At 43.5% G+C, this 55,105-nt stretch overlaps 3 protein-coding genes across 4 annotated transcripts; all 3 read right to left on the bottom strand.

Moving 5' to 3' along the window:
- Positions 1-16,104: 16,104 nt before the first annotated feature.
- On the bottom strand, positions 16,105-31,791 carry LOC135537501 (jupiter microtubule associated homolog 1-like). Its single transcript, XM_064963645.1, has 5 exons — positions 31,614-31,791; positions 30,023-30,165; positions 19,800-19,900; positions 19,642-19,669; positions 16,105-19,369 (listed from the first exon to the last, which is right to left on the bottom strand). The coding sequence occupies exons 1-5, from the start codon at positions 31,667-31,669 to the stop codon at positions 19,242-19,244; spliced, it is 456 nt and encodes a 151-aa protein (XP_064819717.1). The 5' UTR covers positions 31,670-31,791; the 3' UTR covers positions 16,105-19,241.
- A 1,921-nt stretch (positions 31,792-33,712) lies between these two features.
- On the bottom strand, positions 33,713-36,124 carry LOC135537491 (small ubiquitin-related modifier 2-like). The gene is made up of 4 exons (XM_064963640.1): positions 35,897-36,124; positions 35,161-35,292; positions 34,744-34,815; positions 33,713-34,382 (listed from the first exon to the last, which is right to left on the bottom strand). Exons 1-4 carry the CDS (start codon positions 35,915-35,917, stop codon positions 34,317-34,319), a joined length of 291 nt encoding a protein of 96 aa, XP_064819712.1. The 5' UTR covers positions 35,918-36,124; the 3' UTR covers positions 33,713-34,316.
- Positions 36,125-36,239: 115 nt separating this feature from the next.
- Positions 36,240-43,809, bottom strand: LOC135537476 (ADP-ribosylation factor-binding protein GGA3-like). 2 transcript variants are annotated; one of them, XM_064963626.1, is made up of 17 exons: positions 43,755-43,809; positions 43,047-43,131; positions 42,766-42,841; positions 42,574-42,672; positions 42,338-42,461; positions 42,131-42,234; positions 41,680-41,760; positions 41,394-41,531; positions 41,022-41,103; positions 40,803-40,922; positions 40,362-40,598; positions 40,116-40,177; positions 39,732-39,967; positions 39,217-39,509; positions 38,906-39,075; positions 38,196-38,306; positions 36,240-37,848 (listed from the first exon to the last, which is right to left on the bottom strand). In XM_064963626.1, the coding sequence occupies exons 1-17, from the start codon at positions 43,792-43,794 to the stop codon at positions 37,738-37,740; spliced, it is 2,169 nt and encodes a 722-aa protein (XP_064819698.1). In that variant the 5' UTR covers positions 43,795-43,809; the 3' UTR covers positions 36,240-37,737. The 2 variants fall into 2 exon arrangements, with proteins under 2 accessions (XP_064819698.1, XP_064819703.1); XM_064963631.1 differs by lacking the exons at positions 42,766-42,841; positions 43,047-43,131; positions 43,755-43,809 and having other exon boundaries at positions 42,338-42,483; positions 42,574-42,663.
- Between the last annotated feature and the right edge of the window lie 11,296 nt (positions 43,810-55,105).

The raw sequence follows: 55,105 nt of genomic DNA, 5'->3' as shown, positions 1-55,105 counted from the left end.
CTGTCGTAACCGGCCGCGACCGGGAGGCCGCGACCGGGAGGGCGACGCACAATTGGCCTAGCTTCGTCCGGGTTAGGGAGGGCTTGGTCGGTAGGGATGTCCTTGTCTCATCGCGCACCAGCGCAGTGCGCGCTAACCAAGGTTGCCAGGTACACGGTGTTTCCTCCAGCACATTGGTGCGGCTGGCTTCCGGGTTGGATGTGCGCTGTATTAAGAAGCAGTGCGGTTGGTTGGGTTGTGTATCGGAGGACGCATGACTTTCAACCTTCCTCTCTCCCGAGCCCATACGGGAGTTGTGGCGATGAGACAAGATAGTAGCTACTACAACAATTGGATACCATGAAATTGGGAGAAAAAAGGGGTAAATATTTAAAAAATGTAATAAAAAATAAAAAATCATCCCTTCACATGGTTTAAAAGCTTGACATCTCCCCTCTCTGCGGCCCAAGTAATTGAACCCTGACAGAGAACAGATAACTGCAACCGTATTAGCCAAAAATAGACATTCTAATGACATATCTCACATAAACATGCAATAAAAATAAGATGTTTTATCTGTTACCCAACTATTCTGATTAATCCCCAACAGTCGTGTATGGTCAAAATAGACTTTATTACTTTATTAATGTTCATTTTATTTTGTGCAAATATTAATGGAGACTTTTACAGTGATAAACAAACCTGCATGTATTCAGATGAAAAAGTAACGGTCATGTAAGCCCAGTACTGCAGAACAGTACTTCAACATGTGAATTAATTTTAACGTAATTGGCGCGTTTGTGTAGACAGTGAACCAAAGGTTTTTGAGCAGTTCGAACAAGAACTCTGCATACTTTACTTAATGTACCAAATTTTGGCAAAACGTGTGAAATTTAGTTTCCATATAAATTTTCATATTTTTGTTCAGGATAAAGATTTTACTGAGTTAAAGTTCATATAAAGAAATCAGTCAAGTGAAATAAATTCATTAGGCCCTTATCTATTGATTTCACATGACTGCTCAGGGGTCCAAACATGGATGGGCCTGGGAGGCCCACACATTTGGCCCAGGCCCACCCACACACTTGGCCCACTCACACACTTGGCCCAGGCCCACCCACTGGGGAGACAGGCCCATCCAATCAGAATGAGTTTTTCCTCACAAAAGAGCTTTTTTACAGACCAGAAAAACTCCTCATCTCATGAAACATGGGGCCAACACTTTCCATGTTGCGTTTTTATATTTTTATTCAGTGTACAAAGGCTCCACCAAAAATATTTTGGCTGAGTCAGACTCGGAACAAACCAGGTGTACATTCAGTTTTTGCCAAACAATGAACCTGGCACAAAAGCAACAAATTCATATGTATCAAATGTTTCTTTTTTTCACGGATCAGCGCTTTTGCCATTGGCACCAGATGGAGTGAGGGACAACTTACACCTCATGCCCTTTGGCCAGCAGGGCTGTGACTACAGCACTACAGGACTGTTTTGCTAACACAGACTATGTTCCGGGATTTATCCGATGGCATTGAGGAGTATAACACCTCAGTCACAGTAACCATACTTACATATCCAAACCAAAAGCCATGGATTACAGGCAACATCTGCACCGAGCTACAGGATAGAGCTGCCGCTTTCAATGAGTGGGACACTAATCCGAACGCTTCTAAGTAATCCCGCTATTCCCTTAGACCAGGCCTGGGCAACTCCAGTCCTCGGGGCCAGACTAGTGTCACCCTTTTTCCCCAGCCCCAGCTAACACACCTGACTCCAATAATCAACTAATTATGATCTTCAGTTAAAAATGCAATTAGTTTAAATCAGCTGTATTTGCTAGGGATGGGGGGGGGGATGTGTGATACCAATCAGGCCTCCGAGGACTGGAAATGCCCAGGCCTGCCTTAGACGAACCATCAAACAGGCAAAGCGTTAATACAAGACTCTTGTAGCCTGGCAAAAGTAAACAACACAGGACATAAACTACTTTGGCGTTGTTTATTCTGTCAAAGCTTAAATTTAAAACAAGATATTGCAGGAGGGAAATCACTGCAAGGTGAAGTCAATGTGAAGTCAACATAAAGTAAAGGCAGTTAAAGCAAAGGCTAGCGTTTTCAAACAGAACTTTGCATCCTGTAGCACAGTTCTGGGACACTGTAAAGTCCATGGAGAATAAGAACACCTCCTCCCACTGCACTGAGGCTAAGAAACACTGTCACCACCTATAAATCTATAATCATCGATCATTTCAATAAGCATTTTTCTACGGCTGGCCATGCTTTACACCTGGCTAACCCTACCCCGGTACACAGCTCTGCACCCCCCACAGCAACTTACCCAAGCCTCCCCCATTTCTCCTTCACCCAAATCCAGATAGCTGATGTTCTGAAAGAGCTGCAAAATCTGGACCCCTACAAATGAGCTGGGCTAGACAATCTGGACCCTCTCTTTCTAAAATTATCCGCCGCAATTGTTGCAACTCCTATTACCATGTTGGGCAACCTCTCGTATCGTCTGAGATCCCTAAAGATTGGAAAGCTGCCACAGTCTTCCCCCTCTTCAAAGGGGGACACACTCTAGACCCAAACTGTTACAGACCATTATCTATCCTATCCTACCCTGCCTTTCTAAAGTCTTCAAAAGCTAAGTTGACAAATAGATCACTGACCATTTCGAATCCCACCGTACCTTCTCCTCAATGCAAGCTAAACTAAACGCATGCTCTTCAACCGATCGCTGCCCGCACCCGCCCACCTGTCTAGCGTCACTACTCTGGACGGTTCTGACTTAGAATATGTGGATAACTACAAATACCTAGGTGTCTGGTTAGACTGTAAACTCTCCTTACAGACTCACATTAAGCATCTCCAATCCAAAATTTAATCTAGAATCGGCTTCCTATTTTGCAGCAAAGCATCATTCACTCATGCTGCCAAACAGCCTCATAAAACTGACTATCCTACCATCCTTGACTTCGGCGATGTCATTTACAAAATAGCCTCCAACACTCTACTCAGCAAATTGGATGTAGTCTACCATCCGTTTTGTCACCAAAGCCCCATATACTACCCGCCACTGTGACCTGTATGCTCTCGATGGTTGGCCCTCGCTTCATATTCGTCACCAAACCCACTGGCTCCAGGTCATCTATAAGTCCTGCCTTATTTCAGCTCACTGGTCACCATAGTAGTACCCACCCGTAGCACGTACTCCAGCAGGTATATTTCACTGGTCGTCCCCAAAGCCAACTCCTCGATTTGGCTCCTTTCCTTCCAGTTCTCTGCTGTCTGTGACTGGAACAAATTTCAAAAATCACTGAAGCTGAAGTCTTATCTCCCTCACTAACTTTAAGCATCAGCTGTCAGAGCAGTTTGCCGATCATTGCACCTGTCAACAAATGGAGTTCTGTTGGATATAAACTCAGCAAAAAAAAGAAACGTCCCTTTTTCAGGACCCTGTCTTTCAAAGGTAATTTGTAAAAATCCAAATAACTTCACAGATCTTCATTGTAAAGGGTATAAACACTCTTTCCCATGTTTGTTCAATGAACCATAAACAATTAATGAACATGCACCTTTTGGAACGGTCGTTAAGACACTAACAGTGTTACAGACGGTAGGCAATTAAGGTCACAGTTATGAAAACTTAGGACACTAAATAGGCCTTTCTACTGACTCATCTGTGTGAACGCGCCTTAGGCATGCTGCAAAGAGGCATGAGGACTGCAGATGTGGCCAGGGCAATAAATTGCAATGTCCGTAATGTGAGATGCCTAAGACAGTGCTACAGGGAGACCGGACGGACAGCTGATCGTCCTCGCAGTGACAGACCATGTGTAACAACTCCTGCACAGGATTGGTACATCCGAACATCACACCTGCGGGACAGGTACAGGATGGCAACAACAACTGCCCGAGTTACACCAGGAACGCACAATCCCTCCATCAGTGCTCAGACTGTCCGCAAAAGGCTGAGAGAGGCTGGACTGAGGGCTTGTAGGTCTGTTGTAAGGCAGGTCCTCACCAGACATCACCGGCAACAATGTCGCCTACTGGCACAAACCCACCGTCGTTGGACCAGACAGGACTGGCAAAAAGTGCACTTCACTGAGGAGTCGCGGTTTTGTCTTACCAGGGGTGATGGTCTGATTCGTGTTTATCGTCGAAGGAATGAGCGTTACACCGAGGCCTTTACTCTGGAGCGTGATCGTTTTGAAGGTGGAGGGTCTGGGGCGGTGTGTCACAGCATCATTGGAATGAGCATGTTGTCATTGCAGGAAATCTCAGCGCTGTGCGTTACATGGAAGTCATCTTCCTCCCTCAAGTGGTACCCTTCCTGCAGGCTCATCTTGACATGACCCTCCAGCATGACAATGCTACCAGCCATACTGCTCGTTCTGTGCGTGATTTCCTGCAAGACAGGAATGTCAGTGTTCTGCCGTGGCCAGCGAAGAGCCCGGACCTCAATCCCATTGAGTACGTCTGGGACCTGTTGGATCGGAGGGTGAGGACAAGGGCCATTCCCCGCAGAAATGCCCAGAAACTTGCAGGTGCCTTGGTGGAAGAGTGGGGTAACATCTCACAGCAAGAACTCTCAAATCTGGTGCAGTCCATGAGGAGGAGATGCACTGCAGTACTGGTGGCCACACCAGATACTGGCTGTTACTTTTGATTTTGACCCTCCCCCCTTTGTTCGGGGACACATTAACAGAAATGTAATAATCACATTAATGTGGAACTTGTTCAGTTTGTCTCAGTTGTTGAATCTTGTTATGTTCATACAAATGTTTACACATGTTAAGTGTGCTGAAAATCAACGCAGTTGATATTGAGGGGACGTTTCGTAATGTTAGGCAACAGTATTTCTTATCTTCTATTTTGACTGGAATTGTGTGGCTATTCTAATGCTAATCAGTGCAGCATCTATTCCAGGTCTGAAAGTAATATTTGGTCCCATATACCTAGCAGGCAACTATTACATCAAGCTTGTGACTCTACAAACTTGTTGGAGGCATTTGCTGTTTGTTTTGGTTGTCAGATTATTTTAGTTCCCAATATAAATTAATGGTAAATGATGTATTGTCATTTTAGAATATGTTTCTAAACAATTCTACATTAATGTGGATGCTACCATGATTATGGATAGTTCTGAATGAATCGTGAATAATGATGAGTGAGAAAGTTAGACACAAACATCATATGCCCCCCAAGAATGTTATCCTCCACTGTTATTGTAATGGTGAGGTTAGCATGTCTTGGGGGTCAGTTGGACAACTGACTTGGTATCCCCCCTTTTCCTTTCCCTTTATACACATACACTATTAATATTCAACATTTCAACATAGCTGTGGGAAGTAAGGGTTGTGCTGCAGGACTCCCTGATAAATAAAAAGTGTATTTAAAAAAAAAATATATATATATATATATAATAAATACGTTTTCCCCTACCAAAGTACTGCACTTAGGCCTTTGTTAGTACTGTATGAGAGGAGAAAATTACTCCTCAGAAGTGGAAGTTAAGTTGTCCTCACCAGCGTTCCCCATGGCATTGTCTCCATTCTAAGAGATGAAGGGGAAAAGGGTAAGTGATTAGAAAACATAACAGAAAGGAGTTGGTCAAATACATGAAATTGAAAGAGAAAATCCTCAACAAAGAATACCCATTGTTTAACTTTGAGGAAATGTCAACATGAGAAATTCCAGATTTATCACTCCCCCCCCCACACACACACACCCACACACTAAGCCATATCATCTCACCCCAGCGTTGGTGTCTTTATGGCTGTTGGAGGAGAACTGGGCAGCACATTAACCTTGTTTGATTCTCATTTGATAGAGGGCTTAGATTCTAATTTACAGATGTCTCATGCCAGAAGTGATAACATTTCAGATGCTTGATAGAGTTTTATAAGCAGCCAAACACCTCATCTAATCAAGTAGAATGAAACTAAAACTGCTTAGCTTGGCCATTTCATGGATTGTTTTTAATTGCTCAATCCCAAGGGGTTGCGAGTTACGACCTAGAAAATACAATTTGGAGGACGAGTCAGAGTCCACAGCCATAAGCAACGACAGGGATAACTCCAATTCAACATCCTGCCTGAGCTGGACATCAATAGGTTTCAGACAGACAAAGAACCCCTGAGAGAAGGGCTATCCACTGATGTCCATCGAGAGAGTCAGTGTAATGTAATGAACTGACATAATGACTCCAGACATTCTAAATGAAGTCATCAAAGGGATGTCACCTAAAATAAGTAGATAATATCAATTTCAACTGTTTTCTGTTGGTCCTTGACCCCATAGATCTATTTGTTGCTTTGTTAAAATGGAATCCATCCAGATGAACCCGGTTCCTGTTCCAGTATCTAGGTGACAGAGTGTCGGAGGTGTTGAAGAAGAGAGTGGTAGATATGCTCTTCAGCTGGACACTCTCTTTACCCAATGAGGCCAAGATCAGTGATGCTTATCAAATGCTGAAGAAACAAGGTAGGATTTCAGCATTTTAAAATGACCCTATTGCATGTTTTCATTGGTTGTTGTCACTTTTGGCCATGGCACTCCTAACTGTGGCCTGTTTTCAGGTATTGCCACTGTTGACCCTGAGGTTCCTTTGGATAAGGCATTGATGCCGTCGCCTCCATCATGGCCCAAGAACTCTGTGTTTGAGAACGAGGAGTCGGACTGAGAGCTTTGGATCAATGCTACTTGGGAAATATATTTAACGTCACGAGGAAAACCTGGATTGTTTTGGAGGAAAGTGTGGAGGCGGTGAGAGTCACAAGAAGTGGTCTTATTTATTTTTGTGTGTGTCTGTGGAGCAGAAGAAGCGTGTTTTAAGACTCAAATGTATCTGACTGGAATAGTGAAAGGGATGGTGAAATGCTACATGTTGAAAAGGTGGACTTTGTATTAGTTATTGCTACAGTCATAAACTGTAAGGCACAAGCGGAGAAGAACTCTAAGATAATTGGAATCATTGTTTTTGCCAAACAATGAACTCTGTGCAAAAGCAACAACTTCATAAGTGAAAGCCATGACATTTTGGTTGTAACATTCCTTTCCAATTACTGTCAGGCTGTGCGTCAAAGTTTTGAATAGGACCCATTCATCTGTAAGTCCTGTATCGGAGCTTTTGCCATTGGCACCAAGATTGAGTGAGGGACAACTACAGCACTACAGATGCCAGAGGCTTGGATCATGTACATAAAGTGCTTCTGTCAAAGAACTCTTACAAATATTTTAAAAGACAGGGTATCAAAACAATGGACTCTGCTTTCATTTGGCCACAGCCAGGGCATTTTACAGTTAATATGTACAGTAGTAATATTACATTCTCAAACTCAATCTAAATGTATTTAGATAATTGAGTGACTACACAGCCAACCGCCCTATTCCCATCAGAAAGAAAGACACAGCCGTGTATGGTCAAAAGTGACTTTAATGTAAATTTTTATTTGTGCTAATATTAATTGAGACTTTTACAGTGATAAACCTGTATGAATTTGGATGAACAAGTAACGGTCATGTAGCCCAGCTTGACCCTTCAACATCTACAGAACAGCACTTGAAAATGTGAATTCACTAAAGCCATGTGTGCAATTTCATTCCAATTATATTTCAACAAAATTGACCTGAGGCTGTAAATACATACGTGTACATTGATTGAACCATAGGTTTTCCTGTACAAGGCAGACAGTAAAATAGGCATCAGACCTGTAAGAGAGACCATGACAGAAGTTTGAACAAGAACTCTGGATACTTTGCTTAATGTACCAAATTGTTGGCTCCAACATCGAGAATTAAAAGATTAGGCAGAACGAGAACTCGGCAGAGCTGTCATAAGGTCATTTGTCATTCTATCAGGCATAATTTAACCTGTTGCTGAAAAAGTTTCCCTTTTAAAAAATCACCCAGCACTCATTACTGGCGTTTTAAAGTTATAACATTGACATGTAAAAAGTACAGATACAATTATTTTCTTTAAAATAAATCTGATTTCTCCATTACATTACAATAGTATGCCCATTCTCCAGTGTTGTAGTCTCAGTCTCGAGTCCGGCCTTAAGACCACACTGAGCGTCTCGGTCTTGTCTCCTTGTCAGTTACATTTGTACTTGGTTTTGTCTCGGACAGTGAGGACTCGTAATTTCTTCCCGAGATCAACTGAGTAAAAAAACTCAGTGGGGGCAGGCCAAATATATACACTCCTTTCTTGAAACATGAATACCTGCAGTTTTTATTTCTATTATAGACATGTTTGCACAGTGCCGAACCTATTGGACCTAGGCCTTCAGTGTGTGTCAGGTTTGTACTACTAAAAGGACAGCAATGGTAATACCAGTGCATCAGTAGAGGTTGCTGAGGGGAAGACCATTCATAATAATGGCTGGTACGGAGCGAATGGAATGGCATCAAACCATGTGTTTTGACGTACAGTGGGGCAAAAAAGTATTTAGTCAGCCACCAATTGTGCAAGTTCTCCCACTTAAAAAGATGAGAGAGGCCTGTAATTTTCATCATAGGTACACCTCAACTATGACAGACAAAATGAGAAAAAAATATCCAGAAAATCACATTGTAGGATTTTAATGAATTTATTTGCAAATTATGGTGGAAAATAAGTATTTGGTCACCTACAAACAAGCAAGATTTCTGGCTCTCACAGACCTGTAACTTCTTTGCCTATACACACTTCCTCATCCCCACTGATGTGTATCAAAGTAGTGTAGTGGAGGTATACGACTCTTCAAGTATGTAGTACAATAGTGAAATAATGCACAAAGTAGCCTACACAATCCCAAAGCATGTGAAATATATTCACATGCGCGCCGCATTCATGGTCTAGTTTCATCAGAATATCATCTGCAGGCAGTAAGAGCGCTCAGCTCTCAACTGGTTTTGGCATGGAGCAGCTCAGAATGACATCGGTAGCAGGTAGGAAAGACGTTTCAACTGATGATATCTACCGGTAAATGACAACTAAGGCAACAATGGATATGCACACCAGATACTGTAAAAGATTGGTCCAAAGTATTGGTTAGTATGTGATGCTGTTTGCATCAGGGGTGTATGCATGAATGGGCTTGGGTGGACAGGCCAACCCACTGGGGAGCCAGGCCCTGACCATTATTACAAAAATACTACTCAGACCTCAAATGGTCTCCTGATGTGGTTTAAGCAAAATGAATTTGAAAAAAACAGGATTTTTCCCACAGGGGGCCTTTCCTTCGCTGGGTGGGCCGTTGGGGAAATGTTTGGCAAAATTAGAGTATACCTACTTCTCCAGGCACCACTACACCACTACATAGGGCTGATGGACAGCAGTCACAGACAGCATGCTGTTAAAGGATAAGCTGTTCATTCACTTGAACATAATAAGCCAGTAGTTCACAATCAGAAGAATTAAAAAAACACGACTATTAGGCTAAGCATTTCCCAATCTACATTTACCAAAACGAAACTATCACTTACCATTGCAAGACACATTTCACATTAACCACACAAAGTAACCAGTGACCAAAAATGAGCCTGATTTCAACATCTAGAAAATAGACATTTTCAACGTCTGTAAAATACGTATTTTCAACAACAGGACATTAAGTATGTTCAACTTTAATTCAGAACCCAAAATAAACCTGATTTCAACGTCCTGAAAGTACTGCTCGCTATTGAGCAGTGAGCTGTTGGCCTTCAAGAAGGCAGAGTTTCCATAAGTTTTTTGTAAAAAAACGGTCCCACCCATTACAAGTCAAAATGTGATTGGTTGATTCCACTTTCACTCCAAAATGTTCTTCTCCGTTTGAAAATGTGATAACATAAACAGAAATCAGCCTATATACACAAACGCTCCATAAATGTTCAACATTTCAACATAGCCGCAGGAAGTCGGGGTGCTGAGGATTCTGCAGCACTCCCTGATAAATAAAGACATATATTTTATATAGAATGTACACAATTACTGCACTAGGCCTTTATTACCCCAGTATGAGAGGAGAAAAATACTTGTCAGCAGAGTGAATAAAATACTCCTCAAAAGTGGAAGATAAATTGTCCTCACCAAAATTCCCAATGTCATTGTCTCCATTCTTTTTTTATTTTATTTTTTATTTCACCTTTATTTAACCAGGTAGACAAGTTGAGAACAAGTTCTCATTTACAATTGCGACCTGGCCAAGATAAAGCAAAGCAGTTTGACACATACAACGACACAGAGTTACACATGGAGTAAAACAAACATACAGTCAATAATACAGTATCAACAAGTCTATATACGATGTGAGCAAATGAGGTGAGATAAGGGAGGTAAAGGCAAAAAAAAGGCCATGGTGGCAAAGTAAATACAATATAGCAAGTAAAACATTGGAATGGTAGATTTGCAATGGAAGAATGTACAAAGTAGAAATAAAAATAATGGGGTGCAAAGGAGAAAAATAAATCAATTAAATACAGTAGGGAAAGAGGTAGTTGTTTGGGCTAAAATATAGGTGGGCTATGTACAGGTGCAGTAATCTGTGAGCTGCTCTGACAGTTGGTGCTTAAAGCTAGTGAGGGAGATAAGTGTTTCCAGTTTCAGAGATTTTTGTAGTTCGCTCCAGTCATTTTCAGCAGAGAACTGGATGGAGAGGCGGCCAAAGAAAGAATTGGTTTTGGGGGTGACTAGAGAGATATACCTGCTGGAGCGTGTGCTACAGGTGGGAGATGCTATGGTGACCAGCGAGCTGAGATGAGGGGGGACTTTACCTAGCAGGGTCTTGTAGATGACATGGAGCCAGTGGGTTTGGTGACGAGTATGAAGCGAGGGCCAGCCAACGAGAGCGTACAGGTCGCAATGGTGGGTAGTATATGGGGCTTTGGTGACAAAACGGATTGCACTGTGATAGACTGCATCCAATTTGTTGAGTAGGGTATTGGAGGCTATTTTGTAAATTACATCGCCAAAGTCGAGGATTGGTAGGATGGTCAGTTTTACAAGGGTATGTTTGGCAGCATGAGTGAAGGATGCTTTGTTGCGAAATAGGAAGCCAATTCTAGATTTAACTTTCGATTGGAGATGTTTGATATGGGTCTGGAAGGAGAGTTTACAGTCTAACCAGACACCTAAGTATTTGTAGTTGTCCACGTATTCAAAGTCAGAGCCGTCCAGAGTAGTGATGTTGGACAGGCGGGCAGGTGCGGGTAGCGATCGGTTCAAGAGCATGCATTTAGTTTTACTTGTATTTAAGAGCAATTGGAGGCCACGGAAGGAGAGTTGTATGGCATTGAAGCTTGCCTGGAGGGTTGTTAACACAGTGTCCAAAGGAAGGGCCAGAAGTATACAGAATGGTGTCGTCTGCGTAGAGGTGGATCAGAGACTCACCAGCAGCAAGAGCGACCTCATTGATGTATACAGAGAAGAGAGTAGGTCTAAGAATTGAAACCTGTGGCACCCCCATAGAGACTGCCAGAGGTCCGGACAGCAGACCCTCCGATTTGACACACTGAACTCTATCAGAGAAGTAGTTGGTGAACCAGGCGAGGCAATCATTTGAGAAACCAAGGCTGTCGAGTTTGCCGATGAGGATGTGATGATTGACAGAGTCGAAAGCCTTGGCCAGATCAATGAACACGACTGCACAGTAATGTTTCTTATTAGTTTTACACCCCTGACTTAGCATGGTCAAGCAAGTTAATGTTTCTGATATTTTCCAACTACTAAACTACCATTGATTTAGTCCCACGTAGAGTTACTGCAAATCAAAACGAATGCAGGGACTGCCTCCACTATTCCAGCATCATTTCAACTTCAACATGGCAATATTGTGTGTGTGTGTGTGTGTGTGACAGAATGCGTGCAAGTAGAAAGAAAACGTATCTAGGAGGGGTGTCAAACTCATTCCATGGAGGGCCTAGTGCCTGCAGGTCATGTTTTATTCCTTTTAATTAACACTTAGACATCCAGGTGAGGGGAGTTCTTTACTATTTAGCTAGGACAACTAGATGCAGAAATGTATTTGTTTTCTGTAAATTACATTCTGCTTTTGATGTGATGTGAAGCCAAATGACACTTTTTTAGGTGCGCCAGGACAATTCACAGCTGAGCTCACTCAGTTTAGCTCAACGCTGATTGGCTATTATTATAATATTTTTTTATTATCAAGGGAGGCCATATGCTCGCTTGTATTCCCTTGCATTCAATGCTAAGGGTGGCAACAATGGATTTATATATTTTCTTTTTGAAAATATTCCACTTTCTTTCCTGCTCGAGGGACGCAATCTCTCTACCGGTCCCCCATCGCCACCGTCTATTCTAAGACTGCCATCGTTGAAGTTGTTTGTGGTGAGGTCAAAATAAGGGTTATTGTACAAAACAAAGTCATTAACGATTGGATCATCTCTAACCAATCAGATTATCAAAGCCAAGGATGATTTTCTGGCTCTTGCCCAACCTACCGGTTTCTGGGACCAATCAGAACGGTTAGAATGTGTTTGTGTTCTAGAAATAGTTGGGGAGGTACTCAGCTCCAAACTCATGGTGAAGCGTTTGGCCGAAGCAAGGAGTTTTGGTCGCCAGGCAAATCAATCTAGTCTGATGAAGCTAGTCATTTCCATTGAGGGCAACCTCACCCCCAGGCTATTTGGGGAGGAAGTCAGTGTCTGTTGTGCAAGACTACATTACAGTTTTTCCCAATTGCTGAAGCACAATTTTGCAAACTAGGCTGGTTTTATCAAAATACTTAACACAATTCACAAAACCACACACCCGAACTGCAAAATACCTCATATATCCTGCAAAATGAAGCACTGCAACCAAAACTACACATAGCATTATCAAAATCAAACGTTTGCATGAAATGGCACACACTTCATTCATATAACCAGATTTTTGTCTAAACAACTACACACTGTTGGGCATAATGAAAAGCACTCATCTTTAGTATGCTTTGCCATAATACTAAAATAGTTCAAATTGTAGAAAATTCTTCAGATGCACAGAAATATTTGCAGAAACACACACATGCTGTTGAAACATTTTATGTTTTACCAAACAAGTCAGTGCAACATATGCACAGCAGATATATTTACATTGGACTGAACCAAAATATGATCACAAAACAGTAAACCGAAAAAGAAAAGGCAAGAAAATAACAAGGCAGCATCTTGCTGCCACAGCTGGTTCTGGCCACAACGCCTCGTCCACATCACAGGCAATATCTTCCCTTGATAGACATCGAGGGAAGAAGCGCCTTGAGTGCCTTATCCATCCCGGAATCGCACCCACATCAATCTCATCACATGCCTCTTCCATAGCCTGCACAAGAGGCCTGCGCACAAAGGGCTGCCGGTCGTATACCTTCCACCGCCATGCCGAAAATAACTCTTCTATGGGGTTCAGAAATGGTGAGTATGGTGGGAGGTATTGCACAAGAAATGGTGGGTGGTCAGCAAACCAGTTTTGGACTGGGGCTGCACGATGAAAGCTCACGTTGTCCAATACTACAACGTACCGGGTTCTTTGATGGTCTGCATCATTCATACGCTCTGGTGGTATGAGAATGTTGTCCAGAAATGTGAGAATATGGGCTGTGTTGTATGGTCCAAGGTTGGCATGACGGTGGAGGACACCATGCGTATTGGAGATGGCAGCGCACATTGTGATGTTCCCTCCACGTTGGCCAGGAACATCTATAATGGCTCTGTGGCCAATGACGTTTCTCCCCCTTCTTCTGGTCTCTGCTAGGTTGAACCCAGCCTCATCTATAAAGATGAACTCATGTGGGATTGCATGAGCATCCATTTCCAGTACTCCCTGAAAACAAAGAACAAAAGCAGTCAATATGGTGTTATCCAGTACACTGAGAAACAATGTTGCGTGTAGTGTACTGCAGTCAATATTGTACTTACATCCACATATGCTCGTCTGACCTCTTGGTTTCTTTGAGAGTTCCTCTCAAACGGCACCTTATAAAGTTGTTTCATTCTGATTTGGTTTCACTTGAGAATGCGAGCCAATGTGGACAGACTGACTCGTTGAATGTTGTTGAATATGGTGTTGTCTTGGATGATGTGGCTTTGAATTTCTCGTAATCTGATTTCATTATTTTCCAAAACCAAGTTTACAATGTTAGCTTCCTGTACCCCGGTGAACACTTGCCCCCTTCCTCCACCGTGGTTGTGGCCCCTTCCTCCACCGTGGTTGTGGCCCCTTCCTCCACCGTGGTTGTGGCCCCTTCCTCCACCGTGGTTGTGGCCCCTTCCTCCACCGTGGTTGTGGCCCCTTCCTCCACCGTGGTTGTGGCCCCTTCCTCCACCGTGGTTGTGGCCCCTTCCTCCACCGTGGTTGTGGCCCCTTCCTCCACCATGGTTGTGGCCCCTTCCTCCACCGTGGTTGTGGCCCCTTCCTCCACTGTGGTTGTGGCCCCTTCCTCCACCATGGTTGTGGCCACTTCCTCCACCATGGTTGTGGCCCCTTCCTCCACCATGGTTGTGGCCCCTTCCTCCACCATGGTTGTGCCCCCTTCCTCCACCGTGGTTGGGTCTCTCAGTCCTTTAGAAAAACAAAAAAACAAAAATATAGGGCTCGGGCAATGCAACCTAAAGATATTTCCCCCACAGTAGAGTAAATTCTACAGGAAATTTGTGCAGTTAGTGTATGACATCAGCAATTCATGAAGTAAACAGGTGTCACCCAACTGATACACTATGACATGGGGTTTACTACACAGTGTGAAAAAAATGTTGGTTACATACCTGTACTCGTCTAAATGTCCGGATGACACAGGCGACAGTAAAACGGCTCAAGTTGGGCTGCACTCTCTGTCCAGCCTCTCGCATTGTCAGCCCATGGTTGATGACATGATCAACTAAGGTTGCTCTGATTTCATTTGAAAGTTGTTGTCTTCTTTGGCCATGAACTCCTTTAGCAGCTCTACCCCTACCTCTCACTCTTCCTCCCCCTCTCATTCTCAACCTCCCTCTTCCTCTCTCTGTAACGGCTTCCATTGTTGTTGTAAAACAAAAATTGCTCACCTGTGGTCTTTTCATAGTGCTTACTTCCTGATTGAAGTGGTAACATTTAACCATTGAGGTGTTTGGCCAGGTGGCACATGTATTGGCCAATTAGCTCATGGAGTGTCATTTTGAATGACTGTGTTTTGAAATGGCAAACATGTGACTTTATGTCAGATTGTTGTGTCTTATGCAGAGAACTGTGTGAAGTGCATTTAAAGTGCCATTTTGAATTGCAAAATGTGTGTAAAGCAGAAAATGTGTTCAGACTTTTGGAGACTTGAGAAGAGGTTTTGCTCTCTGTGTGTCAGTTTAAATAACTGTGCTATGCATGTCATTTTAGTGTGTTAGCGATTGGAAAAAACTGTAAGACCACTCCCTTCCAATGCCCTCTTGACCCCTGTCATTATGATGGTCTGGTTAGTGGACACACCGACTGACTGGAGCTAATCTATGTTGACACACTAAATGCTTTTAAATCATTTTAGAGATGTGCTCCAGCTGGCTTCACTAGCTCTTCCGGCAGTGAGTGAAACCACCTTTAAAGGAAAAATCTGATGGTTACCATGGAGACCAAGCATGAGGATTTTTATAGCACAAAATAATCTTTGAACTGGAAGCTTCTCTGCTCTTAGAGATTACCCTCCAAGATTAAGAATCAAAATGATAATTTTTTTACCCACTGTGTTTGCATAAATGTAACACAGGTTGCAGACTCACTTAATCGACTGTCACCAGAAGACATTTTAGGTTCCCCAGCCTACACAAGCTCATTGTCCAGCAGGACTATGACTACAGCACTAGATACCAGGGGCTTGATCAGACACAAAGTGCTTCTGTCAACAACAACAAAAAGCGGAGAGAAAAAGGGGAAAGGAAAGGGAGATGCCTAGTCAGTTGTACAACTGAGTGTATTCAACTGAAATGGGTATCAAAACAATGGAGTCGGAGAGGGAGGAAGAGGAGGACGGTAGGGAACAAACGGGTGGTAGGCTATTCAAAACATTTGAAGCAGTCCGACCCTGACTGAAAACGAATGTTGCAATGAAATGCCACCACTTTCACTTGTCATTTTGCAGTCAATAGTATCAGTAGTATCAAAGTCAACGTAATAAGCAATCATTTTTTTCATTTTACCTTTATTTAACTAGGTAAGTCAGTTAAGAACAAATTCTTATTTACAATTACAACCTAGGAACAGTGGGTTAACTGCCTTGTTCAGGGGCAGAATGACAGATTTGTACATCAATGTACACACAATTATACCCCATAATGAAAAAAAAACAGTTGACGTCTTTTTTAACCTATAAAAAAATAACCAAATATCACATTTACATAAGTATTCAGACCCTTTACTCAGTACTTTGTTGAAGCATATTTGGCAGCGATTACAGCCTCGAGTCTTCTTGGGTATGATGCTACAAGCTTGGCACACCTGTATTTGGGGAGTTTCTCCCATTCTTCTCTGCAGATCCTCTCAAGCTCTGTCAGGCTGGATGGGGAGTGTTGCTGCACAGCTATTTTCAGCTCTGTCCAGAGATGTTCGATAGGGTTCAAGTCCTGGCTCTGGCTGGGCCACTCAAGGACATTGAGACTTGTCCCGAAGCCACCCCTGCATTATTTTGGCTGTGTGCTTAGGGTCGTTGTCCTGTTGGAAGGTAAACCTTAGCCCCAGTCTGAGGTCCTGAACAGGTTCTCTCTGTACTTTGCTCCATTCATCTTTGCCTCAATCCTGACTAGTCTCCCAGTTTCTGCCTCTGAAAAACACCCCCCACAGCATCCTGCCACCACCATGCTTCACCGTAGGGGATGGTGCCAGGTTTCCTCCAGACGTGAAGCTTGGCATTAAGGCCAAAGAGTTGAATCTTGGCTTCATCAGAACAGAGAATCTTGTTTCTCATGGTGTGAAGCTTGGCATTCAGGCCAAAGAGTTGAATCTTGGCTTCATCAGAACAGAGAATCTTGTTTCTCATGGTGTGAAGCTTGGCATTCAGGCCAAAGAGTTGAATCTTGGCTTCATCAGAACAGAGAATCTTGTTTCTCATGGTCAGAGTCTTTAGGTGCCTTTTGGCAAACACCAAGTAGGCTGTCATGTCTTTTACTGCCCACTCTACCATAAAGGCCGCAGAGATGGGAAAACCTTCCAGAAGGACAACCATCTCCACAGAGGAACTCTTGAGCGCTGTCAGAGTGACCATCGGGTTCTTAGTCCCCTCCCCTCCCAAGGCCCTTCTCCCCCGATTGCTGTTTGGACAGTCGGCCAGCTCTCGGAAGAGTCTTGGTGGTTCCAAACTTCCATTTAAGAATATTGGAGACCACTGTGTTCTTTGGGACATTATGCTGCAGGAATTTGGTACCCTTCCCCAGATCTGTGCCTCGACACAATCCTGTCTCGGAGCTCTACAGACAATTCCGTCGACCTAATGCCTTAGTGCATGTCAGAGCAAAAACTGTCAACTGTGGGATCTTATGTAGACCGGTGTGTGCCTTTCCAACTCATGTCCAATCTTTTGACTTTACCTCAGGTGGACTCCAATCAAATGATTGCTCATCCTTGATGTTTCTATGGAAACAGGCTGCACCTGAGCTACATTTCAAGTCTCTGAATATGTAAATAGAAAAGTACTTCTGTATTTTTAATACATTTGCAGAAATGTATAAAACCTATTTTCACTGTGTCATTATTGGATGTTGTGTGTAGATTGAACAGGATTTTTTTTTATTTACCCCTTTGAGAATAAGGCTGTAACAAACAATTTCGGGAAAAATCAAAATGTCTGAGTACTTTCCGAAGGCACTGTACCACAAACCCCGAAGTGCCTTATGGCTGTTACTGTATAAACTGGTTACAAATGTAATTAGAGCAGTAAAAATATGTTTGCTGTCAGCCAATCAGTATTCAGGGCTCGACCTACCCAGTTCAAAAATGTATTTAGGTCAGTAAATAATGACACAGCCAACTGCGCCATTGCCTTCAGAAATAAAAGACAGCCATGTATGGTCAAGAGTGACATTTAATTTGCGCCAATATTCATTGCGACTTTTACAGTGATAAACAAACCTGCATGAATTTGGATGAACAATTAACGGTCATGTAGCCCAGCTGACCGTTCAACATCTGCAGAACAGCACTTCAACATGAATTCACTAAAGCCATGTGTGCAATTTCATTCAAATTACATTTGAACAAAATTGACCTGTGTGTTATATATGCATGCATGCATATATGTGTAAATACATAGAACCACAGGTTCCCCCTGTACAAGGCAGACAGTATAATAGGCATCAGACCTGTAAGAGAGACCATGACAGAAGTTTGAACAAGAACTGAGCAATTTGTTTAACGTACCAAATTGTCCAACATTGAGAATTTAAAAAAAATAAAGTAAAATGAGAACTAGGCAGAGCTGTCATAAGGTCACTTGTCATTCTATCAGATGGAGTACCACACACAAACAGGCATACTTTAGCTGTTGAGAAAGTTTCCCTTCCAAAATAAATAAATAAATAGAAATCAGATACAATAAAATGTAATCTTGTTCTCCATTTCATGACATTAGAAAGCCCATTTTCTGGACATATTCACTGAATTTAGTCTTCAGAAATAATGACACCGGGGTTTGAGTAAACTGTTTGGATCCCGTGTGGATTTTAGTTTCCATAGAAATGTTCAAGTCCCAAACTTCATGCAACACTAGATCATGTACCCCAACAATTAATTAATGACTCAAAAGTCCAGCATAACCTTCAATTAAAATGAAACGTTCACAGTAAAACTTTTAGTTCCTTTTTTTAATAGATTTTTTTTTTTTTAAACAAAAGGCTTCACCAAAATGTTTTGGTTGAGTCGGACTTGGAACAAACCAGGCGTGCATGCAGTTTTTACCAGACAATGAACACGGTGCAAAAGCAACAACTTCATATAAATCCATTTTATTATTTTTTGTTTAAACCTTATCGATCGCGCATCAGAACTTTGCCATTGACACCGGATGGAGTGAGGGACAACTTAAACCTCATGCCCTTTGGCCAGAGGGCCTGTGACTACAGCACTACATATGCCAGGGGCTTGGATCAGGTACATAAAGTGCTTCTGTCAAAAAAAAACATACAAAAATTAAAAAAGAGGGGGTATCAAAACAATGGACTCAGGGAGGGAGGAGAGGAAGGGACGAAATTCCTGGACTCACAGATGAACAGGTGGAGATTCTTCTTTTAAAAAAGAGAAAAGGACAGCAGAGTTCTGAGATAGAGAGATAGAGAAGGAGAGGGACCTCAACCGAGGATGAGGCTGGACTTTCCCCCTGGGGGGTTCCTGCGGCCTGATGTCATCCCAGCGGCGGGCTTGGAGGCCTCATTCCTCTGCTCTGGGACAGGAATGACCTCAACCTCCACAGCATTATCTAAACATGGGTAAGGAGACAGGATAACATGCCTGCCACTCAAGCATTTAAAAACATCTGGTAATAAAAACCAAATGGATAGACAAAAACTACAAATGTTCAACATTTCAACACTACATACCATACTAAAAATCACATTTTTCCCTATAATTTAACTAGCATTGTGAATAAAATTAACCTTCTTAGAAGTTTACAGACAAGAATATGTAGTCTTAATCTGGACAACTTGTTTAACAGTGGAAGTTAGCAAGAATCCTTAAAATAGTCCTTACCAGCACTTCCCACGTCATTGTCTCCAGTCTAAGAGGAGATGAAGGGACAAAAGGTAAGTGATTAGAAAACAACAGAAAGGAGTAGGCCAAATACATGAAAGTGGAAGAAAATCCTCAACAAGGAATGCCCATTGTTTAACTTTAACACACAATCTCACCCCGGCGTTGGAATCCTCGTGGTTGTTGGAGGAAGATTGGGCAGCACATCTCCTCAGTGGGGCTGATGGCTCTCCACACAGCACTCCGGTGGGCTTCCCACCTGTAGATACACAGAATTGACACGGTTTGAGTCTCAATCCCTGGGAATTGCCTGGCTAAATCACCAAGTGATCGAGGGCTTACATTCTAATTTAAGAACATCTCATGCTAGAAGTGATAACATTTCAGATACTTGATAGAGTTATAAGCAGCCAAACACCTAAATGAAGTAGAATGAAACTAAAACTGCTTAGCTCTGCCATTTCATGAATTGTTTTTAATTGCTAAATCACAAGGGGTTGCAAGTTATAACATAGAAAGGAACGTTTGGAGGAAGAGAGAGTTGAATTGGAAACACTCCAATTCAACAACCAGCCTGGGGACAAGCCAAAAACCACTGTCTCCCCACCTGACCTTTCAGACAGCATGCCAAACTCCCCTACTCAACAGCTGCTAATCAGACAAGTCAGTTGGATTTATCATATACTGAACAAAAATATCAAACGGCAAGAGATTTTACTGAGTCGGAGTTAAGAAAATCCATCAATTGAAATAAATTCATTAGGCTCTAATCTACGGATTTCACATGACTGGGAATGCAGATACGAGTGTTGGTCACAGATATCTTTGTTTAAAAAATAAAAATAAAGTTAAGGGCATGGATCAGAAAACCAGTCAGTATCTGTTGCGACCACCATTTGTCTCATGCAGCACGACATCAGTCGCATAGCGTTGACCAGGCTGTTGATTGTGACCTGACACGGGAGCATCCACTGCAGGCAACGCAGAGATCCTCATGAATATTCCAGAATGGCTCAGACTCAGCCCTGCTGGGATTCAGTGTTGGAAGGAAGATCAATAGTGGAAGAGCTAATGTAATGACTATGGATTGGAGGAGTTAAAATTGGCCATTTCCTACACACGGTGACAGCTTTTCTTATAAGCTCTGTGAAGCGAACATGAATCAGAGCATCATACATGAACACAATCTGCCCTCTTGTGGAAGAAGTTGCAACTTGCATCCACATAGATTATCTCCAGGTTCGATGAAGTTGAATTTAAGACCTTCTTAAAATGCCACTTGGAATGAAATGTAATATCAATTGTGAGGTCTGCGCACACCTGCTGATATTCCACTCCAGAAATGAGCCCGTTGGCAAAAAGTTGTATATTTAGGGCTGGCTCTTAAAGTGGAACTGACAGAGTTAACTAATTTACAAATGTGACCAGACAACCATAATTTACGTTTAAAAAAAAATAAAAAAATACCCAGGTCATGCTACAAAACCAAACGGAGGTTTTAAAAATAGGTTATATTTTACCCCCAAAAAATACATGACAAAGTTAGGCATTGTTGACAATAGATGGATGCAGTTGAATGCATGGTTAATATAATTCACCAATACATTTCTTGGTAGTCCAAATAATTGCCATCAGGTTGTAAATACCAGCTGGCCTGGTACCTTGCTTGTTTCAGTGACTCAATATATATATTTTTTCCCCCCAAAAAATAAACTGATAGACAATGTAACTAATACTGGGAATGTTAAAACAAATCAAACTAGCAAGGGCAATGATCAAGTCAGTCATATCCATCAAATGTATTTATAAAGCCTCTTTTACATCAGCAGATGTCAAAGTGCTGTACAGAAACCCAGCCTAAAATCCCAAACAGCAAGCAATGCAGAAGCACAGTGGCTAGGAAAACCTCCCAAGAAGGCAGGAACTGAGGATGAAACCTAGAGGAAGGAGGCTCTGAGGGGTAGGCCAGTCCTCTTCTGACTGTGCCAGGTGGAGATTATAACAGTACATGGGCAAGATGTTCAAACATTCATAGATGACCAGCAGGGACAAATAATAGTCAGTGGTTGTAGAGGGTGCAACAGGTGGCTAACATGCTGACCAGACAGCACACGTTTAATCTGTCAGCGTTGCAAAATAAAATGTACATGTTATTCAATAATTTCATCCAAACTCCTCAAGCGCGTCAGACTCCTGCATAGCCAGGTGCTAAAATAGAAGAACTTGGTTTTATTTTAGCCATTTGACGCGCTGCATGTCCCGCCTCTCCCATCTACTCATTGGTTATTACGAGCATTTACCCACATGGGTCATTGAAAGATGGAGGTCCACACTCCAGTCGGTGATGGTAATGCACCTTAAAGTTGGTTGCCAACCACCATCAAAATTCTATAAATACAAAAAAAAAAACGTTTTTAATCAAAACCTATGCATTTCAGGTAAAATAACAACCCATGTTAATCTCCCAGGACAAATCAGCAAGCAAGTTCAGGGATGCAAACTAGTGAGGGACCAAAAAGGATACCTTTCGGCAAACAAACAAGTGACTAGTTTGCATCCCCGAGCAACAGCTAGCTAAATGTTTAATATGCATTTCAACCTTCAACCCCAAAATAAATATACTTGGTTTTCGGCATTTTAACCTGGGTGTCATGAACGCATTTGGAAGGGATAGACAATCAACATGCACGAGTGGAGCCAGTTTGGTCATCCAGACAGAAAGTCAGGCAATCAGTAGGCCTAGGTTACAGAAAAAAACCATTAAAAAGCAATCGCGAAAGTTGGTTCCATTCTGCAATTAGCTGGAAACACAGTTGTCAAAAACTAGCAGTTTCATGTGAGATGAAAATATCTGTTCAAATTTTTGAAAAAGGGTAGATCTAATATGCATCAAGCATTGGTTGGTAATATGACTAGGATTGTGCCTTTGGCCAGAAGACAATGAAAGAAAGCTAACAAAATAATTGTCTCCACAGATACTTTGGAGCAAGGCAAGGCGCGTAGTAAAACTGTTCAGGTGTGCAACAACTATGTTGTCAAAATGCATACTGCCTTCAGCTCATTGCAAAGTGGTGTGTGACACTGATGAAACATGGCCTTCGGTTGCCTTTATACACTGCTCAAAAAAATAAACACTAAAATAACACATCCTAGATCTGAATGAATTAAATATTCTTATTAAAGACTTTTTTCTTTTCTTCTTTACATAGTTGAATGTGCTGACAAAATCACAAAAATTATCAATGGAAATCTAATGTATCAACCCATGGCGGTCTGGATTTGGAGTCACACTCAAAATGAAAGTGGAAAACCACACTACAGGCTGATCCAACTTTGACATAAATGTCATTAAAACAAGTCAAAATGAGGTTCAGTATTGTGTGTGGCCTCCACGTGCCTGTATGACCTACATACAATGCCTGGGCATGCTCCTGATGAGGTGGCGGATGGTCTCCTGAGGGCTCTCCTCCCAGACCTGGACTAAAGCATCCGCCAACTCCTGGACAGTCTGTGGTGCAACGTGGCGTTGGTGGATGGGGCGAGACATGATGTCCCAGATGTGCTCAATTGGATTCAGGTCTGGGGAACGGGCGGGCCAGCCCATAGCATCAATGCCTTCCTCTTGCAGGAACTGCTGACACACTCCAGCCACATGAGGTCGAGCATTGTCTTGCATTAGGAGGAACCCAGGGCCAACCGCACCAGCATATGGTCTCACAAGGGGTCTGAGGATCTCATCTCGGTACCTAATGGCAGTCAGACTACCTCTGGCGAGCACAAAGAAATGCCACCCCACACCATGACTGACCCACCGCCAAATCGGTCATGCTGGAGGATGTTGCAGGCAGCACAACTTTCTCCACGGCGTCTCCAGACTGTTACGTCTGTCACATGCTCAGTGTGAACCTGCTTTCATCTGTGAAGAGCACAGGGTGCCAGTGGCGAATTTGCCAATCTTGGTGTTCTCTGGCAAATGCCAAACGTCCTGCACGTTGTTGGGCTGTAAGCACAACCCCCACCTGTGGACGTCGGGCCCTCATACCACCCCCATGGAGTCTGTTTCTGACCGTTTGAGCAGACACATGCACATTAGTGGCTGTCTCCTGGTAGCGCCTCCATGCTCTGGACACTACGCTGACAGACACAGCAAACCTTCTTGCCACAGCTCGCATTGATGTGCCATCCTGGATGAGCTGCACTACCTGAGCCACTTGTGTGGGTTGTAGACTCCGTCTCATGCTACCACTAGAGTGAAAGCACCGCCAGCATTCAAAAGTGACCAAAACATCAGCCAGGAAGCATAGGAACTGAGAAGTGGTATGTGGTCACCACCTGAAGAACCACTCCTTTATTGGGGGTGTCTTGCCAATTGCCTATAATTTCCACCTGTTGTCTATTCCATTTGCACAACAGCATGTGAAATTTATTGTCAATCAGTGTTGCTTCCAAAGTGGACAGTTTGATTTCACAGAAGTGTGATTGACTTGGAGTTACATTGTTTAAGTGTTCCCTTTATTTTTTTGAGCAGTGTATATATTTACACTCAGTGTGTCGTCTTGATCGCTGGTGAAAAGTTTGTTTCTGTTGGAGTTTTGTCCTATCTGTCTTGGTTAGAGGGGATAGTTCAGTGTGACATTCATTTGTTATAGAATGGATGTTTCGGCGGTTGCCGTTCTTCGCGTTCAATGATACTGTATTCCTAGCTGCAGACTAGTAATTTATATCAAACACTTGTTCTTATTCTGTCGGTATCGATAGTCTAAGAGTGTAACCACGTGGTATGGTTAAAAGATTCAGCAATGGTCTACAACCTTCGTCCTCTCCTAATGGAGAAAAACATGGTCTGGTGATATTTTCTCAATGTTGGGTTTTATTCGGAATTGCAGAGAAGGGGCTGTCCCAGGATGCCTGACCCTAACTGGGCTCAGGGGCGGTCCTCTGATTGAGTTCAAATAAAAAAAGAATTGTATTTTCCTTCATTAAACAGTCCAAAATCATATTACACAATTTTACAAACAGTATTATGCTCACTCATTCATCTTATACAACAATTAGATGTAAACCTCATATCTGAGGCTATAATATAACAGCATTATGGTAATGTGGCCACACCGTCTCCCATGAGTTTCCTCAAGTTGTAACAAACGGACCAGTTCTTCACCGATCTTTTATACTTTCTCCGGAACATGAAATTTGTTCGTACCTCAAGTTCTGTGAAATTCCGTTGTTCTCTATGAAAATTTACTCTGCCTCTTATACTGTGTGGCCATGTGGCAGGGTCTTCTCATGAATTTACGACCTCTCTCTGACCACAGCAGCCTAGTTGAAGGAGGCAGGGAGAGGGGGCTTGCTGTAGCCAAAGAGGGCAACGTCATGACACTTTGTGCGTGTGATAGACACATAACGAAAACACACGCCAATTGAATTCACTCAATTATGCAAATGAACCTATAGACTGATAAGCATGACAAGTCAAATGCATTTACATGGACTGGTATTTTTTCCTCTCCCAGACTATTGGCCAGTGCTAATTTTATGCATTAATTAATGTCTACATTCCTTTTTGCCACATTTATTATTAGACAACTTAATGCACACTTTTAAATTGTATTATGTGAGCTAAACAAATAAAATGTATAATATATACATTTTTTATTAATAATGTTATTGTCCCCATGACATCCATGCCACCACCACAGAAAAATATTGGCAGGAGAACGGCCTTACAGAACAGCTCAGTGACTCACGTGGCACATTTCCAACAAGTCAGTTCATCAAACTTCTGCCCTGGTCAACTGTAAGTGTTGTTATTGTGAAGTGGAAACATCTAGGAGCAATAGCGGCTCAGCATACAAATCTCCTGTCCTCGGTTGCTTCACTAGGGAGTTCCAAACTGCCTCTGAAAGCAGCGTCAGCACAAGACTGTTCATCGGGGCTTCATGAAATGGCTTCCCATGGCCAAGCAGCCGCACACAAGCCAAAGATCACCATGCGCAATACCAAGCTTCTGCTGGAGGGGTGTAAAGCTCTCCGCCATCAGACTCTGGAGCAGTGGAAACGCGTTCTCTGGAGTGATAAATCAAGCTTCACCATCTGGCAGTCCGACAGACGAATCTGGGTTTGGCAGATGCCAGGAAAATGCAACTTGCCCGAATGCATAGTGCCAACTGTAAAGTTTGGTGGAGGAGGAATAATGGTCTGAGGCTGTTTTTCATGGTTCGGGCTAGGCTCCTTAGTTCCAGTGAAGGGAAATCTTAATGCTACAGCATGCAATGACATTCTAGAAGATTCTGTGGTTCCAACTTTGTGGCCACAGTTGCGTAAGGTCTTTCCCTGTTTCAGCATGACGATGCATCCATGCACAAAGCAAGTCCCATACAGAACGAGATCCGTGTGGAAAAACTTCACTGGCCTGCACAGAGCCCTGACCTCAACCCCATCAAACACCTTTAGGATGAATTGGAATGCCGACTGTGAGCCAGGCCTAATCGGCCAACTTCAGTGACCGACCTCAGGAATGCTTGTGGCTGAATGGAAGCAAGTCCCCGAAGCAATGTTCCAGCATGTAGAAAGCCTTCCCAGCAAAAAAAGGGAGGGGGAAACCAACTCCACATTAATGCCAATGACTTCGGAAAAAGCAGTTCGACGAGCAGGTGTCCACATACTTTTGGTCATGTTGTGTACTTTCATTGCAGGATGAAGGTTAATGAGCATCACTGTTTATCCAATATTGGTTTTAGAACCCCGCACCCCCCCCAACAAAAAAAATTATATATCATCCGCAGAAATGTTGTGTAGCCTAATCTCCAAGAATGCAAAATTACTTCAGTAAGAAAAGGGCAATGTCGGTGTTGGTTTACCTGCCCAGCTCTAACTAGGGTTATCTATCAAATTGTAAAGGACTTTCAGCATGCTTATAAAGAAGGGCACTCAACATGTACTGCACTGACACAAATGACTGATAATTGGTTGAAAGAAGGACTTTGACACTCAACAGTCTATTCTTGTTCTGAGAAATGAAAGCGATTCCATGTGAGAAAATGCCAAGAAACGGAAGATCTCATACAACGCTGTGTACTACTCCCTTCACAGAACAGAGCTAACTGGCTCTAACCAGGATAGAAAGAGGAGTGGAAGACCCCGGTGCACAACTGAGCAAGAGGACAGGTACATTAGAGCATCTTGTTTGAGAAAGACGTCTCACAAGTCCTCAACTGGCAGCCTCATTAAATAGTACCCGCAAAACACCAGTCTCAATGTCAACAGGGATGCTGGGGTCACCGCTTGACAATTTCTAACATGGAATAGCCTTCATTTCTCAGGACAAGAATAGACTGACGAGTTTCAGAAGAAAGGTCTTTGTTTCTGGACATTATGAGCCTGTAATCAAACTCACAAATACTGATGCTCCAGATACTCAACTCGTCTAAAGGCGGACAGTTTTATTGCTTCTTTAAAATCAGAACAGTTTACAGCTGTGCTAAAATAATTGCAAAAGGGTTTTCTAATGATCAATTAGCCTTTTAAAATTATAAAAACTTGGATCAGCTAACATGCCATTGGATCACAGGAGTGATGGTTGCTGATAATGTGCCTCTGTACGCCTATGTAGATATTCCATTCTTCAAAAAAAAAAAACGTTTCCAGCTACAATATTCATTTACATTTACATTACATTAAGTCATTTAGCAGACGCTCTTATCCAGAGCGACTTACAAATTGGTGAATTCACCTTCTGACATCAGTGGAACAGCCACTTTACAATAGTGCATCTAAATCATTTAAGGGGGGTGAGAAGGATTGGTTTATCCTATCCTAGGTATTCCTTGAAGAGGTGGGGTTTCAGGTGTCTCCGGAAGGTGGTGATTGACTCCGCTGTCCTGGCGTCGTGACCTGGGAGTTTGTTCCACCATTGGGGGCCAGAGCAGCGAACAGTTTTGACAGTTTTATTTTTTTAAATAAACGACTTATCCTCTGTGGTTAAATTATGCTCTCTGGTGTGTTTTCAACATTGACAGCTGTGGTTGGATAAAAAAAATGATTTATGATCTTTTTTTTGCATCCTCTTGGGCCCCCCTCGAGCCTGGGCCTAGGGACTTAGGCCCCGGTAAGCCCATGGCCTCACAAGTGTCTGAGCAAAGCTTTCAGACCAAACGCACCCCTATCCCCAATGAATACCACTTCATACACATCTCAATCAATCAAAACTTTCATTCAACATGCTTGCATGTATAGCACTGTGTGAGAACACTTTACGAGGTCACACAAGGCATTGCCAGATACACTGTAAAAAAAATAATAGTTTCAACTAATTCATTATTTCATTATTAAGGAAGTGGAACTGCAGCCTTTTTAAGTTTACTTGAAGTGTAACCTGAATGTAACATTTTTAGTTGGCCAAAACCGAGCTCCAACTTCAGAAAACGTACACAAAAAAAATCAGTCAACTTAAAATGATGTATTTGCTCAACTTGTCTCATGGTACAAGTTTTTATCGTCACGTGCACTAGTACAGTGAAACGCCTTTCTTGCTTGCTCTTTATGTTTATTCAACTATAAATAATTATTGTGTCATTTTAACAATAAAGGGCAGTGCAACTGGTTACACAGACACACAAACAGTTATTTTAACATACAATGTTTTCAACTTACATATTTGACACGTTGACATACATGATTCTCTCATCATCGATTTGATTTTCAGCAATTTTCAGGTTTTCTGTATAGTATTCTTATGTTGATGGGGCATATGACTCTGTTTTAATATTACTCATTAATCACTATGACAAATACATTTACAACATTTAACAATGTCTACAGTATTTCTGATCAATTTTATGTTATTTTAAAATGGAAAATAAGTAGTTTTTTTAATTCTTTCAAACAAAAACATTTCTAAGTGACCGCAAACTTTTTAATGGTGGCGTAAATATTATGGTTTTTCGATCTCTGCCATACTCAGGATTCAGAGCCATTTAATAGAAACAGGGTTTTCTTTAATAGCTTCTCTAAATGTCAAACAAGTAAAGTACGGTGTACCGCAGGGCAGCTCTTTAGGCCCTCTACTATTTCCTATTTTGACCAATGACCTGCCACTGGCATTAAAACAAAGCATGTTTGTCCATGTATATCTATATGGTTGAATCATAAGTGTCAGCAGCCACAGCTAACGAAGTACTGAAACCCTTAACAGAGTTGTGACAGTTTTGGAATGGGTAGCCAGTAATAAACTGGTCCTGAACATCTAAAACTAAGAGCATTGTATTTGGTACAAATAATTCCCTAAGTTCAAGACCTCAGCTGAATCTGGTAATGAATGGTGTGGCTGTTGAACAAGTTAAGATTAAATTACTTTGCGTTACCTTTCATTGTAAACGGTCATGGTCAAAACATATAGATTCAAATGGTTATAAAGATGGGGAGAGGGCTGGCCGTAATAAAGAGATGCTCTGCTTTTTTGACACCGCACTCCAAAAAGCAAGTCCTGCAGGCTCTAGTTGTCTCATCTTGATTATTGTCGTCGAGTGATGCAAGGAAAGACCTAGTTAAGCGGCACGTCTTGCTCTTCATTGTAGTCAAAGGTATAATTCTTATAAGAAGCATTGTGTTGAAAAGCCCAAATTGTTTGCATAGTCAGCTCTGACACACTTACCCCACTAAACATGCCACCCGGGGTATTTTCACAGTCCCCAAAACCAGAACAAATGCAAGAAAAGTCACAGTATTACATAGAGCAATTTTATTTCATGGAACTCTGTTCCATCTCATATTGCTCAAATGTACAGCAAACCTGGTTTAAAGCAAACCTGGTTTAAAAAAAAACTGATAAAGCAACACCTCACGGCACCTCTTCCATATTTTACCTAGATAGTGTGTATGTATTGATATGTACACTACAAGTGCCTTTTAAAAAATATTGATGAAGTTCTGTCCATGAGCTGTTCTTGTCTATTAATGTTCTGTATTATGTCATATTTCATGTGGACCCAGGATAAGTAGCTGCCGATTTTGCAACAGCTAATGGGGATCCTAATAAAATAACAAAAAATGTATAGGAAATCTTGTTCTCTGGCAACGGCCCGACTCGGACATGACGTGCACACATGGTTGGATAGCTTTAGAAAAAGTGCGCCTCCAGTATTATTTGATGTTAAAATAGTAATAACTGCAACAATTAAGCAGCAGCACTATAATGGAAACACTGTAGTCATCTCAGTTGCATTTAAGACATTTGAATTTAAGAATCTGAGATAAATGAATTTAAAAAGATTTAAAGACTAAGGACCCGCACTGAGAAGTTTTGATAAATTACATAGGCTACATATAGCTAGAGGCACAGTATAAGTATTATACAAGAGGCTGAGGTAGGGTGATGGGTTACCAGGTGGGTTGTTCCTCCGATGAGCGTGTGGGTCATCTGGTTCAGCGAAGATGTTGGAGGCCATCTTGTTTTTGCGATTGGGGGGCTTTTCCTCATCGTTGCCAAAAGAGATGTTGGAGGCTCCTCCAGGGGGGCGCAGGACCCTAAGAGACAAAGCAATGAGAAAAGTATTGAGGAAAATAAAATAACTAGCCTAACTTGTATACTTCTAATTGGTATAGCCTTAAACTAGGATTTGTACACTCTAAGAGTTCCTACTGAAGAAAAAAAAGAAACAATAAATACACACCTGTCTGAAATTTTGCACAGGACAAAGGGCATCATCCCCAGGCTATTTTGGGAGGAAGTCTGTGTCTGGTGCGCAACACTACATTAGAGCCTTCCTGACTACTGTCATTATGGTGGTCTGGTTAGCTGACACATTGACTAGAGCTAATCTATGCTGACACACAAAATGCTTTGAATTCATGTTAGAGATGGGCTCCTGCTGGCGCCACTATCTCTTCCTGCAGTGAGTAAACCCACCTTTAAGCCGAGGACTTAGAAGAGGATGAAAAATGGGTGTGACAAAACCATGAAGACCAAATGTGAGGATTTTTAAAGCATGAAAGAATCTTTGAAATGGCAGCTTCTCTGCATTGAGATAATGATTTTAAAATACCTTCTGCTAAGATTAACAATTAAAAATATATTTTTTTGATTTACATGCCTTGTGCTTGCATAAATGTAAACCAGGTGAAAGCTCACTTGATCGATTTTCACGATAACAGACATTTTAGGTTCCCCCATCCCACTTGCCCCAGAGGCACACTACAACCAGCGGGTCATAAAATATCCAGATGTCATTGTAGACAGTTGTCTCTGTATGTGGGGCAGCTGCTTCGGCCTGATATCAACCTTAATCAACCCGGCTAAACCAACCAGATGTAAAATAATTTAAGTCTGATTAGCATAGTTGGTTTTGCAAGTCAGTAACTAGCTAGCCGAATAGCTGGTTAGTGAATATTTAATTTGAGCAAATCTGGTTATGGAAGAGGGCTGCATGGTCGTGATTGGCAAAGTGGATACTACTAACGTTAGTCGGATAGAAAAAGCACCTTCCACAGGGGGCCCCACCCAACCATAAAATTAACTGTTATTGATTTGATAGCCAACGACAAGTTTCATGCTAGCAGTCTGGCTCTAGTGTCATGCACCCTGCATTGAATAAAAGAAGAAGCAAATGTTGATTCCTTTGAAGGCAATCAGTTAGAACCATTAGCATTAGCTTGCTTTTACACACCTACGAGCACGTCGTTAGCTAGCTACATTCACTAGCTAAATGCTAGCAAGCTAACGTTAGTTAGCCTGTTCCACATACAAAGAGGCAAATGTCAACGGTGGCTGTGGCCACAGACGCATTTAACGTGAAATACATCTTCGCACAAATAATTTAAAAAGTCATTAATACGAACAGGTTAAGAAAATAGTGTCTATTGTTTGACAACTAGCTAGTTAACGGTTAGCTAGCTAACTTAGCTGTCTGGAGGAGGGCTGCATCATTTGACATTTGGCTGAAAATGCAAGGCTCTTGACATGTCATGATGCTTACCTGGAGCTGCTTTTTGCTCCGGCTTCCATGCCTGAATATATAGTTGTCGTCGTCATTTTGTGAGAGGCTGGTAGGAGTTAATAAGCTATTGCAAATAACAAGACGATTCTAGACCAATATTTCACCACCTCAGACTCGTTTTACTCCACCCGGTACAAGCAAAATGATCAATCGGATCTAAAAAAAAAAAACGTGAAGAGGGCGTTTCCATGGTTGAATTGCCACCCACAAAAGGACGATTCGTTCTTCTGATTGGTTCCTGACTCATAAATCATGCATTTGATTGGAGAATCGGTGTACGACCTGCGCGCTCAAGGAAAAGCAAACCGTCCTTAGCAACAAACAAAAAATAATCCATATGATGTCTGAATTTAGAGATTTTATAACCCTCCTTTCTGTACAATCAAACATTTTGAGATAAATATCTTCCTGACAAATACTTCTGTTTTTACCCCCCATACAGAATCAGTCAGTTGATACAACAGAGAACAATAATGAAAAATCTGACTATATGATTCAGACAGAAGGTCACCTAGAATGCATTTACACAGGCAGCCCAATTCTGATCTATACTCCACTAATTGGTATTTTGACCAATCATATCAGATCTTTTTCAGAACTGATCTGATTGGTCAAAATACCAATTAGCAAAAATATATATCAGAATTGGGCTCCCTGTGTAAACAGATGGTTGATAATCATCATTATGTCGGAACTTGGATTTTTGCACATTTATTAAAAATAAAAAACAAATATCTCTTTTACATAAGTATTCAGACCCTTACTATGAGACTCAAAATTGAGCTCAGGTGCATCCTGTTTCCATTGATCAACCTTGAGCTGTTTCTAGAACTTGATTGGAGTCCAACTGGGGGTAAATTCAATTGATTTGGAAAGGCACTCACCTGTCTGAGGTCCCACAGTTGACAGTGCATGTCAGAGCAAAAACCAAGCCATGAGGTCAAAGGAATTGTCCGTAAAGCTCAAAGACTGGATTGTGTCGAGGTACAGATCTGGGGAAGGGTACCAAAATATTTTTGCAGCATTGAAGGTCCCCAAGAACACAGTGGCCTACATCATTCTTCAATGGAAGAAGTTTGGAACCACCAAGACTCTTCCTAGAGCTGGTTGCCTGTCCAAACTGAGCAATTGGGGAAGAAGGGCCTTGGTCAGGGAGGTGACCAAGAATTTGATGGCAACTCAGTTAGAGCTCCAGAGTACCTCTGTGGAGATAAGAGAATGTTCTAGGACAACCATCTCTGCAGCACTCCACCAATCAGGCAGTTATGGTAGAATGCCAGATGGAAGCCACTCCTCAGTAAAAAGGCACATGACAGCCCGCTTGGAGTTTGTTCAAAAGGCACCTGAAGAATGACCATGAGAAATTATTCTCTGGTCGGATGAAACCAAGATTGACCTCTTTGGCCCAAATGCAATGCGTCATGTCTGGAGGAAATCTAGCACCATCCCTACGGTGAAGCGTGGTGGTGGCAGCATCATGTTGTGGTGATGTTTTTCAGCGGCCGGGACTGTGAGACTAGTCAGGATCGAGGCAAAGATGAATGGAGAAAGGTGCAGAGAGAACCTGTTCAGGACCGCAGACTGGGACGAAGTTTCATCTTCCAACAGGAAAACGACCTTAAGCACACAGCCAAGACCAAGCAGGAGTGGCTTCGGGACAAGTATCAATGTCCTTGAGGGGACGAGCCAGAACCCGGACTTGAACCCAATCAAACATCTCTGGAGAGACCTGAACATAGCTGTGCAGCAATGCTCCCTATCCAACCAGACAGAGCTTGAGAGGATCTGCAGAGAATGGGAGAAACTCCCCAAATGCAGGTGTGCCAAGCTTGTAGCGTCATACCCAAGAAGACTCGAGGCTGTAATTGCTGTTAAAGGTGCTTCAACAAAGTAAAGGATCTGAATACTTATGTAAATGTAGTGTTTTTATACAAACTTGCAAAAATGTCAAACTATTTTTGCGTCATCATTATGGGGTATTGTGTGTAGCTTGGGGGGGGGGGGGGGGGCTAACAAAATATGGATAAAGTTAAGGGGTCTTAACTTTCCAAAGGCACTGTATATATATGACAGAGACATTTAAAAAAGAATCAATTTATTTAACAATAACAGATGTGAGTCAATTTAAATGCAGGCTTATTGGAGAACATCAATACAAGTTGCATCGCAAACAACTTCTACAATTATTAAAAAGAAAGAATCCATCTCTGAAAACAGAAGTCTGACCAGCAATTGTCAAAATGGGTGAATTAGATGTAAAGAACTTACACACCTTCCAAAAGACATTGTCCAGAATTGTAGGTTTTGATTGCTGGATTAGTTCAGCACATGAAACAGGATCTGACAATGGGTACCCTCACTCAGATGTTTATGTACAGAATAAACTCAATAATATACAACCGTATGTTATGTGAATATCAGAATGAATGGTATTGACACGTGTAGAACTAGGTATGCTGAATCCCAAATTGACCCAACTCCTGTAGACCTGAAAGGATTGGAAGTATGGCTATAACACAGCAGGTCATATTAACATATTGGTCAAACCTATCCAATCTTTTCAGATTGGCATTAAGTGCCTAGGGATAGGAGTTAGAAGCAGAGTTTCAGAAAATACATTATTAGGGAACGTAGAGGCGAGCTGACAGGGGAGGTAGGGGTGTTGGTGGGGAACATAGGCCCCTAGTGAAGAAAACCTCCCGTTTGCTGCTGGAACACATCGATTGTGTCTTCATCTTCCATTTCCAACTGACAAAACAAAAGTCAGTCAAGATCAGTTATAGCATCAGTTTTTTTTTTCTACCCGTGTAAACATTCTTCGTGGGCAGGATAAAACACGTTTTTCAAATATATATATATTTTTTTTTTGGGGGGGGGTATTTTGAAGTTTTATTGACAGGTTCAGATCAGAATGTTAAATGGAGAGCCAGATGAGAGGATTATAGGAGAGGAAGTAAGGGATTGAACCTCTGCCTCCAGGGGCCCTATGTGGTCCTGGAGGCAGACCCCGGCACAGGATAAATCCATTTGCCAATGAACAGTAAACTCAAACATATAAGAGGAACCAAGGATTTGATCCAACAATAACCAACCTTATCGACCAACTTACTTGTGCTGGTGTGTCGGTCTCGTTGATGGGTTGACCATCAAACCGGAACCGGATTTGCCTAATCGTCAGGCCCTGTGGAAAGGCATCACAAGACACAAAAATTTGAACTGAAAATACGCAATTCTTCAATCAAGGGAACTTGTGCATGGCAATAAAACCCTCAGTCTGAGTGCATGTATACAGGATGTCACGTAGCGAGTACCACTTCCTCCCGATTCGGCTCATACCTTGCGCGAACTCGGGAGCTCTGCCTTGTTAGCACACGTGACCTCCCTCCTGAAGCGTATTATCAGACGGCGCCACATGGAAAGCTAGCTACTCCCTATCGCAAGTGGGGATACTTCAGGCTGAGGAGTAAGTTTCACACATCCCCATGTCCTACACATGCATGTTTGTTAGTCAATGATGTTGCCTTACCTGTCTTTCGCAATATGCTTTCATGAGTTTGCTGAGAGGTGTGTGCCTTTTGATCTTGAACTGCACCACTGAGCCGTCTTGTCCTGCCACCTTTAAGTTGATGTGGTCATTGTTCTCCGTCTTTACTCCTTCCTAAAAACAAATAAAACAGATTCCATGATTAGAGAAGGGAGTGGATATTTGGTACATTCTCTATTCTCTAAACAATCCCTCACATTAAAACTAAGTTTCAAATCACGGATTATGATATTTGGATAGAAATTGTGAAGTGCAATGGTCTGCACGGAATAATCCCGATTCATAACAATTACAAAAAGCTAATTGATCATGTTAGCATGCTAACAACTGTATGTAGCTAGCTGCCATACTGTTATTCGGGTACGGGCCCTCGACGTTAGCTAGCTAGCCATCTAGGTTGCATCCGCGCATCATGACAAGAAAACACATGAACATGAATTACATTTAAATTAGAAAATTAAACTGATTTTGACTGACAAAACATGAATAAATCACAAAAGCCACACTGTTCCTGATATTATTCGCTAGCTAACTACACGCTAGCAGTTAGCCTAGGCAAGCGGTCCAGACCGATTCAGAAATATTTCCAACTAAATCAACCGGTTAAGTAAATTAGCTGCTCTAAACCGCAAACCTTTTCAGAATAGCATACAGGCCAACATAACGAGAATACAACTTCACTGTAAATATTGCGAATAAAATACGTTTCATTGCTCACCTTGGGTTTTTCGTCTGCCATGGCTGCTACACTTCAGCGACTTTGCGCTTTCTCCACGAAGCTTGGGCATGAGCGCGACTTCCATCTGCGCCAGTTTGGAGAGCAGTCTGTGCTGCTCTTTTTCCATGACGATACATTTCTGAGCACTCACAGTGTGTGCACAGTGTTACATTTCTGAGCATGCACGCATGCTTGTTGGTGTGAAACTAAACTTTAAAAAACAAAAGTAAAATGACATGTTCCAGGAGGTTTGATTATTTATAGGCATTTCCTCGCCGGAAATCAACGTCTGTATGGCGCAAGTGGGTTAGGTCAGGCTTATGAACATACCACATACAGCATGTGGCAATTCTTTAAAATTAAGACTTTAATTCTTCATGCGGTGAAACAGTTCTTCAAAAATACATATACAGTACTTACTTCTGTTCAATCCCATTAAATAACCACACATTTAATGCACATGAATTAATTTGCCAATCTCTAAAATGGACAATAAATAGAGCAAATTATATTAAAGTTTAGAAGAGTACTCCTCCCATTGTAACACTGGTACTGATAACAGAAAAGGGCTTCAGAACGCAGACAGACAGAATACACATGGATAGTCAGACACTCCTGTTACATACAAGTACATTGAAAGGGACACCCATAAGCCCTATTTTGAGATACCGATTCATGTCCTATTGTACCACTGCAGGCAAAGCACCTTCACCCAAGGCTGTTTGAATGGGGAGGCAAGGGTTAAGATGTCGCAGATAGAAATGTAATGTATAGAGCTGACAAGCTTCCCTATTCAAACAAGCTTCCCTGTTCTACTCAATACAGGTCTATCTGAAAGTGCTGTGATATTTCACCCTCCTGGATAAGCCTCCGGTTTCTACAAACTAATATTAAATTGCTACCAAGCCATTCAAAGTTAAGTATGCAGGGAAGAATTTCAGCAGTAAACTGATCTCAAAACAGAAGACAGAGCTTGCTTAGCGAACACCATCTCTGGAAACCAATACTTTCATGACAAGCACCTAAAAATAAATAAATAAATATTAAGGATTCACAGTCACACACCTTGGCAGGCCACCACCTCCCATAACTGAAACATGTCAAAATAGCACTAATAGAAATATATAGGTAGAAATAGAAAATTCCCACCTGACCAGATAAATAGCACTCTGCTCCCAAAATACAAATTATTATTTTGAATATATTCAAAGATCTTCTCAACAACATTATGCAAGTGTTCAGCATTTAGCTGTCTGTACTGTCAGTTATCTGCTCCATCATTTTCTACTGAGGTATCGTATTTGGAATAAAGTGAAAGGGGGCAGGTGGAAAAGAGATACATGTATGCTACTAGTCTAGGGCTTCTTTTCCATTAACTGTGACAATCGGGAGATTTTCCCTGTCCAATTACTGGTAGTTCATTGTAACAGTCTTGTGTAAGTGCCAGATATATATATATATATCATGTGATAACTTCCACTCTTATCACATGCTAGGCTGGCTCTTCTTGACCGTTCAAAGTTAAATTTCCAAGTGTATATGACTGCTCTAAAACCAAACATTGTAAGTCTGTATGGCATTTCTAAAGTGCAGCAATTCTGTAACAATTCCATTCAGAGAAGATTGGGTTTGAAGTATATATAAATAAACATGACACCTAATAGAAGGACAATGTAACAAATGGCATAATGATAATAGTGCTTAATAACTTACTAGTATATGAAACATTCGCAAATACATTGATTCTCCCCCAAATACAGTCTTTGTAGCGTCAACTAACTCAAGCTGTCCCCACCATGTGTTGCTGTATTGTCCCTGGCACCATTTTGGTGTTAGGGGGGCTATAGAGCCCCCCATATCTCGGCTGGGGGGAACTGGTCCACCTCCCCAGTCTCTGTGCACTGCTGCTCTCCCAATGTGAACGTCAGCTTGTATCTCATCCAGACCTTCTCCTGAGAGAGAGAGAGAGAAAGCACACACACACACACACACACACACACACACACACACACACACGCACAGAGTAAGCATGCCAGTTTAGTTTGCTGGTTAGCATTGTAGCATCATTTTGACTTCAAACTAAAGCACACAAATGATCCAGGTGATATGGGTAGGTGATGTAAGGAATCATAAAGACCAAGTAACAAAGGATGGAATAATGGATCCTGAACCTTAGCAGGGATCACACAGACAAAAAACATCTGCTAAGTGGAATATCTTATTATACCATAACCATATTTTCAACTCATGCAAATATCAGATGAATAACTCTCATTGACTACACTAGGAGGACTCTCACCATTAGTGGGTTGGCCAGCAGCATGACTTGAGTGATGGCGGCGGGGGGAAAGATGGGGTTAAAAGGCGCCAGGTCAGTTCCCGAGGGCGGTTGTAGTCTCACCTTCATCGACTGGCAAGGGGGAAGGAATGAATAGGGGGGTGTTATAAGTGACCGTTTGAAGACGGGCTTTAGTTCATATATATTAACTCACAAATATTATAGTTTGAGCAAACTTCACTGCCTGTCTGAAGCAGTACCTTACTGAACATATCTCACTTGTCAGGAGAGTGAGGATTCAAGTATGCTAAAAGAATGATACTCATGAGTTCTTTTAATCAACTACAGCAGGCAGCGTTGGTTTTAATTGGCCCCCCAGGTTCTGAGCCAACTTTTTTTTCTCCATTGTTGGACATAAAATACTGTCAAAACACCAGGAAATCAGCTCCAAGTGATTTTAATGTTGAATCTGTTCCTCATTATTCCCACACACGAGAGATATGTGATCATAAACAAATGTAAGCAAGGTTTTAAAATATATCTTCTTGCAGTCAATTTGCAGTCTACAAATGATTTGTAATTATGTCCTGGCTCTGACCATCCGCTCAAGATAATAATTAGCCCACGGCCGAATCTAGTTGATTATCCCTGTACTACAGTGTAAGTACAGACCACAGTGTAATTGAATAGGTTGCAACAGCGCGAGTGTCCACTGTCCAAGTCAGCCTTACCTTGGGTACAGCAGCCTGTAGGACCATGTTCCTGACGGGAAGAGGTGCCGTGTTCAGCATGGACACCACCATCACCAGCACGTCCGGCCGGCCCGGCGGACAGTCGGTGGCAAAGTGCAGGAGAACGCGGACCCCGTCTTTATCATAGGCCGTCACAGGACACAGCTTGCCTTACACATCACAGAATGACAGAGAGAAGAAGAAAACACTCAGTATCTGCACTTCCAGCCACTGTACTGAGCCATCTGTGTTGAACAGACTACAATACCCAGAAACTCCTGAAGGCAGGCCAAGGTCTTCCTGGGACTCACTTGGCTTGATGGCTTCTAGGGGGACGTAGACGTTACTTAGGGAGATTTCAGGGAACTTGGCTGGGCTGGCCTGCCCCAGCGGGAGAATCAGGATGGGGGACAGAGAGCGGAGAAGGGGGCTGTCATCAGCCTGGGTCTTAGGGGACAAGGTAGGGGCTGCAGCAGCAGCCGGTAGGATACCCAGAGGGAGAGGGCTGGATCTGGAGGCGGAGATCCCAATTCTCGGGGAGGCAGTGGCACCCATAGCCTCACCCATCCCAAACAAGTCGTCAGTGTTGATCACACCAGGCATGCTATGGTAGATGATGACAGATGGATTAAACCTGCACTCTGTACCACCCATCCCTACTGCATACACTCAAAAGAATTGATCAAGCAATAAGCCAATTGGTGGCATTTAAATATTACTTCAGTTATCCACTTTCAAGCCTCCACAGTTACATGGTGTGGTACATGCTAGCTAGCATCTAGCCTTCACAGGAACATAAAGTATGATTGGTAGTAGAGATGAGCACCTCTTGGGGCTACCCAAATCCAACATGGCCAGGTCCTGCAGACTGTGGTTCAGGGAGGCGGAGACTGCCTGGGCAGCAGCACTGGGGTAGGGGAAGGAGGCCGCCACTGAGGATTGTGGGGCGGCTGTCTTAGAAACAGGCTCTGTTGTAGAAGCTCCTAACTGGTCCGTAGAAGCTGCAGAGAATACAGTAGCTGGGAGGGCGCTGCCAAACAGGTCCAAAACTGGGTTGGGAGCCTGGAAGAGAAGGGGTTTAACATCACATTAAACAATGTGTGTCAAGCTGACATAGTTAAGATCAATATTTCCAGGAAGGATAAATATTTCTACCAGATAAATGCTTCTGAAAGTACTGACTGGTTAGGACACTTAAATGGCCATTTACCTGCAAAAATGACATCCACAGATTATTCAAGTCATCTTTTGCAGGAACTGGTTCATTAAGTCCTGAAACAAACAAGCAGTCAATATATTCTCCTATTCTATCAAGAAAACCCACATTTCCCGGAAGAGGGACAGACTTTGGCAATATATGTGGGGGTTAGGTGAACATGAATCACAAAGACATACAGAAGACTAATGCTTTCTTATCAGATCCAAGACAAAGGTGTTGATACAGGATGTGCTGTACCTAGAGAGAGGAGCTCCTTGTCCAGTAGAGACAGTGCAGCAGAGGGTTTTCTGGGACTGGGGTCCTCCATGGCAGGGCAGGCCTGAGGATCCTGGAGGGGGGCAGACCCGTACAGCAGGTCGGCTGGTAGAAAGTCTGGGTGCTGGGCTAGAGGAGGATGCTCTGGTGGGGAGGGGCTCTGGAGGTCCAGACCAGCCAGGTCTATCAGGATCTCAGACTGGTTGCTGTCTTTGGTACCTGGCCATGGATGGAAAGAGACAAAGATTAGGGTGAAACAGTCCAAGATGGTATATGCAATAATACACCAATGTGATCTCAGATGAAGGGGGGGGGGGGGGGGGGGTTATTATTTTGTAAAGAGTCCACAGACCTGGGCCCCAGAAAGGAAAATATGGATAATCCCTGGTAGAAAAGAACATCTGTGAACCGTCATGTTCTTACATTGTGTAGTAGTTGACAGTCCAAGTGGCTCCATCTCTCCATTGACAGTCTGTCCCTCCACAATCCTTTTATAGGAGTTGATGACGCGGGACAGGTCATCACTGGCCTGCAATATGTCACCTGGGGGTCACAATAAAGGATTAATCAATATGACCAATGATGGGAGGGATTTGACTATTTTCGACAATAAGATGGCAGGCCTCAGGGAGTGTTGGTTACCTAAGCTGCTGTCATTGTCCTCGGTCTCTGTGGCCAGCTTGAACACAGTCCCCCTCAACTTGTCACAGTCACCGTAAAGCTCCTGAAATAAAAAAAAACAACAGCAATAATAATATTATGTGAAGACAACACATTTCATATATGCTTCCAAAGTGTATTAATGTGCTTTTCACAAAAAAAAATATTTTAAAGAAGACTTTCATTGTCCTGGAAGCGATTTTGTAAGTCGCTCTGGATAAGAGCGTCTGCTAAATGACTTAAATGTAAATGTAAATGTATTTTCCACAAAGTTAATCTATAAAAAGTGTATATCTCCAATTTTATGAAGGGAAGAGTCTACAATAGTGATAGTGAAGTAAGATATGGACCAACTTTGATAAGCTCCTTGTCTCCGTCCGTTGATTGGTCCCTGCTGAAGTGGCTGAGCATCTCGTTGAGCAGTTTAACACTGTTGTTGACCTCCTCCAGGGTGCTGCTGCGCTTCGACGCTCTCTGCAGCCTCACCTCATCCTGAAACACAGCACACACTTGCCTTAAACCCACGGTGATACAGTGACTGACAGAGGGCCGGATTCAATCACTTGTCATCATTATGGTCGTCATCATGTTTGTGTAGCAGCTCTGTTTACACAACTACTGCCTAACAACTACTGCTAACCTCTTTGACCATGTTTTTGATGAGGCGGTTGGCCTCCTGTAGATCCTCAGGCTTTTTGCTCTTCAGAAGCTCGGCCAGTCGCTACAGAGAGAGAATAATAAGTCAGAGTCTCTAGTACTCTAGTCTGTTTCCCACAGTAGGGTCCAGTCACAGCAGCCAATCCCTGTGACAGATCCCAGGGCTTGAGAAAACATCTTTGATCATAGATCAACTTGAAGCTCAGAAATGCAAACATGCCAGGACCAATGAGAGAGGGTAAGATAGTCAGGTGGGTTTTATAGTGTAATTGTTATTGTAATGACATAGCATAGGCTAGATAGATTATGGCTATTTACATCCCAAAGACAGAAATCAAACATTTTTTTGAGAGATTAACACGTTCTTCACAAGGTGAATTTATAGCGTCCGTATACAAAGATCTTCCATCAAACATAAGAAGGAAGCATCTCACCTTGCTCTTCTCCTCATTCTCAAACACAGGGTTCTTGGGCCGGGAGGAGGGCGACGGCATCAGTGTCTTATCCAGAAGAAGCTCAGGGTCAACTGTGACAATACCTGAAAAAAGGCAACAGTTAGAAGTGACATGGCGACTTTACAGTATTGGCTAAAAACCAATGAAAACCTGAAATAGGGTCATTTTAAAATGCTGAAATCCTACCTTGTTTCTTCAGCATTTGATAAGCATCACTGATCTTGGCCTCATTGGGTAAAGAGAGTGTCCAGCTGAAGAGCATATCTACCACTCTCTTCTTCACCACCTCCGACACTCTGTCACCTAGATACTGGAACAGGTACAGGGTTCATCTGGATGGATTTCATTTTAACAAAGCAACAAATTAAATACAGAACTATGGGATTAAAGAAAATACAAAACATCTGATATTATCTACATACTTTAGGTGACACCACTTTGATGAGTTCATTTAGAAACCTAAATTTCCCAACTTCATTGTGGAACCTTTTCCCGCAGTTCTTCATGCAAGCCTCTAAAACCTGCAACAGTGAGAAGTCAATGTTAAAGCTCCAGGAATTATAGGCCTAGTGATAAATGACAAATACTCAATGTAAGAGTGGGATGTTACGCACCATCAAAGCCTGTATCGCCTCCCATTCTTGTGGGGACTGGATTTTATGGGCTAACAATCTCACAGCAATCTGTGGGCTGAAATTAAAATCATATACTATCGGAACAAATCTCAAACAAATGAAGGATTCAACAGTTCCAAATGAGAATGATTTGAGGTTACGCTGTTGATAACAATAAAAAGTTACAACCATTGTTACATCTTCAGAAAACCTTATTGATTACAATTAAATTAATACCTTAACATTACGTTACTTGAAGAGCATAGAAAAAGCATCCATACCCTTCCAATTCCTTATTGATTTGGTCACAGAATCCTATAATGTACTCCCAGTCTTCCTGCCTGTTGGATGGGTTGGTGGCTTTGTCTGTAGGGGGGGGGGGGGGGGTCACATGAATATCTATCTCTGACTGAGTTTTCAGAGGTTCCTTTATAAAAAAACTGCTAATGGCTGACATCTGAATATGATAAAAGTCAAACATGTCATGAAAGTTACAGCACATTCGTCTTGACGCAAGCACAGCAAGATCTAGTCGAATGCAGGCAGCCCTTGCAGTAAATTAGGTAGCTAGGTTGGCAGTTAGCTAGTCAGAGTTGTGTAGCCTGCTGGTGAGTGATTTGTAAACAACTACAGTAGTTGCTAAGTTATCTAGCTAGCAAACTAACTCCAAAAATCTTGACGACTAGCAAAAAAAAAAGCTTAGTTAGCTAGCTACCTAACAAGAGTCAACAAATGGTCGTATTCAGTGTGCATTGTGAACATGAACTGTTGTTGCCAAACATGTTGATAGCTGGCTAACGTTAGCTCATTGCAAGCCACCTCTCATGACCCAAACATTGACTCAAAACACGAATAAATCAACATAGACATTGTTGCCATTTGTATAAAATATACAATCTAGCTGGCACTGATGATGTAGTTGTGAATTGCCAATTTAAAACGACGCATAAAGAAGTACGTATAATTTAATTTCCAAGCATGTAACTCACTGAGCCACGACTCCAGCGACTCCCCTTCCGCATCCGCCATATTCACTGCGGAGACACCAATGGGCCAATTCGATTATGCTGAGCCGCGGGGCACCGGTCGTGAACGGGAAAAGTGGTGAGGGAGGAGCACAACTCAGATCGAACAGTAATCTGCTGCGATCGCTCATGTTGTCTACGTCATGGTGCATACAACATCTTTTTTCCTTACAATGTTAGAATTTTCAAACGACTTATCATTGGTAAGGCAGATAAAACGCTTTTATTGAAAGCGATCACCTTTGAAAGTGAAAACAGAATCCTACTCATTACTCCACGTGCTTAATAATATCACTTTTGTTTTGAGCCCCTTTAGCTGGGGCTTTGAAAGGGGCACCTGGCTCAAACCCAGGAGGCAGACCGATGTTATGATAATTTGTCGGTACGGATGGTTTGTTTAGCCTACATAGCAGGTTAGGATAATTAACGTAGCATGTTAGGAAAATGTACATAGCAGGTTAAGGGAATGAATGTAACAGGTTAGGGGAATGAATGTAGCAGGTTAATAGAACTAAACTAGTGGATTACTTAGGATAATTAACATAGCAGGTTAGGAGAAATAAAGAAGCAGATTAGGAGAATCAAATCAAATTGTATTCGTCACATATGCTGAATACAACATGAATTTACCGTGAAATGCTTACTTTTGAGCCCTTAACCAACAATGCAGTTTTAAAAAAGTAAGTAAGAAAATGCAACCGGTCAGGATGCTCTCGATGGTGCAGCTGTAGAACTTTTATAGGATCTGAGGTCCCATGCCAAATCTTTTCAGCCTCCTGAGGGGGAATAAGCATTGTCATGTCATCTTCACAACTGTCTTGGTGTGTTTGGACCATGATAGGTCCTTAGTGATGTGGACACCAAGGAACTTGAAGCTCTCGACCCACTCCACTACAGCCTTGTCGATGTGAATGGGGGTTTGCTCTGCCCTCCTTTTCCTGTAGTTCACGATCAGCTCCTTTGCCTTGCTCACATTGAGGGAGAGGTTTTCGTCCTGGCACCACATTGCCAGGTCTCTGACCTCTTCCCTACAGGCTGTCTCATCATCGTCTGTGATCAGGCCTACCACCGTAGTGTCGTCGGCAAAACTTAATACTGGTGTTGGAGTCGTGTGTGGCCACGCAGTCGTGGGTTTACAGGGAGTACAAGAAGAGACTAAATACGCACTCCTGAGGGGCCCCGTGTTAAGGGTCAGTGTGGCGGATGTGTTGTTGACTACCCTCACCACCTGGGGGTGACCCGTCAGGAAGTCCAGGATCCAGTTGCAGGGGGAGTTGTTCAGTCCCAGGGTCCTTAGTTTAGTGATGAGATTGGAGGGCACTATGGTGTTGAACGCTAAGCTGTAATCAATGAACAGCATTCTCACATAGGTGTTCCTTTTGTCCATGTGGGAAAGGGCAGTGTGGTGTGCAAGAGATTGCGTCATCTGTTGATCTGTTGGGGAGGTTATGTGAATTTAAGTGGGTTCAGGGTTTCTGGGATGATGATGTTGATGTGAGCCATGACCAGCCTTTCAAAACATTTTATGGCTACAGATGTGAGTGCTTACGAGGCAGTTAGGAAAAAGGGTTAGGTTTAGCTACAATCAGGGGGTTTGTTTTATCTCGCCCTGCCGCCTGAGTAGGTGTGTTTTGCACCGGGTGAAAGTTGATTGCATTAGTTTTGGAACCAGGCTGCCTCCTGGGCAGTGAGCCATGTGCCCTGTTTAAAGCACATGGCAAAGTCATCTCAAAACCAAGTGATATATGGGCACGTGGAGCAATGAGTACGATTCTGTTTTTTCACATGCAAAAGTGATTGCTTTTGAGCTTTATCTACCTTCCAATTGAAAATGAGTTAGAAAATTCTGACATTTATTTTATTGAAAAAATTGATGATGCACCATTCTGCATTGTTGACAAAATGACAGAGCGGCACAGATTACTATTCTATTTGAGAAGGGCAGCCGCGCTCCTCCCTCCCCGCTTTCGCCCGATGACGTAACGGGCTTTTGCCTGATGTCCCGTGGCTCAGCATAATCGAATCCACCCAGTGACAAAACGACGAAGTAGTCAGAAGCCAATAGAAAGAGAAGCTAGAGAGAGATTTGGTTTCCATGTCCGGCCGCCGTCAGACCCTTCTCCTTTTGGCCGCTGACGTCACGGCCATGGAAAGGTGCACAATATAATAACTGTATATGATAACTGTATATGAGGGAAAAACCAAAGACCTGTGGAGACACCACGTGACTGCGACCAAAATGACATGTCTTTGGACCAAATTTCTCACGCTTTAACCCACTGGGCTGTAGAATGACGATAATCATTGAAGGGGTTCTATTGATCTGGTTTGGGCGCCTGAGTAGGCATCGTTAGCACCGGGTGAAAAGTGATTGTACTTTTCTGACCAATGGCAAAGTTGGCTCAAACCAAAAGTGAGATAGGTTAAGCACATGGAGTAATGCGTAGGATTTTGTGTTTTCACATGCAAAAGTGATTCCTTTTGATAAAAACGCCTTATCTGCAATCCCAATGAAAAGTAATTTGAAAATGTACAAGAGATGTATGTTTCTGAACGATGGATCGTGCTGCAGATTGCTGTACGATTTGAGTAGCGTTGCGCCTCCCTCACGGATTCGACCGGTCACGTGGACGGGTCATAGCCCGGTGCACCCCGTGTCTTTTTAATAGACTCCCCTCATTATAATGAAATAGTGATAGATAGGATTTGGGGTAAACTTTTATTTTACAGCCCTCCACTAGAAACTGAATGTGGTTTACTAGTATGTATGGGAAACAAACTTTTAAATGCCTGTATGATAGTCATAAGCCCAAACTGTAACATTTGTTTGCTAGAATATCTTGTACCCAAAATATAAGCTTATTTTACTCCAATGTTTGTAAACAATGTACATGTTAACATGGTTTAAACTATATAATGTTGATATCATTGATTTTCAGTCCTTACATCCATCGCTCTGCCCATGAATTTGAGTGGTTACATTTATCCAGGCCCATCCCTCAGCTTCTTATCAAAACAGAGGTGGGTTGGCCGCTTTGTTATTGTTTCAACTAAGGATTCAAGCTTTAATGGTTTCAGTTTCAAAATTTTAACAAAACATTTTACAAAATAAAATATTCACGCAATGTAGAAAAATGATCGATACAAATTGTGAACAACCAAAATCGTCTTAGGCTACTCAAGTGAAATAATACATATCTTCTTTAATAAGACTTGATTAAAAGGTAAATAAATAAACATATCCTTGATACGAAATAAAAAAAATATGTAACGTAAATCAGTCAAGATAACACTTTATTGTACGGATGTATTATTATCAGGTTTATGGAAACGTGTCGTTCAGCACAAACCGTTCCTCAACGTAGCAAACGTTTAATCGAACTGAACGTACCCCGGGTAACACTTTCCGCCAAAATGGCGCCGTATTTGTTTACGAGGAAGCTAACGTTACTTCGTCTTTCAAAGGTTGACCAATATGATCTCATGTCAAAGGCAGTGGCCCCTATGTGATATAATTTCTTAAATTTCATTAACTACTGAAACACTTAATCAGAAGAACTTATCAAATCAAATTTATTTATATAGCCCTTCGTACATCAGCTGATATCTCAAAGTGCTGTACAGAAACCCAGCCTAAAACCCCAAACAGCAAGCAATGCAGGTGTAGAAGCACGGTGGTTAGGAAAAACTCCCTAGAAAGGACAAAACCTAGGAAGAAACCTAGAGAGGAACCAGGCTATGTGGGGTGGCCAGTCCTCTTCTGGCTGTGCCGGGTAGAGATTATAACAGAACATGGCCAAGATGTTCAAATGTTCATAAATGACCAGCATGGTCGAATAATAATAAGGCAGAACAGTTGAAACTGGAGCAGCAGCACGGCCAGGTGGACTGGGGACAGCAAGGAGTCATCATGTCAGGTAGTCCTGGGGCATGGTCCTAGGGCTCAGGTCCTCCTCCGAGAGAAGGAGAGAATTAGAGAACGCACACTTAGATTCACACAGGACACCGAATTGGACAGGAGAAGTACTCTAGATATAACAAACTGACCCCAGCCCCCCGACACATAAACTACTGCAGCATAAATACTGGAGGCTGAGGCAGGAGGGGTCAGGAGACACTGTGGCCCCATCTGAGGACACCCCCGAACAGGGCCAAACAGGAAGGATATAACCCCACCCACTTTGCCAAAGCACAGCCCCCACACCACTAGACGGTTATCTTCAACCACCAACTTACCATCCTGAGACAGAGCTTAGTATAGCCCACAAAGATCTCCGCCATGGCACAACCCAAGGGGGGGTGCCAACCCAGACAGGATGACCACATCAGTGAATCAACCCACTCAGGTGACGCACCCCTTCCAGGGACGGCATGAGAGAGCCCCAGTAAGCCAGTGACTCAGCCCCTGTAATAGGGTTAGAGGCAGAGAATCCCAGTGGAAAGAGGGGAACCGGCCAGGCAGAGACAGCAAGGGTGGTTCGTTGCTCCAGAGCCTTTCCGTTCACCTTCCCACTCCTGGGCCAGACTACACTCAATCATATGACCCACTGAAGAGATGAGTCTTCAGTAAAGACTTAAAGGTTGAGACCGAGTTTGCGTCTCTGACATGGGTAGGCAGACCGTTCCATAAAAATGTAGCTCTATAGGAGAAAGCCCTGCCTCTAGGAGCTAGGAGTGCTCAAAAAAGCACCTTATAGCTGAAGACTTCTTTAAGTCATAAAAATGTATTGAAATTTGTCATGTCTTGTTATGTCTGTTCCTGTCCTTTCTCTTCACTCTGTCTCTCTCTGCTGGTCTTTTTAGGTTACCTTCTCTGTCTCTCATTCTTCAGCTGTTCTACATCTCCCCTAACTAGCTCATTCACCCTTTCCCCACCTGTTCTCTCTTCCCCCTCTGATTAGGTCTCTATTTCTCTCTCTGTTCCTGCTACTTTCAGTGTCTGATTCTTGTTTGTGTTTTTGATGCCAGAAGCAAGCTGTCGTCTCGTTTGCTTCCACCTTGTCCTGTCCTGTCGGAGTCTGCCTGGCAGGTGCATCCTGCACTATACTAACGTTCTTTTTGTTCCGCTGACAACGTTGGAAGAGGATTTATGCCATTCCTGTTTTTCATTAAAGAACTCTGTTTTCTGTTAAAACCGCTTTTGGGTCTTCACTCAAGTTCATAACAGAAGAATCAGACCAAGAATGGACCCAGCGGCTCCGGACCCTTTTCACTCCGCCGTCGAGATCCAGGGAGCGATGCTAGGCAGACACGAGGAGGAATTGTCTGCTGCTCAACATGCCGTTGAGACCCTGGCCGTCCAAGTCTCCGACCTCACAAGACAGGTTCACCAACTCCACCTCGATCCACCACCCACTTCCAGGGTTTCCGAGTCTCCGGAGCCCAGGATCAACAACCCGCCGTGTTACTCTGGGGAGCCCACTGAGTGCCGCTCATTCCTCACTCAGTGTGATGTGGTGTTCTCTCTCCAGCCCAACACTTACTCCAGGAGCGCAGCCCGCATCGCCTACGTCATTTCTCTCCTTACCGGACGGGCGCGTGAGTGGGGCACGGCAGTCTGGGAGGCGAGGGCTGAGTGTATTAACCAGTATCAGGACTTTAAGGAGGAGATGATACGGGTTTTTGACCGTTCTGTTTTTGGCGAGGAGGCTTCCAGGGCCCTGTCTTCCCTATGTCAGGGGAATCGATCCATAACGGATTATTCTATTGAGTTTCGCACTCTCGCTGCCTCTAGTGACTGGAACGAGCCGGCTTTGCTCGCTCGTTTTCTGGAGGGTCTCCTCGTCGAGGTTAAGGATGAGATCCTCTCCCGGGAGGTTCCTTCCAGTCTGGACTCCTTAATAGCTCTCGCTATTCGCATAGAGCGACGGTTTGATCTTCGTCGCCGAGCTCGTGGAAAGGAGCTCGCGTTCTCCGTTGCTCCCCTCTCCACATCACTGCCACCTGCCGCATCACTGCCACCCTCCTCCGCCGGCTCGGATGCTGAGCCTATGCAGCTGGGGGTATCCGCATCTCGGCCAAGGAGAGGGAACGGAGAATCACCAATCGCCTCTGTCTCTACTGCGGCTCCGCTGGTCATTTTGTCACCTCATGTCCAGTAAAAGCCAGAGCTCATCAGTAAGAGGAGGGCTACTGGTGAGCGCAACTACTCAGGCCTCTCCTTCTGGATCACGCACTACCTTTCCGGTCCATCTCCGCTGGCCCGGTTCATCTGCTTCCTGCAGTGCCTTGATAGACTCTGGGGCGGAGGGCTGTTTTATGGACGAGACCTGGGCTCGGGAACATGACATTCCTCTCAGACAGTTAGGGAGCCCACGGCCTTGTTCGCTTTAGATGGTAGTTCTCTCCCCAAGATTCAGCGTGAGACGCTGCCTTTAACCCTCACTGTCTCTGGTAATCATAGCGAAACCATTTCTTTTTTTTAATTTTTCGTTCACCTTTTACACCTGTTGTTTTGGGTCATCCCTGGCTAGTGCGCCATAACCCTTCTATTAATTGGTCTAGTAATACTATCCTATCCTGGAATGTTTCTTGTCATGTAACCTGTTTAATGTCTGCTATCCCTCCTGTTTCCTCTGTCTCTTCTTCACAGGAAGAGCCTGGCGATTTGACAGGGGTGCCGGAGGAGTATCACGATCTGCGCACGGTGTTCAGTCGTTCCAAGGCCACTTCTCTCCCTCCACACCGGTCGTATGACTGTAGTATTGATCTCCTTCCGGGAACTACTCCCCCGGGGTAGATTATACTCTCTATCGGCTCCCGAACGTAAGGCTCTCGAGGATTATTTGTCGGTTTCGCTCGACGCCGGTACCATAGTCTCCTCCTCCTCTCCCGCCGGAGCGGGGTTTTTTTTTGTTCAGAAGAAGGACGGGTCCCTGCGCCCATGCGTGGATTATCGAGGGCTGAATGACATAACAGTTAAGAATCGTTATCCGCTTCCTCTTATGTCTTCAGCCTTCGAGATCCTGCAGGGAGCCAGGTTTTTCACCAAATTGGACCTTCGTAACGCCTACCATCTCGTGCGCATCAGGGAGGGGGACGAGTGGAAGACGGCGTTTAACACTCCGTTAGGGCACTTTGAATACCGGGTTCTTCCTTTCGGCCTCGTTAACGCTCCAGCTGTCTTTCAGGCACTAGTTAACGACGTCCTGAGAGACATGCTGAACATTTTTGTTTTCGTTTACATGGACGATATCCTGATTTTTTCACCGTCTCTCTCGATTCATGTTCAGCACGTGCGACGCGTCCTCCAGCGCCTTTTGGAGAACTGTCTTTATGTGAAGGCTGAGAAGTGCACTTTTCATGCCGCCTCTGTCCCTTTTCTCGGTTCCGTTATTTCCGCTGAGGGCATTAAGATGGATCCCGCTAAGGTCCAGGCTGTCATTGATTGGCCCGTTCCTAAGTCACGCGTCGAGCTGCAGCGCTTTCTGGGCTTCGCTAATTTCTATCGTCGTTTCATCCGTAATTTCGGTCAGGTGGCAGCTCCTCTCACAGCCCTTACTTCTGTTAAGACGTGCTTTAAGTGGTCCGTTTCCGCCCAGGGAGCTTTTGATCTTCTTAAGAATCGTTTTACATCCGCACCTATTCTTGTTACACCTGACATCTCTAGACAGTTTGTTGTTGAGGTTGACGCGTCAGAGGTGGGCGTGGGAGCCATTCTTTCTCAGCGCTCTCTCTCTGACGGCAAGGTCCATCCTTGCGCGTTTTCTCTCATCGCTTATCGCCGTCAGAACGTAACTATGATGTTGGTAATCGCGAACTGCTCGCCATCCGCTTAGCCCTAGGCGAATGGCGACAGTGGTTGGAGGGGGCGACCGTTCCTTTTGTCGTTTGGACTGACCATAGGAACCTTGAGTACATCCGTTCAGCCAAACGACTTAATGCGCGTCAGGCTCGTTGGGCTCTGTTTTTCGCTCGTTTCGAGTTTGTTATTTCTTATCGTCCGGGCTCAAAAAACACCAAACCTGATGCTTTATCTCGTCTCTTCAGTTCTTCTGAGGTCTCCACCGACCCCGATGGGATTCTCCCTGAGGGGCGTGTTGTCGGGTTGACTGTCTGGGGAATTGAGAGGCAGGTAAAGCAAGCACTCGCTCACACTCCGTCGCCGCGAGCTTGTCCTAGGAACCTTCTGTTCGTTCCCGTTCCTACTCGTCCGGCCGTTCTTCAGTGGGCCCACTCTGCCAAGTTAGCCGGCCACCCCGGCGTTCGGGGTACGCTCGCTTCCATTCGCCAGCGTTTCTGGTGGCCCACTCGGGAACGTGACGCGCGTCGATTTGTCGCCGCTTGTTCGGTCTGCGCGCAGACTAAATCTGGGAACTCTCCTCCTGCCGGCCGTCTCAGACCGCTTCCCATTCCCTCTCGACCGTGGTCTCACATCGCTTTAGATTTTATCACCGGACTGCCTTCATCAGCGGGGAAGACAGTTATTCTTACGGTTGTCGATAGATTCTCTAAGGCGGCTCATTTCATTCCTCTCGATAAGCTCCCTTCTGCTAAGGAGATAGCTCAGATCATTATCGAGAATGTTTTCCGAATTCATGGCCTTCCGTCTGACGTCGTTTCCGACAGAGGCCCGCAGTTCACGTCTCAATTTTGGAGGGAGTTTTGCCGTTTGATTGGGGCTTCCGTCAGTCTCTCGTCCGGCTTTCATCCCCAGTCTAACGGTCAAGCCGAACGGGCCAATCAGACTGTTGGTCGCATTTTACGCAGTCTTTCTTTTCGTAACCCTGCGTCTTGGTCAGAACAGCTCCCCTGGGCAGAGTACGCCCACAACTCGCTTCCCTCGTCTGCTACCGGGCTATCCCCTTTTCAGAGTAGCCTCGGGTACCAGCCTCCGCTGTTCTCATCTCAGCTCGCCGAGTCCTGCGTCCCCTCCGCTCAGGCTTTTGTCCAGCGTTGCGAGCGCACCTGGAAGGGGTCAGGTCGGCACTTTGCCGTAATAGGGCGCAGACTGTGAGGGCCGCTAATAGCGTAGGACCAAGAGTCCTAGATATTGTTGCGGTCAGAGAGTATGGCTCTCCACTCAGAACCTTCCCCTTAAGACAGCTTCTCGCAAGTTGGCCCCGCGGTTCATTGGTCCGTTCCGTATTTCTCAGGTCATTAATCCTGTCGCAGTGCGACTTATTCTCCCGCGCTGTCTTCCATGTCTCCTGTGTTAAGCCCGTTCTTCGCGCCCCCGCTCGTCCCTCCCCCCCCCCCATCCTTGTCGAGGGCGCACCCATCTACAGGGTTCGTAAGATTTTGGACATGCGCCCTCGGGGCCGTGGTCATCAGTACCTAGTGGATTGGGAGGGGTACGGTCCTGAGGAGAGGAGTTGGGTTCCCTCTCGGGACGTGCTGGACCGTTCGCTGATCGATGATTTCCTCCGTTGCCGCCAGGTTTCCTCCTCGAGTGCGCCAGGAGGCGATCGGGGAGTGGGGGGGGGTACTGTCATGTCTTGTTATGTCTGTTCCTGTCCTTTCTCTTCACTCTGTCTCTCTCTGCTGGTCTTTTTAGGTTACCTTCTCTGTCTCTCATTCTTCAGCTGTTCTACATCTCCCCTAACTAGCTCATTCACCCTTTCCCCACCTGTTCTCTCTTCCCCCTCTGATTAGGTCTCTATTTCTCTCTCTGTTCCTGCTACTTTCAGTGTCTGATTCTTGTTTGTGTTTTTGATGCCAGAAGCAAGCTGTCGTCTCGTTTGCTTCCACCTTGTCCTGTCCTGTCGGAGTCTGCCTGGCAGGTGCATCCTGCACTATACTAACGTTCTTTTTGTTCCGCTGACAACGTTGGAAGAGGATTTATGCCATTCCTGTTTTTCATTAAAGAACTCTGTTTTCTGTTAAAACCGCTTTTGGGTCTTCACTCAAGTTCATAACAGAAATTACTTAGGAACTGTGCCCACTTTGATATTGATATTGCACCAAAACGCCAAAGCAGTCAGCAACGGTCCCTCATTAAAAGTCCGACTCAGAGACGAATGAGGGCCAGGAACAGTTCATCCATGGGACTGAGCTTTCTGTTTCTCTCCAACTCCTGGCCATTTTGCCAGCTTCCCTTTGAAAAGAGAGCCCCAGTAGTGCAGCTGGCCATTTCGCTTTGGTCGGAGGAAGTCGTATAAGGTCAGAAAGGTCATGTAATCCGTCAGTCCGGTGTAAAACCATATATCACAAGCACTTCCCTGGAAGGAGAAGGTTTTCCTGTGCAGCTGCCTCTGGAGGTCTTTGATTTTGGCTTCAGCCTTCTCCAGCTCGGCAGTATCTATACAGTTTCCCTCCTCATTCTTCTCACCGAGTTCCCTCATGGTGTCACAATCGTCGTAAGGAGCGGACCAAAATGCAGCGTGATATGTGTTCATGATGATTTTTTAATTAAAGAAAGCACTGAACACTGAATACAAACTATACAAAACAATAAACGAATAACGACTGTGAAGCTATAATGAGAACTGTGCTGAAAACAAGCAACTAATATAGACAATCACCCACAACCCAAAATGAGAAAACAGGCTACCTAAATATGGCTCCCAATCAGAGACAACGACTAACACCTGCCTCTGATTGAGAACCATATCAGGCCAAACACAGAAACGGACAAACTAGACATCCAACATAGAATGCCCACTCAGATCACACCCTGACCAAACAAAACATATAAACATACAAAGCAAACTATGTTCAGGGTGTGACACATTGACGCAACCATCTCTGCTACCTGACAAATAACCAGAATTTGCAATTAGTCACCCGTATGTACTTTATTGTTTATGTATTACTGATAGAGCTGGAGGCAGATACCTTAACATCATTGGGAGGCTCGCTGCAGAGGCTTGCAAGGCAACTGCTAAGCCATCAGGTGATGTATCAGGAAAGGGATTGAAATATTGAGGAGTGGTGGGCCCTAACTCCATCTGTGAACTCCATAATATAGAAGGTTATACAATTACCATAATACACACTACCCAGATGCATATTAGGAAGGAGCTCAACAGTCAGCAAGGTTCAGCTCTCAATGTGTCACTCCCTTTACTGGTGCATATTGGTCCACTGCACAACCCTAATATACAGTACCAGTCAAAAGTTTGGACACACCAACTCATTCAAGGGTTTTGTCTTTATTTTTTACTATTTTCTACATTGTATAATATTAGTGAATACATCAAAACTATACATTTACATTTACATTTACATTTAAGTCATTTAGCAGACGCTCTTATCCAGAGCGACTTACAAATTGGTGAATTCACCTTCTGACATCCAGTGGAACAGCCACTTTACAATAGTGCATCTAAGTCATTAAGGGGGGGGGGGTGAGAAGGATTACTTATCCTATCCTA

This window comes from Oncorhynchus masou, chromosome 5, assembly GCF_036934945.1.
Source record: "Oncorhynchus masou masou isolate Uvic2021 chromosome 5, UVic_Omas_1.1, whole genome shotgun sequence".
In the NCBI taxonomy this organism is placed as follows: Eukaryota; Metazoa; Chordata; class Actinopteri; order Salmoniformes; family Salmonidae; genus Oncorhynchus; species Oncorhynchus masou.
The sequence above is the reverse complement of the archived record's forward strand: the minus strand, read 5'-3'. Positions and strand labels throughout refer to the sequence as shown.

Bases quoted from the DNA above. Each gene is read 5' to 3' on its own strand.
- LOC135537491 (XM_064963640.1), bottom strand. From the start codon at position 35,917: ATGGCAGACGAAAAACCCAAG. The intron at 34,816-35,160 runs GTAAGGCAACAT...GCCTTTCCACAG, and splicing joins AAGCATATTGCGAAAGACAG to GGCCTGACGATTAGGCAAAT. The intron at 34,383-34,743 runs GTAAGTTGGTCG...TTGTTTTGTCAG, and splicing joins AGACCGACACACCAGCACAA to TTGGAAATGGAAGATGAAGA.
- LOC135537476 (XM_064963626.1), bottom strand. From the start codon at position 43,794: ATGGCGGATGCGGAAGGGGAGTCGCTGGAGTCGTGGCTCA. The intron at 42,462-42,573 runs GTATGTAGATAA...TACCTGTTCCAG, and splicing joins TCAAAGTGGTGTCACCTAAA to TATCTAGGTGACAGAGTGTC. The intron at 38,307-38,905 runs GTAAGGCTGACT...CCCCCTTGCCAG, and splicing joins TACAGGCTGCTGTACCCAAG to TCGATGAAGGTGAGACTACA.
- LOC135537501 (XM_064963645.1), bottom strand. From the start codon at position 31,669: ATGACGACGACAACTATATATTCAGGCATGGAAGCCGGAGCAAAAAGC. The intron at 19,901-30,022 runs GTAACCCATCAC...GTGTATCTACAG, and splicing joins TCGGAGGAACAACCCACCTG to GTGGGAAGCCCACCGGAGTG. The intron at 19,370-19,641 runs GTAAGGACTATT...ACCCATGTTTAG, and splicing joins CAATGACGTGGGAAGTGCTG to ATAATGCTGTGGAGGTTGAG.